Source organism: Aythya fuligula, chromosome 1 (genome assembly GCF_009819795.1).
Source record: "Aythya fuligula isolate bAytFul2 chromosome 1, bAytFul2.pri, whole genome shotgun sequence".
Classification (NCBI taxonomy): Eukaryota; Metazoa; Chordata; class Aves; order Anseriformes; family Anatidae; genus Aythya; species Aythya fuligula.
This window is the reverse complement of record NC_045559.1, coordinates 49848478-49920566: the sequence shown is the minus strand read 5'-3', so window position 1 is coordinate 49920566 and position 72089 is coordinate 49848478. Positions and strand designations below refer to the sequence as shown.

Below are 72089 nucleotides of genomic sequence, written 5' to 3'. Positions count from 1 at the left end.
GTGCAAAAGAGAAAACAACACCAAAATCTGACTTCAAGGTAAAGCAGATTGCGCTTTGGCTTTGAGCTTTCCAGCCATTCTTCTGAAGAATGAAACAAAGGAATTTATTTAGGGCATCATATTTTGACAAATTCCCTATTAAACTTGAGGAACGTAAGTATTAAGAGTCAACACACTACTCTTATAGAAGAGTACAAGGCCACAGAATATGAGACAAAGAGCAACAGGTCCTAAAGAAAAGACATAAGGTGGGCATTATACCTTTCATAAAGCATTAATATTTTTCTCTTGTATTTTTCCTACATCTCATTCTGTTTCCAGCTTCTTTTCTTGGTGTTGTTTATCATTTATTCTTTTTCCCATCATTTAGGTGTGCCTTGTCCTTATAGTTATCCTGGCTATATAACAAATGTTATACCCCTAAAAGTCCCACTTCCCATACCAAAAATGACTCTAAGTTTCTCTGAAAGATTATGATACCTTCTGTCACTTTGGTGATGGAGCTGTTAAATGCCAGTGAAGGTTGGACTAGACAAACTCTAGGCATCCTTTCCAACATATTTTATGTTTTTGATTTGATTCTGTGGTTTAAGCATGGACAAGGGGGAATATACCTACCAATTCTCTCTCTTTGGGGACTGAAATGCACCTTTTATGGGTCAGCTACAGGCTCTGGTTTTGTATGTGTGGCAACACATGCCTGAGAAAATTGATGTTCACTTGCTTCTCTGCTAATCTTTTGGCTTTTCTAATGTGCTACTGGGAAAAAAATCAAAAACAAAATAATCCACATCCCCCAAACATTCTGCAGTGTCTCTGCCAATAATGGAGAGCTTGTTCTTTCATCCTCCCCTAGAACTCTTTACATGAGACATTCAGCTCTGCTTTTTCTCGCCTTCTGTTGAGACCAGTTCATAGTGTCCAGCCATTGCAAGCTGGCATCTGCACAAGAATGTTTTATGGGTCTGTGCATGTTCAGATGAAATATGCTGCAATGTATTCTGCTGTGCTTGTGTGCTTAGGTGAATGTGTGCCAGGGAAGGAGAGGGGCAGACCACTCAAAAAGGGCAAGCTGGCGCTTACCTAACACTTTCTGAATTTTGAATGCTCGGTGGTATGCATATGTAGCTGTGGGTATAGCTTTAAGATTGAGTTTGGCTTTGGACAGGATGGCAACCCAGAGACTACAAATTAGTGATGGATATTCAACACCGCCCTCATTCCTCTGCGGTCATTTGACCCTACACTTGCTTGCTCTGTATCTCCTCTCTGCATTGAAGCTAATAACAGCTTCCCAAATAATCTCTGGTGCAACAAGAGAAAGCCCTGTGGTATTAGGGATTGTATTCCATGACAAAATAAAAATAAAAATAAAAATAAAAATAAAAATAAAAATAAAAATAAAAATAAAAATAAAAATAAAAATAAAAATAAAAATAAAAATAAAAATAAAAATAAGGAAGTCAGAAAGACATGCTCTGAATCAGACTACAGTCCTAAGAAAGAGTCTCATTAAAGGTTCTTGCTGCCAAATGCTGTTTCACTTGCCTTCAAAACTGTCTGCATTAATGACTACCTCCACTTGGAAGTTATTTACATAAAGTATTGTTCTCATGTCACTGCTACAGATAGCAGCTCCTCACTAGGTGAGAGAGAAAAAAAAGCAAGTTGCAAATTAATTCAGAGAAAGTTGGTTTTAACATGTGGTGGGAGGGATGAAGTATTCATTGTGTAATGCCCCCTCTTGCACAACGGGGTATGGCATCTCATAAGAACATCACATTGGCAGTGAAGGTGAAGCTCAGTGTTACCATAGTTTGTGCTTCACAAACTATGTGTTTCACTTTACACAGTTGAGTAAATAATTCTTTCTCAGATAATGTTTATTTTCCAGCTTTGCAGAACACATTTGTCTAACAGGTTTTGATACTCTTCCATTGCATATATTATTCCATATATTACACCAGAAATGTTTGGGCTGGTGACATTTTTATCAGTAAAGTTAATTTCTATTAAAACAAGGTTTAAATTAAAGCCGAAAATCTGTCCTCGTTATCTCTATTATGCAGTTATTTTTTACTTACTGTTGAACATCCTAATTAAAAATAAGATTGTTTATACCCAACTAATTTAATTCCTTTCAAAATGAGTTAACTTCTGTGGAAGTAGACAACATTAGCTTAGGTTTAGAAGGTCCATTCCTGAATTTAGTCAGGAATAGCTATTCTGGAGCAATGCCATGTAGACAAACTTCCCTCACAGACAGAGCTGGAATTTTCTTCTTTAGTGAAATGCTACAAGGTTGAAAAATGCTTGTATTTTGAATTCAGATTCAACTACCATTTTTTCAGAAAACCTAAGAAGGAAAAAGTGTGGTGAACATTTCTGTTCAATACGTATGATGACTTCTTAAAAGAAAACTTCAGTAGCAGGTCAGCTATTCAATGTTTGGATAAACCTCTGTGTGGCTGCTGAGGCTGACAGTGACTTCCTAGCTAAGAAATAAATACATACATACGTACATACAAACATATTTGGAATTAGAGGGAAAAAAGCTATTGATCTCTCAGAACCTGAAATACCTGAAAACTCTGAAGTTTATTCATTTTTTGTATCTTTCTCGTGATATCTACTTAATAGAGTGAGATTTTTCTGGGCACACATTAACATGTTAAACCTGAAATAGATCCAAATAAGATTAAATACAAGGTCTTTGAAAAAAAATAATATATATATATATATAAATATAAAAATAATATATATATATACAGTTGTTTGTTGCTGTTTTTTTTTTTTTTTTTTTTTTTTTTTTTCCTGAAAACACCTTGTTATTTTTGTAAATCTTACATTTGATGAAATGTTCCAATTTGTTATTTTTAGAGGTAGGCATGAAAGGTCAGACAACTTGTGTGGAGAAACAACCAGAAGTGACTTAAGCGTAAGAGAAAAAGATTGCAAAAGATTGGGAAGTTTCAATTTATTTTTTTTTTAATTTTTTTTAAAGGATGTTACGATACTCTCCTTGGAATAAACAATGTAGATAACATGCTTGAATGAACTCTAAAAGGAAAAAAAAATTGTAGACACTAATCAATTTTGTATATTGTAAAGTGATTACACCCAATGGCCAAATAAAGTGTAGTTTATGTTATTCTCCTAGGGTTAAAAAAAATAAAAAAAATAAAAAAAAAAAAAAAAAAAAGTTTTCCTCAAGGTTACAGTTGGAAATAAATTCTGCACTTGGATTAAAAAAAAAAAAAAAGAGAGAGAGAGAGAAAAAAAAATTACTCAGAAGCTTTTAGGAGCCTAGAAAAGTAACTCTTTTAGAAAGAACACTTCAAAACAGTTCAAAACTTTTTTCTATTCCATTTCTGTTTCCAGCAGCAGCACCCAGTGGATTTGGTTATATTTGCCCCACTAGTGCTCTGAGGTCCTGACTATCACTGAGAAACATTGCCTGGAATGACTGAGGAACAAAATATGCCTCGAATAACTGGAAATTAAGCAAGAAGGGAGTGTTCCATCTTACTAATTATCGTAAATCTAGTTTCTAGGGAATAACTTCAGAACTGGAGCTTATGCTTTGATGTTTGTGGAGATCATATGGTATGACCAAGTATCAACTTTTGTGTTGCAATGCTCAGTCAAGATGCTTGTTCTTTGGATGGGTGATTTGCCAGCTCATTCCGTTGGCATGTTTTCTTGATTCTTCTTAATAGCAAACTGCAGTCAGATGATTGAAATAGGCTACAAAGTGATTTTTCACATATTAAGGTGTATGTTATTAGTCCTTTGCTGGAGGTAGCATCTCACTCTCAAGATGGCAGAACATATGATGAGAGAGGTCCTCAGTTCTTGGAGGGCTGTTTCACCTACCTCATCTTCATTTCATTAAACATGAGTATTTTTAAATGTTTCACATTGATCTGGTGATTTTATATCTCATCCAGTGAGAAATTCTCACCTGAGCTGTTCTGCCAGCTTTGCTCCAAAAGCAGCAACCTCAGGCAAAGAATTTGTAATAAATGGTGGGAAACTGTAGCACACAACCTCTAGAGAGTTCTCTGCAGTTATTATTTATTTATTTATTTATTTTACTAGAACTGTAGCTTTGGTTGGTTTCCAGAAATGCAAAGTTCCAAAACATGTGCTGAAACAGAAAGAAACTTGTAATGAGACTGGAAACAATTAATGAAGTCACGAATGGAGTTCAGTTCAGAAATGTATTTGGTAGCTTTGAAAGCAAGTTAAATATCGTACTGATAGAGCAGAGAACTATTTAAGGACAGTAAAATGGTTGTGATCAGATTAAGTGAAAAAATATTATAAAGGATATCATATGCTCTTCAAAGAACAACTTGTGTTTTCTTGTTTTGCTGCTTCCTCTTCAAACAGATTTCTACTTTTCTAAGAGATGTAACATCAAGTAGATGGCATGTTCTGATATTTCAAATGCTTTATTTAATTGCCAGAACTGTATGATAGCTGCCTCTGTCTCCTGCAGTTGAACTCTGCCCTTATTAGAGCACTGTTATTACTTTACAAACCTCACAGGAGAGTTTGATGTGGAAATTAGATTAATTTAAAAAAATAATATTAGATAAAACTATCAATAGTTTACTGCATGGTAAATTTGCTTTCATATCTCTTTCAGTTCAGATTAGATGGATATTTGCAATGCACAAGGTCCACTATAAATGTTCAGATTAAATTCAGGAATTCCTGTGTGAAATTTTATCATTTAAATGTAAGAGTTTCATGTAATGAACTAGTTAATCTGAATAAATATATATATATATATTTCAATTTTATCCTCTTTTTTTTTTTTTTTTTTTTTTTTTTTTTTTGTCCTTCAAAGAAATATAGAATTCCAGGACCCAGAAATAAATATGTCTGACTGATGTAATTTTGTACTGTTTTTCCTTCTTAGGAGATAGAGTACCTAAAAAACACAGATTAATTTAGTGGGCCAGTTCAACCATCAGGAGGGGCATATAGGCTGAGGGCTGATGTGTTCTGCACAGGAGGATTCAGGGGGCTGAGCAATCCCTTCTTTGCCAGGGCACCACAGCATACTCCACCTTGCTGTGGGTCACCTGCAGTTTACCTGCTCCACCTTCCAAGCTTGAAGGGACCAGCTCCATACTGTACAATCCCTGCCTTGCCTCCATAAGGGAAGATAAGGCTTCCCATCACCACACACACGGAGGATGCGGCTAAGTCCTCCTCTCACTCAATAGATTAATCATTAAATTGTTTGCCATCATTAAAGTGAAATTAAAATTACTTTTCAAATTCCTACTTACGAGGATGGGAGCAAGGCCACGCTCTTCTCTCCCTCTTTGGATCAGGGTTGCTGTGCAAAATACAGTGCAAGCATTCTGGGACCATAGCCCAGGGAAGCTGAAGATGGGCACCACTTAGCATGTCCTCCAAGGCCATTGGTGTCCGTCTTAGTGTATGACTAGCTGGGGCACACAAATCTAGCTACTAGATGGTCATAAGAAGGCATGTGTGCTGCTGGGTCAGGTGTGCTGCATGTTTTGGTTCAGGATACACACACTGCTCCTCAGCCTTAGCACAAAGAGGCTAGGTAATGGACATGGAGGTAAGGGATGGGGATCACATGGGGTTGAGTAGACCTGGAGAAGTGACATTACAGGAGGTGGTGGGAATTCAGCAAGATGAAGCCCAACAAAATGAGTGGAGGCTATGATCAGTCTGACCAAGACCAGTGAGAGATTCACCACAAGGTTAAACTTCAGGCAGTCTCTTCAGGCAGTTTTATCAATAGGAACTCTAGAGAACTCTAAGAGAACTGGTTACAAAAACAAGCAGATGATTAACTTGACCAGCTGTTGCTATCTTAAATCTCATAGGCAGGCACGTTTAGGAGAAAACAGGGTTAAATACCTATGCAGCATGACTTTATGACTTTTTTTTTTTTTTTTTTTTTTTTTTTTACCCCTCTGAGGATACATTTGCAGTGGGTTTCTGTGCTCACAGTCAGCCTGTGTATAACTGTTCAGTATGCCTTGCGGTCAGACTACCAGTGCCCCAGTTATAGCTGTGCCATGTCCACTTCTGGTTGTCATGGTGACCTCACACTTCTTCCAAGTTACAAAGATAACAACTTTTGAGATTAAGCTATCTGGGACAATTTCAGAAGTCTAATCTTTATGTAAACAGTTTGAAGCTTTTCCTTCCTAAACGGTAACTCAAGCATTTACTACCTACATAAAAGAGCTTAGCAAGGCCTCTAAGCTCAACTGGGCTGCATGAAGTTTTAATTGAAGAATATGACTCAAAAGAAGGCTGAAGTAGATTCAGGATAGCTGCAGGATGTACAAGATATATGCACGCAAGGAAGGAAACCTGAGGTTCAGGGAATTTTTAGGTATTGTTCATGCTGAAATGCAGAAAGTCCATTTGAGTCATGCAACTAAGAGACAGATTTTGAATCTCGGTGATAAACTTGGTGGCCTACATGGAGATACAGATTAATTCATTTTAGGTGCCCCCAGGGACATGGTAGGTACATGTGGTTCTGGCACGTGCAGTCACGGAGAGGTAATGGTGCTGAGCTGCAGATGGCTAAAGAGCCCAACTCAGGGTGGGGCACCTACGGAGCCTTTTCATCAGTGCATGGGATTTGGCAATCCTGAGGCTTGCTCTTGCCAAGAACTGGATTTCTGAAGAGATTCTGTTACATGCAGCCTTCCTCCAGGGTATATGACTGAAGTTCATGGTAGTTACCTGTAAAGTTTGCTGAATCCAAACACTGCCTCCTCCTTCCCCTCAACACCCCTCCATCCCACACACATGTATGCACCACATTATAGGTACATTAGTATGCTTACTGAAAGTGTTGCTCTGTATCAGCAATTCTATTTGAAGTGTAATAAATACCCAGTTGCAGCTTGTAACAGTACTATTTATTTTCACAAGTGTTTTTTTTTTTTTTTTTTTTTTTGATGCAAAGGTTAAAACATTTAGAACAAAATCAAGAAAATACAAGGCTAAGGTAATAGGATTGTTCTAGAATATTATCAAACAATAACAAACTGCCAAGCACTACTGCAGTGTCTATAGGATACTTTTTTTCTCAGTTTCTTGCAAAGGAGTAATTGCCCAAAGGAACTCATTGCATTATATCCAGGAATGCAATTCAAAAGATTTAAATGCTATATCTCTCCCTTCACTGATGCTATTAATTGGTTTTGAGACACATCCCCATTTTGTCATTTCTGAAGGTGAAGGCTGTTCTGTGTTTTGTTAATGATGACAGCATTGCTGAGAAAAAGGAAGGTCTAAAATATTTAACTTTAAGAACATGACAGATAAAATAACCTGTGGGGTCCTAATAATCATCAATCACAATGTAAGAGATGACAAGGTGAAATTTCTAAGATGACATTTTGTCACTTGGGGTAGTCACTTAAACTGACAAAAGCTATACATTCTGCTCTGCAGCTTCTTTACTCTAATTGGGCCAATTTTACTATCATGCTGTTATCTTGCACAGCAGAACTGGTGACAAACAAAGAGGCTTTTGTGATCTCGGCTGAATATTTTTCCATGAGCTCAAGAAAATATCTTCATTGCCAAAAGAGAATGAAAATTGTCCCTGTATTTTGTGACTGGCCAGAAGCCCAGGGATCATGTCTGCCTGGAAAACAAGTCTAATCTGTATTTTAGTTCCTGCTTGCTTATCATGGGATCATGCAGAAAGGGCCACAAGTCAAGGGAACTATAATTGCATTAGGGATTTCTCCTGTTATGTGTTGAAATAAACTTTCCTCAGGATATGATGGAGGAAAAAGAGGGATAAACTTCCATTCCCTCACTCTTCATGATTTTGGCAGTCTGCTTTAATTTTGCCTTGTTTTCTATTGTGCAGTATCACATAAAAATTCCCTTTAAGCATATACCAACACGAAACTTGATTGTGTTAGCACATGCTTCAGTGTGGTTATTGGGAAACTTAATCCCTTTTAGAAAGTTTGAACTTTGGAAGAAAAGTTAACACCAATGGCTACATGAGAGCATTAAAAAGGATCTGTAAGTTGTTAATGTAGTATTACATTAGAAAATGCTTATGTTTTAACATTCAGAAACTTTGTGCTAAAAATGTAGTAATGCATTAGTTAATATGGAATAAAATTATACTGGAGTCACTGGGCATATATCCAGCTGATGAAAAGTACTGTAATTTCACAGAAGTGTTAAGTCATTTAAATGTACTTCTACTGAAGAACAGTAGGTTATTATAATAAGTATTTTTTTTTCTGATTGACAGAAGTAGGAAAATGCTATTATTAATGTTTTCCATGCCTTGGATAAAGATTTCATTTGTTTTCATCCACTAAACAAAATGCTTATATTCATTGCTTTGGAGACACTGAAATTGGAAAACTAAGGGTAAATATTTCCCTCGATCCTTTAGCGCATTTAACTCTTCGGAGTTCAGATTAAGAGGTGGTGGACAGTAGTTAGTCATAAACATGCATAAGGCATCAAAAAATCTTAAGTCAGACTACCAAAAACATTATGTTGGTGTCTCTTTGGCTGAGGTTATGTCTGCTTTCTCAGTATTTAATTATTATCCATTTCCCCATCTGTGTACATTACAATTACCATGATCCTGACATCAGTGAGAGTTGTTTTGTTAGCTGAGAGCTCTCACATCTCATTGCCACATAACCTGCTGTTAATCCTGCCTTCCCAAACTTCCAGGCCAAGTTTCTCTCCTTTATATTATATTAATGCTGTTTTCAACATAAAGTATGGTAGTCTCCAAACTCTGCAGGTACTTGGTTCTCTTTTAGCTCTACCTGAATCTAGTGCTCATTGTACCTCCAACCCACCCATGCCACCACTGTTGCTCCTTAAGTTATGACTTCTGATACACCATATCTCAGAGCCCTGCTGCTCTGTGGCCTCCTTCAAGCCCATCGCAGAATCACAGAGTCACAGAATAGCTGTGGTTGGATGGGACCTCTGGAGGTGTCATGGTCCAACTCCCCTGCTCAAGCAGGGTCCAGGACCATGTCCAGACATTTTCTGAAGATCTCTACAATCTTTGTGGGCAGCCTGTGCCAGTGCTCCATTACCCCATAGTAAAGTGCTTTCTGATCTTCAGACAGAACCTCTTGCATTCCACTATGTGCTCATTGCCTCTTGCCTCGTCACTGGGCACTAAAAAGAGCCAGGCTCTGTCCTCTTTGTACCTTTCTTTCCAGTATATATAAACATTGATGAGATTCACCCAAGCCTTCTCATTTTCAGGCTGAACAGTCTCATCTCTCTCAGCCTTTCCTCACAGAAGAGGTACTCCCATCCCTTCTTCATCAGTTCTGCCCTTTTTTCTGTACCCAGAGAAGCAACCACAGCTCTTGTTCTCATCCATATTCTAAATTCTGCCACCCCCAAGTCCTGTTCTGCTGTTTCCCAGCCCATTTGCCCTGCTCTCTGCTCCATCTCATCAGTCCTTTCTGTACCTCACTCCTATTCGTAAGCTTCCCACAGCTTTGCTTCTCTTTCTAAGCTCATCACGTCTCTTTTAGAAGCAGGTTGAAAGCCTCAGCAGGTTTATATCTCCCTCTTAGGCTGGAGTAATTTCCTTCATTCTCAGGAGGGGAGAGGCGCCAGAACTCCCTGAGCAGCTCAGTATTTCTTCTTATTCCCACCCCTTGTCCTGGGCTTTTTACTGAAAAGACAGAACAAATTGCTGAAACCTGAAAGACAGGATGCCATCCTTATGGGATAAACTCTGATCACAGCTAAAAAAGCTGAGTTCTTAAATGCAACTTACTGCAAAAGAAGTGCATCAACAACACTCAGAATTTTTAGAGGTAAATTATATCAAAATCCTAGTATTTGGCTAATAGCAAGAATGGGATGAAAAAGGTTGCCTAAAGCAGGCACACACAAAAAAAAAAAATAAAAAAAAATTAAGCTCATTAAGGAGCTACAAGAAACTTTCAATTCTGAAGTTGGAATACTTTGCATAATCAAAGATACACTGTAGATTGGAACTGGAGGCTCATAATGAGGACATATGCTTTAATGGCACAAAACATTAAAATGCATGATTAAGAAATGAAATGTATTATGGAAGATTCTGTGTGTAGTAGCATATATTATGGCAGAAAATTCTACAAGGAGAAGGCAGGACTTTAAAAATGTTTTAAACAATACTGACACAAAGTAATATACTCAGTATTTGGCAGTGCGTTATATCTTTATTTAGAACAATAAAGTATATGTATATAATGTAAATTCCAAATTTGAACTGGTATAAAAAAGGATCAGGGAAAACATCTGTCTTTAAGAGGACACATATATACACACATCACATTATATAAATTTTGTTGATTACCATCAGTCAGAATATAACTATGCAAGACTGTGCTGACATTTACATCAAAATAAATGAATTTGCCCATGATACAACCAGCAAACATCTGTGTCTCTATCACTAAAGAGTCTGAAGTTTCCGCGTTCCATCACTTTGATAACATAATAGCAACATGCCACCATTATTGTAGATCTGCATTCAATAGACAGTTGAATCAGATTCCTGAACAGAAGAATCTTGGATAATTCTTAAATGTAAATCTAACTCAAAATATCTGTATTTTATATGTAAGGTTAGCTTTTCAATTTAATAGTTGTACTATGTGTACTGAACAGTTTCAGTGTATTACAAAGAGAGAGCAACAGAGAAAACAGAGCTGGTGAAGACCAGAATCTAAAAACTGTGCAGGTTGTACACATACTCCAGAGTATAGCACATTAGTTGTTCATAAGCTTACTTATACAATGACCTTGTGATGAAATAAGTACCATTAATTTATTCAAGTAAACACACATCTAAAATAGCACATTGAGTTACTCAGTATATCACTATCTGCTTTTTATTCTCACAAGGCCACTATTAACTGCATGCAAAGTTCAACTACTCCAAATGAAACCTAAAAAATTTAATTTCTCACAAAACCACAGATATCTGAAACCCAAACTTTTAACTTTCATAGAAAAAAAAAAAAATACAACACTCACTTCTCCCCAACTTCATTTTAAGAGAAAGGGCATAAATTTCTAACTGAGTTAATAATGCACAGGCTATGTCTACCCAAAAACAAGATCAAAGAACTGATCACTCTTCAGAAGTCAGATAGGTTACAGCTGGATAAAGAAGCAACTAAGGGACTATTTCTGCCGCTACTATTCCCACAGAATAGTAACTCATCCTACTTCCACTGATTTCAAAGATGACTCATAAGTCAGTAGTTTTTCAAAATTTAACTACATCTGAAGTAAGACCCTCCTTGATGGGTAGACAAAATGGGCACAGAAGCATTCAAATAATTTCATGCTCACATTTTCAAGTGCCATGACATCCATTGTCTTTACAAATGTCTAGAACTGTCCTTCTACCTTGCAAAATGACTGAGACCACCTAATATTTTGTACAAATCTCTCAAAAGTGGGTAGGAAGAACAGGGAAAACATGAGCTCTAACAACAGTTTTGCTAGTCTATGTTGTACTATGTTCAGTGTATGTACAAAATAAAAACAGGTTGTGATGTCAAGTTGGAAGATATATACATGAACTTTCTTTCACTTCACACGTAGCCTTAAATTTGCCTTGATCTGCAGCAGAGATTAAAGTACATGACATTATCTAAAAGTGACATAACTACTATTTTAAGATGTTACTCTTAGAACATGAATGTTTTGCTACTGTCTATCTGGGTTTAATGTATGTTTCAATTTAAAGCTGATATTTTGTATTTTACTATTGAACAGGTAGAATGTATATTAAGGAGTCTAAAACATCACACATTTTGAATGTCAAACTATAATTTAAGGCACCCAATGTGCAATGTAACTGTGTTTTTGATTTGCTGGAAAATATGTATTTAGGAAAACTAACATTCTTATAAACAAGTAACATTAATAAATACCTTTTTTTTTTTTTTTTTTTTTTTTTTTTTTAAACGAATCATTGAAAAATACTGTAAAACGTCAAATGTATAAACTTGCTTTGAGAATGTATAGTATAGCAACATGAAATATTGAAGTTTTTTGGTAAAATGTGTAAGGATAATTGCTTCCACTTGATATGGATAATTTTCACTTCTTTCAAAACCTATCTGAAGTTATTCTCCCCCTTACCATCAATTAGGTCATGCTGACATTTCTTTCAAGGTAAATCTTAAATAAGTTTAGAGGTCTAGTGAGTAAATAACTACACATTTTCAAATGAGACTGAACTGCTAATGGATAATTCTGACTGATTTTTGCAGAGCTAAAATTTGAAATGTGCTCGTTTTGTAGAAGTGGTGGGCAAACCTTCTCACAATTATTTCTTTTTGAATGGTGAGTGCTCCAGCATCTTTTGAATAAAAATGAAGGCCTAATTCTCATACTGAGCTTCTTTAGAACAGAAGTTCCTGAGATGATGCAAACTCCAAAGCTCTGTTAACATTAATGGAACTGTGTTAATTTGTATCAGTTGAGCAGGACTGGAGGGCACTTTTCTGACACTCAGTCAGGGCAAAAAGGCCTTTGTATAAATGGTAAAGATCCACATGGCAATAAAAAATGATCCATATGATCATACCTTGGTATCAGTGAATTCAAGAGAAATTTCACCATTGATCTCAGTAAAAATGCCATTCAGGGTGTCTACATGCACACATCAAACATCTGAGTTAATTTTTTTCTTTTGGTGGATATGAAAGCCAAATCAATTTTACTAATAATACATTTGTGCAAACACATACATATTATATGTAGGTTATACACTTTTTATGCATGGTTCTCAGGAAATTTAGCAGATGATTAAAAATTCCGCAAGAATTCTTTAAAAATTAAGTCCGTGTACAAGCAGCATTTGGACAATGCTCTTAGATATGGTTTAACTCTTAGGTTTCCCTGTGTAAAATCAGGACTTGATGATTCTACAGGGTCCTTTCTAGCTCAGGATATTTTATGAATCTACAGTTAAGTTACAGTATACTTTAAAGAGAATTACAACTTCCTGTGAAATGAGCTGTGTTTTTTTTTTTTCTTTTGTTTTTTAGAGTTTTTTCAAGTAACTCAAACTAAAACTCTTATTGACCTTGACAATTTGAAGTGAGTTGCCCTTATCTTCTAAACTGAAACCCCAAATACAGATAAGTGATTCATATCCATTATCTGGAAAGAGCCAGGATGAAAATATGCACAACTGCACTGGTAAATTTTACCATTGTAATTTTAGGATTTACTTGAAAATGCATATGTGTACATCAATCCTGTACAGATTCCATGGATGCTATAGCAGCAATAGATATAGAAGACAAGTGAGAAATAAAGCCTTTCCCTTTTATTTTAGGGAGAATTAACCTTAAGAGTGGAGAATGCCAGGATATTAAAGCTTAATAATCATTCAAAAAACAATGCAAATGTTAATTACAGCTGATGTAAGTAAAAGCTAAATACATTCTCAGGATCTTTCAGATTTTCTATGCTATACATTTAAAAACAAGATATTAATGGCATGCATCTTCAGCATTTAAAATGCATTTCATAGGTTTGTCTTTATTCTGATGTTTGAACGCAGTTCAGACTCTTTACTTTCTCTTCCCTTGGCATGGCTGGAAATTTCACCAGTGTTCATGTATCCAGCAGTTACTCCTAATGGTTCAAAGCTCAATGATGTATTATCACCTCCTGTTTACTTTGTCTTCATCCAGTATTTGCTTCTTCTGAGCAGACACCGCCAAATCTGATGAATTCTTGAGGCTTTCTGGGGCAGGCATACAACCACCTGGCATCCAACAGAGACCACATGTTTCTGTACACATGACCTTTGCCAGGCATAAACCCAGTTCCTTATAAGTAAAAGGCTACTACACTGGTCCATGGCATGACTTTACTTTCAAGTTTTATATACAGTATTGAAGAGTATGTTATCTGTATCCATTTCTGTGTTTTCTGTCAGTTCGGAGAACTCCATTTGAAGACACCAAGGTAAGGTAGAGGACACAGAACTTAAATTAAGGATGCGAAGGTATTTATGACTTTCAGTGATTACAGATAGTTGGAGGCATTTGAAAGATGCATTTTTTTCAGGACATGTACTTTGTTTGCCAGAGTCAGCTGCAAGTATTAATGCAATTTAAAATCCCCAAATGCAACGTAAGGTAGATATTCACATAAGATACAGTCCTGCTAAGTGCACACTCTTCTTGTCGTTGTTCAATTCAGTGTTGGTTTCACAGTAAGAAACACAAATTGTCCTCATACTATGTCATGTCTATGGAGTCATGGGCAGCAACAACAGATGCAGACTCAGTCTGTCACTCCAGAAGGAATATGAATGTGCTTAAAGCTGCTTCATTTATGAAGCGAACATGTAACTGTTACCTGCCTAAAGAGAAAAATGGAAATTACAATTTTGCTGATTGGTATCTCTGTATTGCCAAACAGTAGAGCTTTTCACAGATATATAACACAGACATTTTTTCTTATAATTATGGAAATAGATATATTCCAAGACACTTGCATGGCATTCATTTATTCAGAAACAAAAAATATTGTTAATGAGATGTATTTTCAATTTCATGCCAACTCCTGTCCAAGAACACACTTACCAGCAAAAGCCATTAATATCTAGTTGACAGTGATAAGATAACTTTCATGGTTTTACAGAACTATTACATTTGTGCAGGGCTTTAAAGTGTTCTGGACAACACAATATCAAATGAACTTACCATTTTTTGAAAAATAAGTGACTGGTTCAATGCAGTGATGATTTCCCTTTTTAGTGAGCAGATGTTAGAATAAATTAGCTAGGGAGACTGAAAGTGGCTATGAAGATAACTACAAACAGTTTGGAACAGACCTGAGAGTGCCCGCTGCTGGGTACACTGGAAAGCCTGGACAGCCAGTTGTACTCTGATGCTTGCTCCTTCCACTCTGACATAAAATAAACCATTCAGCACTGCCTGAATCTTCCAGACCTTTGCTGGAGAGGCCATCCACAGGCTAAGTAAAGCCCTAGTCCTGCAGAAGAAGCCCCTTGCCAGAGACGTGCTCCTATATGTAGAGGACTGCTGGGACTGAGAAAGCTCACTTGTGTTCGCTGCTCACTCTGATACACAAACACAAGAATGATGGATCTGATAAGGCTATGGAGACCGCAAACTGTGTCGTGTAAACAACTGAAAGAAGCTCAGCTCTATCCTGCTATTTTAAGGATTTTGTTTTTTAGGTCATGCTGCTTTGAAACAGCTGTAGAAGAAGAATTCTCTGTATTGGCTGTCAAAACCAAAAGAGAAGCAGTAGCTGAATTTTGAAATTCTGTCATTTTTCATTTTGTAATATTTACATTACCAGCCAAATACCTAAATTATTGATTCAGGATTAGAAGCTAAAGACCTTCAGGTGCAAACAAAGCCTACTAATAATAAGTTTTATTTGTTTTCAACAGACAAAAGTTAAGCTTGTGTTAGGACTTTAAACCATACAAACTTACCAGTACATGAAACAGTAACAGTGTTGAGGGAGAAAAAGCAATGGCTACACTTGTAGATGTTCTTTTTCTTTCTGCTGCAACATCCTGAAATAAAAAATAAGTACTTTGTTACTACAGTGCTAGTACTATAGGTACTATTACTACAGTTTCAAGGAATTAGAATGGAAGTTTTTATCAGTTAGTTACAATAAAAACATTTACATATAACAAAAGTGATGTTTGTAATTTAACCCAAATTATTAAAACTTATGGTTGCTAATAGGTTCTTCCTACTTATAGATGAATTTTCCAAATTTCTTCATGAAGAGGGAGCAAAAATGTACATATATGTAAGAAGTCTTCATGTGTAAAATGTAACCTGTTGAAATTTTCCTCTTAGGGCAATGTCCTGCACTTAACTAATTGTTCAGTTTTCATCTTTTGTCTTTCTCCTATAAAGCAATGCTTTGTATTTCCTGTGAAGTTAGAAGGAAGATTCATGTTCCATTTCATGTGTTTTAATACCTGTGAGGATGAGGTGTAGGATGAGTTATTTTGAGCAACTAATATACTTGGTAAATATGCAGTCTTCCTTTCTATGAATGTTCATGAAGAAAAAATATTTTAAGTATGTGTGATTCTAGAAAGTTTAAACTCACTTCTTCTGTTAAACATTGAAACTTGCAGCACAAGTGACCAAAAGTGCTAGATCAGAACCTTCTCTATTCCTGCCTTCATCTATGGGCAGCATGAGACATTTCACAAAATATGAGAAGCCTACAGTATAAGATGTGTTCTTCCACACAGTATATCCTTTTCTTAATCCCTCACAGTTAAAATTTGACTAAAGACTCTGAAATATGATATTAAATAATACTCCCAAAACATTTAATTATGAACTATACTAATTTGAACTATTCTAACTTAAACTATCCCTATGTCCTTTTCTGAATTGAACAGACTTCTCCCCCTCTGCTCTGCTCTTCTGAAACCCCACTCGGAGTACTGTGTTCAGCTCTGGGGCCTGTAACATAAGAAAGACATAGACCTGTTAGAACAAGTTCAGAGGATGGCCATGAGGATGATCAGAGGGCTGGAGCCTCCTATGAAGACAGGCTGAGAAAATTGGGGTTGTTCAGCCTGAAGAAGAGAAGGTTCTTTGGAGACCAGCCTTCCAGTGCGTAAAGGAAAGCTGAAGAGGGACTCTGTAAGGGAGTGTAGTGATAGGACAAGGGGTAATGGCTTTAAAGTAAAAGAAGGTATGTTTGGATTAGATATTAGGAAGGAATTCTTCACTCAGAGAGTGATGAGGCCCTTGAACAGGTTTCCCAGAGAAGCTGTAGATGCCCCATCTCTGCAAGTGTTCAAGGCCAGGCTGGATGGGGCTTTGAGCAACCTGGTCTAGTGGGAAGTGTCCGAGCCCATGGTGTTGGAACTAGATAACCTTTGAGGTCCCTTCCATCCTAAACTGTTCTATGATGTCTTGACCCAAGTCATGTTCAAGCAACTTTGAATGTCTTCTATTGTTATTTCTGGGTTTGTCGAATTGACTGAGTTATACAGAATTATTTCAGCTTTAAAAAGAGATAAAGCTGTGTTTAAGTATGAATAGAGCAGCAAATCATTTCAGGATGACCTTATGAAGTCATTAGGAATATAATCTCAATGGCTTTCTATGAAAGTTAAAAAAAACAAATAACGAAAAAAAAAAAAAAAAATAGAAAACAGTATAACATACCAAGGGGAGTATCAAAAGGTGAAAAAATGTGAAAAATGTTACTGCAAGACAGATTTAAAAGGATTTAGACATACAACTAAGAAGATGCTGTTTTCTTTTTGTTTGCTTAATATCAACCTAGTTTTACACCTTACAACAAATAACAAATTCACTTCTCTGTCATTTCTTTTACAGGTCTCAGCCATCCTGGGTTTACTTCATTCTTCCCAAGTAAGATACTCCTTTGAAGCTGCTGCTTTTCATCACTATTCCTTACTCATGGTGGGAGTAAGGACAGATAAAGGAAAGGTAATGCCTCATTAATAAAATGAGGTATACAGAAATATCCTCCATATAAATTCTTACTTTTCAAATAGGAGCTCCTTCAAAGGACACAACCTAAGCACACATTTTGACTCTATAGCAAAACACTTGATAATGTGGTTTGGTTTTGTGTGTATGATTGTCATTCTGAGAGCTAAAGAGGAACCTTCAGTAAGCATCTCTCAAAGACGAACCTACATTTGTATATATGTGTGTAAAGTGAAACATTATACCTTATCTCATTTTCCTCTTGACAGCCATGACACTCTGTAGTTTCATCACTCTCTGGTCTGGATTTGGGATGTGTTTTCTAGAAGAAAAAAAAATGCATTAAATGTAAAAATTTTAACGCTTCATTAAAAACTCACAAAACAATTGTATGTTTCAGGTTGCTTCAGATTTTCAATATCAAAATCATTTTGCAAAACATAGGCCAAATCTTATGTAGGCCACATCTCCTACTCCAATAATTTTACAATTAAAGCCTTTGTATTGTAGGTAAGCCACAGTAGCTAAAAGTAAAAGAATCCTTCTCATGATATAATAGAAGAACTGAGAAATTGGGTGAATCCCATTTTCAATTTCCAGTTAGAGAGCAAGCATGCTGCTAAGACAAGATTTACAGTTTGGTGATGGAACTGAAGTATTTCACAAGAGATTTACATTTGCATGTCACACAGTTCAGTGAAGATCAGAAGAGATGTCTCTTGCTTTCACATGCAGAATTGTTCTGTTCTTCCTGCCTCTGTATAACTATGAAATATGGTATGTAAACAATTAAATGTAGTATTTCTTACCTTCCAATATATGGCTCCCAAAATGAAGCCAATAAGAAGAGACAGTAATGATGTCAATGCTATGCTGATCCCTTGAAGGCTGGAGCTGCTAATGAAGCCAAGTGCCTCTTCTGTAATTACAGATGTTCTCGTTAGGGAAGACAGATTTATGACAGAAAACTATCTTCAGGGCAACACTATTAGTAAGAGCACTTTTATGCACCACCTACATAACAGCTTCTTAAATAGCAGAAGAGATACTTCAAAGTACTGTGTACAAGAGATGCATTTCATACAATATCTCACAGAAACTTTTTTGACCACAAAGATGCTCTTCCCATTTCTGCAATTGTTCTGTTTAATAGTTCCAAGACTAATTATCCTTTTGTCATTTGTAGAGCATTTTCTCCTTCCTTTACTTAAAAGTTTTGGATATATCAGTTTTTAACAGTCTTATTTTGTAACCCAAAGTATTTTTTTGAAGAGAAAATATCTGCCACTTCTAAACACTCACTTCATGTATTTGCTTAAGTTCCATAAGACACATCCTACTGACTGCAGATACACATTCTGCCTTTCCAATAATGAACCTCAACACGAGGCCTCTCAAGGGAGGTTATTTTAACAAAATAAGCCTGAATTCACTTCTAATGTGTGCCTGGAAAGGTCCTGCTGACTTCATTAAGATCAAACCCTTGTAAGTTTAAGTCTAGCTGTGTGCTATTTTGTTGCTACCATTTTTTGAGAGCTTTTTATATTTCATATGGAAGAGCCCCAATCCTAGTCTTTTATGTACACAAGCAATTCCATTCCCCTCACAGACAGCTGTGTGCCTGCCAAGACTAAAATGAGGCTATCCAGTTATTTAATCAAGAGCAGGATGTGAAAAGTCCTGTGGAGTCACCCTGGGATCCACCTTCTGACATACAAAGTGAGAAGCAGGAAACTGCCAGTTTAGACACCATCCACTCAGTTTTAGTTGATATCATGATTTGGAGTCTGCAGCTCAAATGGTGTGAGTATTGTCAGCTTATAGGAAAAGAACTAAACTAAGCACAGGGAAAGTGTAGATGATTAGATATAGAAATAAAAATGGAATGATAGCACTAGAAATTTTTGTGACTCATACAAACAGCAAACTTCTAAGCACATATAGTATGATATACTGTGTCAATTGATGTGCATTTAGTACATTATTAAACAGCCACTAAGAAAACACTTCAGAAAGGAACATTCGCATAATATCTGGAAACCTATTTTCAACTCTCTGAGTTTTTCTGCAAGTCACGGTAGAAGTTTTTACACAAACACTCTTTTTATCTTTGAAATCCATCCATGTTTACATAGTTACCACAGGGAGAACTACAAAATAAGAAAACAGAAAGTCTGCACCCCATTATTATTCACCATTTACAAGGCTCTAGATTCCTATGATAGAGGTTTCAATTTTACTTACATCCAGTAGACTTGTCATACTAAAAGGCAATATTGGTCAAGCAGAATAGATAATAGTCTGCTGTGAAAGAAATCTGTCTACAAAGGATAAGGGAAACAAAGTTCTACAGAGATGAATGCCAGCTGAAAAGAGGCTATTAATTAATCTGCCTCTGTCTGCTCAGACATTAAAACCAAGTGCAGAAATTAATGGGAGGGGCATGTCTTTTATCAAAGTCTGTTCTAGGTTAGGTATAGAGGAGGTTGACTTACAGAACTGAATCTGGTAAAGGCAAGTAGTGTAGAGAGAGCCTGAACAGATTAAAAAACATTGACATTATTTATGAGACTTATATTCTCAGAAGAAAATTCCTATATTGTTCTTGTGTTTTAGTCAAGAAAAGTTAAATGCTTTTTTCCTGATCACATTAGCCATTCTTCCCAGTGTGAGACTGCTCAGTTATACAACTGAATTTATGGTGATGGTCATGTTTCCTGGATTCTGCCTGAAGTTCAGAAAAAAAAAAAAAAAAAAAGAAAAAAAAAAAGGAAAAGTGAGATAAAAATCAGAGGAAAAACTCTTCAGGTCACATGAAGATTAAGCCATTTGATAAGATGTTATAGCAGTGTGTAAAACCTCAAAAAACATCTGACTGCAATGCCAGCCAGCATGCTATGTCAGGCTTGCTGATTTTTATGTAAACTTCTTGAGAAATTGTGTGCATTCAGGGAGATCATGGTTAGTCTGGCATGCTGATTTTTACAAATTTTCAAAAAAATTAGATTGTCTTAAACGACAGAAGAGTTTTCTTTACAATGAGGCATCTAAAAGTGGAACAATCTGATTTTGAGAAGATATCTCCAATACAGATACTTTCTTCAGCATCTATGGAAAGGAATCATAGAATCACAGACACATGTAATGGTTTGGGTGGAAGGGACCTTAACGATGATCTAGTTCCAAGGATGCCATGGGCTGGGACACTTCCCACTAGACTACATGTAGGTTGCTCAAGGCCCCATCCAGCCTGGCCTTGAACACTTGCAGGAATGGGGCATCTACAGCTTCTCTGGGAAACCTGTGCCATAGCCTCTGAGTGAAGAATTTCTTCCTAATATCTAATCCAAACCTACCCTCTTTTATTTTAAAGCCACTACTCCTTGTCCTATCACTACACCCCCTGATAATGAGTCCTTCCCCAGCTTTCCTGTAGGACCCCTTTAGGTACTGGAAGGCCACTTTGAGGTCTCCCTGGAGCCTTCTCTTCTTCAGGCTGAACAACCCCAATTTATTCAGCCTGTCTTCATAGGAGAAGTGCTCCAGCCCTTTGATCATCCTTGTGGCCCTCCTCTGGACTCATTCTAATACTTCCATGTCCTTCTTATATTGGGGGCACCATGAACTGAACACAGTGCTCCAGGTGGGGTCTCACAGGAACAGAGCAGAGGTGACAATCACCTCCCTCGCCCTGCTGGCCGTGCTGCTTTTGATGCAGCCCAGGATACAGTTGGATTTCTAGGCTGCAAGTGCACATTGCCAGGTCATGTTGAGCTTTTCATCAACCAACACTCCCAGGTCCTCCTCCTCAGGGCTGCTCTCAATCTATTCTCTTCCCAGCCTGTATTTGTGCTTGGGATTGCCCCAGTCCAGATGCAGTTGTCGTAGCACTTGTCCTTGTTGAATGTCATAAGATTTGCACAGGCCCACCTCTCAGTCAATAGTTTTATTATAATTATTTTTCCTTCGGTAGAGACCTTTACCTCTGTTAGAAAATTGAACTAAAACAGCTCTATACTAAAATCATTCCAACACCTGATGGTTATGAAGGCAGAGCAGGCTAAGGAATAGGAGGAACCAGATGGTTGGGTAACTGTGAACTTCTTGGGCAACGCCAGAGGAACTTCTGGCTCTGCAGTTGGTCCATTATTCACTTGAAATAGACCCTATCCTGCAAGGTGCTAAAGGGGAGTGGAAGCAGGCCAGCACCTCTCCAAGCTCTCACTTCACACCTTGTGGAAGAATCCTTTAGGAAGTGAGATCATTTGAAGTAGATTCATTTATAATCTTCATGGACAACAGGATGTTAAGCTGTGATTGAAATGCATTTACATTGAAAGCCACTGAGCTACACAATGAAGTTATTCAGCTGCTTTCCACCTTGAGCCATGTATGTAGGTTTAGCAAGCAATTATGAAATAAACCAGCTAGATTTTATTACCATTTATGTCTCAAAGGAATTCTCGCTTTACCTCTGCTAAGCTCCAACACAATTACCAAAAGATCTTATCTACAAAAATGTAGAACAGCTCTCACCTGTTCATTAGGGTTTGCCATTAACTGTAAAGGTGGAATAAAGGAACAAAGGCACAGAATGCAACACCAATTGCATTAAGCCATGTGTAATATTTTCAAATTGTTGTGCAATTACTGAATTAAACTACAGTATTCTTTGCTTAATTATAAAAATCGACCTTCTCTCTAAAAGCACTTCTAGAGGTCTCAGTGTTTACAGAGCACACGTTCTCTGAGCTGTTCAGTACTGAATAATAAAGCTTAACTATTGTAAGGAAACTATAGGCAAAAAATGGAAGAAAGCAACACTGAACCTTCCATAAAAATATAAATTGTGCCTTGAAACAAGGTGCTAATGTGAGAAGTGTTATTAACAGATGGCAAGTTCAAGTTTAAGCTGGAAAACATGAGATTCATTTGGTGGGGTGAAAAAAAAGAATACTATCTACTGCTTGATTCAAGCACTGAAAGAAGAGATGAAGTTCAAGACCTCTTATCCTGACATTTGTTCTTTACATAGGAACCACCTCATCTGAATTCTCTAGACTATGCATGGGATAATGATCCAAATAACACCAATGGGACTTAAACAGTTACTCAGAATTTAAATTGTATTACAGTTATGTAGAACCAAGAGAAGAAAACATAAGTATCCATTTTACATTTAGTTAGGATAAGATTTTTGGTGTAGATCTTGTCAGGGCTCACCTCTATCACAGTAGTTCGATTCTATCATTGTGTAATAATGATGAAGTAATGAAATATGACTTGCAATAAATGTAGCAGCAACACGAGAAAAATGTAAGTTAGCTAATTTATATTATATGCAATTCCTACGATAATTCTTTCACAAATGATTTTATTAGATGATTTTCTTCAGGTTTGCCTAAGTTGAATTTAAAATCAGGAGCAATTCAAGTCATCTGGCTCTCTAAGCAGACATTCATAACAGATTCCATATTTATTATTCATCTGGAAGGATTCTTTTGTAAACAGTGAATGCTTCTCAATAGCTTAGAAACCATTAATTTTAAATAGATCATTTTAAATAGATCATTTTAAATATGTTTAATAATAAAAAGGGTTATTTAAAAGAAATGCATTGTTTTGTGTCTAGGGATGCCTTTTTTTCAGGTTTTCTCTCTTCTCCAAATATATGCGTTTCTGAATTTTGAATCTAGTTGTATTGTTCTGAGAATAGACCTGCAGCTGGCAGACTGAGTCCCCTGTGCTGAGGGTTCTCCATGTGGAAAGTAGTAAGGATTATTCATTTTTTTTCCTTCTAGGAAGGCAGGGATTAATTAAAAAAGAGAACTTACTCAGCAGTAAAGCCAAAACAAACCTAAAATTGGTGCCAAAGACCATTCTCTGGCAGTAAGAGAGAGATGCCAATAAAGATGTCACAGGTCTTTTACCCCAAAAGCTCCAAACTAATAACAAAAGTGTAACCAGTCAGCATCCAATCTCCAAGTTAATGTAATTTAATCTGATTATGCGTTCAAACTGTCCCCAGCCCTAGACATTCAGTCTTTGTCATTTCTACATAAGGCTGTTAACTGCTATCCAATTTTCAAATAAATTGCTTAAGATAATGTTAATCGGTTAGAATACACCTTACAGCATATGGCCAGCCAAGCAATTTCTTTGACTTACTGCATTACTTTAATTTACTTAGGCTTTTTTTTTTTTTTTTTTTTTTTTTTCCTACTTCATTATCAGTTCCAGTTATAAAGCAAGATTAATGAGCCTGTTTCTGTACTCCTGTTCACAGTAGAGACACAGATGCCAATTCAGAGGTTGGAGCCCTGGCCTCTGCCCAGTGTCCCTCTTGTTACTCTGATGGGTCAAAACTCCTTTCATCTGAACTGCTTCTGTAATCTCTTTCTATCTTTCGTTGGCTCCTTGATCCATTCTCATTGCTTCAGGCTGCATTTGAATATTCTTCCTCTCATAGTTACATCAAAAATTATTACATGTTCAGACCTGAGATGCAGTTATGCACTTTTTAGCCCCCTCCTCGTGCCTCACAATTGGCTCTGGGCTCATAAGGTTATTTGCAGCCAGCTGTGTGACCTCTTGGATATGAATTTATGGCAGTGAGATTTCCCTTTTCCAGAGAGGCAAGCTGGCAGCCAGGAGTTGAAGGCAGATTTCATTCCAACCTTCTTCTCAGAGTACTGGGGAGTGATAACTTCAGACCTTGTGTTAATTAGAAAGCAACCAGAAGGGCTTTCAACCTGACAACAGCTGTAAGTTAACTAAGAGGTAGCATACACGGTTATGAAAACCCAGAGAATAACTAGATTACACATTTGCAAGTGAAGTAGGAAGAGAAGAAATCCATTCTTAGCAGTATCTGTCCCACAGTCAGGAGCTTCCATTGTGCCTACCAGGCTGTACCAGGCTGCCTCCTTGGCTATGCTTTCTTCAGCATGAGGAGCATCAGCCACACACTTCAACATCACACATTCAGATAATATGGGTGTTTGTGAAATGAAAGAGGGAAATAGTAAATAGGCGTGCACACTGTCATCCTGATGTGTCTGGGAGAAAGGAACAAGGGAAACAACAACATGTATGATAAGATTTAGGCACCATTTCAAGAACCTCTAAGGAAAAACCCCTCCTTCAGAAAACTCCAGAGAGTATTCACATTGTTGTACATTATGTCACTAAAGTCCCCTGAAAATCTGTTATTTCTCTTCACTTCAGGTTCCTGTATCCTTTCTGACCTTTGATGGGTAATGCTTCAATCGATGGTTAATCTTACGGCAACAACTCCAGGCTGTCTGACCTGTCAGTCATGTAATGCACTGATCAAGACAGATGAGAAACACAGAGATAGTCATGCCGGACAGAAGATTACAACCTCAAAAAAGGTGTAGTAACTATGTTCTTGATCTCAGCTAAAAGCACAGTGTGGAGCTAGCCTTTTTGGAACTACAACAAGTAAACAACAGTCTTCAGGTTTGGTATCAAGTTTGGCATCAGGAATGCTCTCAAAATACAACATACAGAAATATTTTTCACCAAAGTAAGTATCCTGAGCCCAACTCAGGACTGCTATTCTGTTATTTGGAGAACCTTCCTTTTCTGAGAGTTAAAATGAGGTATCTGGAAGAGCCATGTTTGCTGAGGTCATATGACTAGTGAGACCTCATGATAGCAGTGAGACAAAATGAGGGAACCTGCCCTCTCTAACTGCATGAGAACTGTCACAGCATTGTAACTTTATACCATTTCTAAATTTTGATTAGACACGTTCATTGCATTTTACTATTGCAGCTGAGAAACACATGGTATACCATCAGGCACAAGTAACTTCTCATTAATTTGTACAATTAAGACATTATTTTCCTCTGAGCTCTCATAACAACCAGCCACCAGAACAAAATGGAGACACATATATTAATTCAATCACTTGTACTTACTGTTACTGCTAGTGTTACTGCCAGTGCTGTCATTCCTAAGGGAGCTGGCAGCAACAGGAGGAAACAAAATTGTTTTTGTGACAGCGACTCTGGAATCTAAATAGAAAATGAGTGTGTCAGCATTATGTAACTTAAAATACAGTTCTCTCTATATAAGATGATTGGCTATAGGAGTACTCTGATTTGGCTATAGGGCTGTTCTAAAAATGTAGTTACAGGGCTTTTTTTTTTAATAAGACAAAAAAAAAAAACATATTAAGAGACAGATGTGTCTACACACTGAGCTGCAGCTGAATAGTTATTCTGGAAAAGCAATCATTTTAAATGTGTTCTTAGGCTGTAGCACTGATCTACTTCTAGTTACTACTGGTGTAATTGGGCAACTAGATACATTGCCCTAATTAAAACAGCTAATAGCTGTCACTACAGAAAGTAAAAGAAAAGAGAATACAAAACCTCTCTTTACTGGAAGGATGAGAATGAACTGCAAGAGCCTCACACAAGTTAAATCTTTTAAATCAAGCAAACATGACCCTTTTTCAGCTATGGAGACAACTCGAGGGTACTCCAGTTTAAAACTTGTCCTAGCTTCCTGTCCTTTAAGTAGTGCAATCTGGAGCTCCATTTCTACCTTATAAAAATTAAATAGCGCATCAATAGAAGATAAGATGAAGAATAAGAGCAGTGTAAAAAGCCAATCCAGCATGTATTTGGGATGAAAAGAAACAGAGCAGAGTATTGTGAAGTTATTTGGATTATATTAAGGAATGATGTCACCAGAAATGATGGCATTAGCTTTACTGCCAGATATAACTCTACTAAATACAAGCATTGGTACTGGTTGTAATTTTAACTTGCAGTAAAAAGAGACATGGAGATACAGACTCAGATCCTCAGCATCTCTGAAATTAAAGGAAAATCACCCATTTCTATCTACTTAGTTTCTGTTCCCTAAAACAAGAGCCATCTTACCATTCTCTGGTGTTTCTACTGTTGAAGGCAGAATGCAGTCATTCTTATCCAATGTGTCTGCAAACTCCTTGTAAACCTCAATGGTACTATTAAAGACCTCAAAAAACTGCTCAGGAAAGAAGCGATGTTCTTCATAAAGGTGACCATTTTCTTTTATAAAATCCTAGGGTAAAACACAGAATTCATCTTGAAAGAGGGTCAGGTGAGACTCTCATTTCATCACCTCAACAGATGATTAAAGTATGCAAAGATGACATAAAATAGCTTAAATTTTTAACCTGCAGAAGACCAAATCTGCTGTATACAACCTTAACAAAACAAGCAAGACATCTGATATGAGGATTTCAAATTAACCTTGCAAACAGAAATAAAATATTAATCCATGGTTGTAGAAATGCCAAGGAATGAAAGGCAATCTCTCATCTCATGATGAAAATGAAGAGGTTTTACTTTTTTCTCTTCTTCTTTCTCTCTCTCTTTTTCTTCTCTCTCTCTCTCTCTTTTTTTTTTTTTTTATTTTTTATTTTTTTTTAAATTGAGATCACTCATTAAACAAACAAATAAACAAAACCTTGATTTCACATTACTTGCTTATGTTCTGCATGATCCTTTTAATCTGAATTCAGGAACACAACACAATCATAGCTATTGTCGTAAGAGTACAGGGAACAGAATACAATAGCTAGGACACACTGTGGCTTAGAAGCAGGCTGAGATCTCTGATAATGTACCTAAAAATAAGAACAGGACTATAAACAAGGAAGCCCAATCACTTTGAGGTCTAACAGACAAGTTTTTTATGCCAGACTAAACAAAAATATTGAGGTCCATGTTAAGATCATTTATGGTTGTTTTCTTTTTTTCTTTCTACCTGACCCTGGCTTTCGCAACAGATGTTTCTTATGCCAGCAGTTCAAATTTGATCTGGGGTTGCTACTCTTTACTCCTAATAGGAATGGTAAAAACATGGGTTAAACTGGTTTCCCTCGGCTTTAAATTAAAACCAAGGGAATTTTCCTAGTTCTTGGTTCCAAAATTGTTTCCTCTTTAATGCTGAATTTCTGTGAATTACAGGGTATTTACTTCCTTTTTCATTCTGCAAAATAAATTTCCCTTTCCCCAATCATATTCCAGTTGAGGGTCCTGAATCATAATGACAAGAATACAGAAGAAAAATAAATAAATAAATAAATTGAAGATTGGACAGAATTTGTTTTGGAATGGAAAGATAGGGAACATCTAATTATGGAATAAGTTCTCAGAAATATAATGGCAATATATGACAAGGTTACAAGCTTATACCAAATCAAATGACATTGGGTATTTTTGTGCACTTAATTTATTCTGAATTGAAAAAGGAAAGGGAAAGGGAAAGGGAAAGGGAAAGGGAAAGGGAAAGGGAAAGGGAAAGGGAAAGGGAAAGGGAAAGGGAAAGGGAAAGGGAAAGGGAAAGGGAAAGGGAAAGGGAAAGGGAAAGGGAAAGGGAAAGGGAAAGGGAAAGGGAAAGGGAAAGGGAAAGGGAAAGGGAAAGGGAAAGGGAAAGGGAAAGGGAAAGGGAAAGGGAAAGGGAAAGGGAAAGGGAAAGGGAAAGGGAAGGGAAGGGAAGGGAAGGGAAGGGAAGGGAAGGGAAGGGAAGGGAAGGGAAGGGAAGGGAAGGGAAGGGAAGGGAAGGGAAGGGAAGGGAAGGAAAGGAAAGGAAAGGAAAGGAAAGGAAAGGAAAGGAAAGGAAAGGAAAGGAAAGGAAAGGAAAGGAAAGGAAAGGAAAGGAAAGGAAAGGAAAGGAAAGGAAAGGAAAGGAAAGGAAAGGAAAGGAAAGGAAAGGAAAGGAAAGGAAAGGAAAGGAAAGGAAAGGAAAGGAAAGGAAAGGAAAGGAAAAAAGAAGCGATTACAACAGCTAAGGACCTTCTAGACAAAAATAAATGCATAGGGAAGATGAAATCCTAGTCCTATAAAACATGATGGATTTGGGCCATTATTTTTCAGTGAGACAATACCATTGACTACAGAATTTTTAATTACTGATAGACTGGTTAGAGCTGGGTAGGAGATTAGAAAATTAAGTTTTCCCTATCAATTTCGTCCTAGAGAATCTCATATGTCTGATCCATCAGATACCCAAAGACTCATGGAATCCTCCAGCTGCTGCTGGCTTACAGAAACATGGAAATGGAGCAATATCCTCTAGTCTTTGCTGCACCTCTGTATAAAAAGTTACATTAAATCATGGTGAAGCTTTCTGAGCCTCACAAACTGTGATATATACTTTAAGAGTATGTTAATAGTTTCAACTACATGATTTTTACATTACGTTAAGATCACTAGGAAAATATGTAATTTAAGCTGGATGTACAAGGAAAATTTTTGCTTGTTGGAAACAGACATGAATGAATTAATTATGTTAAGGCTGGTAATTTCACTACTTATATAACTGTATAAAGATCTTTGCATATACTGTAATATAATGTAAGTCATTTTCTTTGAAACAGGAGATGACAACTATCCAACATTATCATAATGTACTCAGTGCATCTCTAAACAAAGCAGGATTTCAGACATACAGCAATAGAAATGAAAACAAATTTTAAAAAAATAAGTAAAATTATCCAACAAATCTGCATTAGATTACCTTATTTTTATCAAAAGCTAGACATGCCATAAGATCATTAATTATCCTTGTGAGATTATTGATGATTGAATAGTTGCTTAAAACATCAGACATATCGGAAATATCAGAAAATTTCTGGAGAAGACTATGTAGACTCCTTGAAAATTCAGGCACCATCAAATGCAACCAACAGTGATTAGGCTGTCAGGGGATAAAAAGAAAGACAGAGAGGTAGATTAAATATCAGACTTTTCCAAAAGCTGGTTATGCAACTCGATGTTCTAAAGATTAGATTGTTCTTTCCAATTTAAATTATCTTGAATGTCTAAATTAAAAATCTCCTTCTTTTGTGTCAGTCAACTTTTTCTTCAGTCCTTTTGGTAAAATTTCTATTCTCACTGATACTGACATATTTATGGTTGTCTGTTTGATGCCATCCTTTCATTAAATTCTTAATGAATGCTAAGCATCAGTCTTTTGAGAATTTGAACCTTAGGACATGCTACTATGAACCCTCTTCTATGCTTTCATTAACCTTTTTTTTCTCTCCAGACCTTCTTTTTTTTTTTTTTTTTTTTTTTTTTTTTATAGGAAAACTATATTTTTCCTATTAAAAAAAAAAAAAACTTTCCTAAAAAAAAAAAAAAAAAAAAAAAGATTCTTTTAATAGGAAAACTATACTCAGTCTTAATTGTATCATTGTTACCCTACATGACTCAGTTAATCTCAAAGATTCTTAAATCTCTTCTGAAGGATAATTCCCTAGATGTTTTGCTATGGAAAACCATGTGTGCCTTTATCCACCTCTGAACTAGTTAGCTCAGTTAACTTCTCTTAGTGCTTTCACTAAATGCCATTCTTAATAATAGTTTCTATACCTAAAAGTCTTTCTTTTCCTGAGTTCTTGACAACAAAAGAATTTTACACAACCTGTCATGGTATCTGCCACATCCGTGCCACTGGAATAGAGTTCAAACACTTTAACTGATTCCTGTGCAGCTAGATTGCAGATAAGGTTTATACAGCTGTTCACACGATTAGGACCTGGTCATTCATTTTGTTACCTTACAGGGAGTCTTTAACTTATTTTACTTGGATTTATGTAACAACAGTTAAGTAAATAAAAGAGCCACTCAGTTCCACTCTCCCCAGAAAAACAAAAACAAGAACCAAAACCAAACCCAAAACAAACCAAAACAACAACAAAGAAAAAAAAAGAAATTGCCCTTACCCAGTATGGTCAGTAGAAAGGCAGGTAACGTGTTAGTCACATCGCAACATGTATATGGAAATCTCTTCCCAATAAATATTGCATTATTCACAGTAAATGTTATGGAAATTTATTCCACATATGGAGCAATTTTTTTCAACTGGTGAAAATGTCAAATGATCATTCAAGCCTGCCAGCCATGAAGATTTTGACCTAGCAACCCCTAAGGAAGATGTACCTTCAGTATTACTAAAATTGTTTTGAATGTTCCGTGATTTCACAGAATCACATAATCATAGAATATTAGGGATTGGAAGGGACCTTGAAAGATCATCTAGTCCAATTCCCCTGCTGGAGCAGGAACACCTAAGTCATGTCACACAGGAACACGTCCATGGATGTTTTGAATGTCTCCAGAGAAGGAGACTCCACAACCCTCCTGGGCAGCATCCAATGAGACCATTCATACCTCCTCCTGCAGCATAAGGGAAAATTCTGCCACTCTACCTGTTTCTAGACTTATCTCATTTGAGTCAATTTCTGCAGTAACTCTGCATACAGATTGTTTATTCTAAAAAAAAAAATGTATTTACTACTATCAGTATCATTACCTGGAGACAAATGACTTTCTAAGTAACAGAGCTGTTCTGCCATGATCTGTATATGTCTTTGATGAGGAAGAAACATCCATACTTTCAAAGACCAACCAGATCACTAGGCTTCCATGCTTAGAGAACTGAAAGGAAACAAATTGTTTAGCTCCACCTCAGGTTTCATTTTTGTGTACAACTTTCTCACACACTACTAACAAGTTTTCTGCAATTATATCAAGAGTTTAAAAGGAATGAAACACAATGTGAAACGGATAGTGTTTGGCTTGATTCTCTGCTTCCCTTTTCTCCTTCAAGCACTACAACAGGAGGAGAGAGGCAGATTCAAAAATCAGAGATGGTTTGTTGAAATGTACTCCATTCAAGCAGCATGCATTGTGCCATCTCCCATCAGGAGACAGAAAACAAGTTTACTTTTGCTTTGGTGTAGCTACTCTGAGCTACAAACCTGGAAACTTTATCTGAGGTTTTGTTCCTGTGGTTTAGCAAGTGCATGAGAATCTCCTCTGGCTGAACTGTTTTGACTTACAAAGCTGTATTTCACGGGAGTGTTAAGTTTTCTTTTCAATAAAATCAAGAGATGCATTCTCGTGCTTTCTCAGTACCTATCAAACACAGGGATGAAACTGCTAAAACTGACATTATTTGTCAAGGAGAAACAGAGGTTTGACTCTGCTCTTTTTATGTGTGTAAATTTGGACTAGGAATTATATCTTGGAATACTTACAAACCTAACTTCCTCTGTAGTTGCAGGTACTCATCATTTAGTTTTTTCTTTCTACATTTATCTAAAAGTTTGGAGTTTATCTTTCCTTTTGAATTTAGCCCCTGCTGCTGTCATCTTTGCCTTTTAACCTTCAGGTTAGACTACACACTTTGCTCTATTCAAGACTACTTTTAACACCACTCAAATGCCTTGAGCTAGTGCATAATGCAACAACCATTCTGTTTAATGGATCAGGTCAGTCTGTTCCTGTTACATGCACTACACTGGCTTTCCATCTGCTTTGCATTCACTCTGCTTTCCTACCTTTAGTCATTTACATTCTAGATTTTCTACCTTGGGTACATTTCTCACTTTGTGCACACATTTAAGATTGAAATCTATTGGGGAAAACAAAAAAAAAAAAAAATCACAAAACAAACAAAAAAAAGCAAACTGCAACAAAAGTGTTGTTTCAGTTTTTTCAAAGCTGAACAAAAGGTTTGCCTTATGCAGACCCCTAGGTTTCTCAGCTTGCAGGGACCTTTAAGATCCCAGAGCAAAACCTACATATTCAGTCAGCCCTTGCTGTGGTATGTGCTGTGGTACACAAGCTGAAATCCCCAGAGAGGAATTTGGCAGAGCAGGACATGAATACCGCTGAATACTTCCCCCTGGGAAGGCATGCAGCCAAGAGCTGCACCTTCCCTCACCACTACTGAATGTGGTGTACAAGCAGAGTGAATATGGAAATCCCAGCTCTAAACTTCTCTTCTTCCTATTTAATTCTTGGCTACACATCATAAATGTAAACTGGATCTAGGTTTCTGGATGTGATGCAGCAAGATGACATGGCGTTTAAACTATAGAAGAAACTACTTACTGGCAGCCAACACTAAACCACGGAGGGAGGTAAGAGTTAAGCAGTGAGAACAACTGGGAGTCCATTGCTCAAGCTGGCTCCCTGGTCTTCTTCATCCACAACATAAACACTTCCCAAGAGAGCAACAGAGAGAACACAGCCCAGCCCACACCAGGCAGCTGCATTGCTTGTCCCTGAGTGGGGAGCAGAACCCAGGCTACGGCTGCTCTCCACCAATGCTCATCACAGCAGGCATTGAAAGGGCTGAATTGCAAAATGCACTGCAACCAGGGGATGGTGGCAGCTGGTCTTCCTGCGTAATGGTTATTTTGAGCAAATAATTATTTTTTCATTAGTTTTAATTGTATTATATAGGGCCTAGTGCACATGATTTCCATAGAATTTGTTCTGCTGATTTTTTCTGCCAAAGGAGTAAAGTTTAAGGAATATGCATTCAGCAGAATTTCTATTTTCAACTTCTTTTCTTTCTTTTTTTTTTTTTTTTCACTGCATGCAACAACCAAGAGAGCATTTTCAACCCATCCTTTTAAAAAATATGGGAAAATAATAGGGAAAAAATATTTAGTAGAATAAGCAATAAGATAGTATGAAAAAGTTTTTAATACAAAAGGCTATAACATTTTAAAGAAGGCAGAAGGTGTTTACTTAAAAGCATCATTATGTATTAACTATGGAGTTATATAGAAAGAATGTGTAGAAGGAACTTCACAGCATGTTTGAATGAAATAACATCCTCACTTTTTGTCCATTTCTTTAGTTACTGACACTGTTATTTGCTGAACTTGGTCTTCTCTTCATTGTCTAGTCCATTTGCTGTACTTTAACACAATTTCTAAGCTAGAATGATACTTTAGGATATATTCCAAACTACAATTCATAAGAAACTATGTTTGTTTGAAACTTGTTTAAGAAAAAGAAAAATCAATTGGCATAATGAAATAATACCATAGTTAGGTGTATTTATTTTTTTTCCAGAGAAAATGGTAAAAAATGGAATATGAAGAAATATTTTTGCAGGATTCTTGTAATTAGCAAGGTTTTAAGTGACTTCAGGAATCGCTATATATTACTGTCTTTTAAATGAATACTTGCAAAAGTGGAACAACCATCCTTCAACTGTAACTTATTAAGCCATAGGACTAGCTAAAAACGTTATCACCACCACAGGTCCTAGTGGGCTGTTTTATTGGAATTATCATGAAGTGATTGTACTTACCAAGCTATCCATCTTCGGGACATATTTAAGGGTTATCATATAATCATTTGGCAGATTTCCAACCTACAATAAATAGATAATAAAAATGTTATTACCAACTACAAAAAATAAGACATCTTCCATCACATTCCATTGTTTTGTATTCATCAGAATCCATCAAATATTCAACACAGATTTGTGTAACCTACAAGCTGCAAAAACGTACATACTGTTTCCTATAGAATTGCAACTAAATCTTATTTGCTCAGGATAGAAGTATCTTCCCACACCTCCCTAACTTTCTCAGATCCAATCTGATCATGTTCAGCACTGCCCAGAAGAATTAAAATCACTAATGTGGTGAGAAGAAGTGATGGTCTGAGGTTATTCACTACTGCAGAATTTCCACTGCATTTCCATCTTTTAATGGCATGTCTTCAACTGTTGGGAAAATTTGTGTGGCAATTCGCATGTAACCTGAACTTCTCCAAACATGCATGCCCGGTAATCTTTGACTAAGCCCTTCTCCTTCAAGTAACTTTCAACGTAAGCAGGCATTTCACAGAATCACAGAATTGTCTAGGTTGGAAGAGACCTCAAGATCATCGAGTCCAACCTCTGACCTAATGCTAACAAGTCTTCCACTAAACCATATTGCTAAATTCAACATCTAAACGTCTTTTAAAGACCTCCAGGGATGGTGACTCCATCACTTCCCTGGGCAGCCCATTCCAATGGGCTCAGTAAAGAAGTTCTTGCTAATATCCAACCTAAAACACCCCTGGTGCAACTTTAGCCCGTTCCCCCTCGTCCTATCACCAGACACACGGGAGAATAGACCAACCCCCACCTCTCTACAGCCTCCTTTAATGTACTTATAAAGACTGATAAGGTCGCCCCTGAGCCTCCTTATCCCCAAGCTGAACAAACGCAGCTCCCTCAGCTGCTCCTCATAGGACTTGTTCTCCAGACCCCTCACCAGCTTCGTCGCCCTTCTCTGGACTCGCTTGAGCCCCTCAATATCCTTCTTGTAGTGAGGGGCCCAGAACTGAACACAGTACTTGAGGTGTGGCCTCACCAGAGCCAAGTAGAGGGGGACAATCACTTCCTTAGTCCTGCTGGCCACTCTGCTTCTTAAGCCAGGATGCCGTTGGCCTTCTTGGCCACCTCAGCACACGGCTAGCTCATATTCAGCTGACTAGCCTAACAAAATACCTGAACCTAACAAACCTAACAAAATAGTAAATTTGAAACTAACAAAATACCTGCCTACCTTATGGTCACAGAAAAACACTTACGCACAACTTTAACTTTGAAGCTGTGCCTCCTACTAATGGTGAGCGATATACTTACATCACTGAAGTGTCCTGGGGCAAAGGAAGGCTTCTGCACACATCAGCTGAGCACAACTCTACCACTGTGGGTAAGTATGGGGTGCTCTGAAGCAAGGATAAGGAGTGGAGAAAGATGTCTTACTGAACTATACAATGCAATCTCCTACAGATGGGATCCAACACTACTCTGAGATGTGCTTGATATGCTATCATATGGTGAAGGTGCTGACTGGGGATATGCTGCCATGATCCACAATCTCTTGAAAAACCTTGTCCAAAAGGTCTACCAGTACTGTGATACTTAGTGATACAGCAAATTTGTTCTCATTTGTATTGATTAAAGATTCAATGGATACTTCTCATCCTTATTTGAAATCCGTTTAGACAAAAGATATCAAGGATATACATAATTCCCTTCCTGAAGGAGAATCTACACTTTGTTCAGCAAAGCATTTCTGCTTCTTTGGGTTAAAGACCATTCTGTCATGTCTGTTTCTGCTTCTGCTGCTATAGCAACCAGCAAAGTGATTTTTTTTTCTTTCTGTGCAGTTTTTAGATAATATTTTGTTTGACACAACAGAATGTTTTATTGTTAATTAAAATGTAGTTTCAATTTAAAATTGAAATAGCAATTTCAAAATGTTCAGGTTCAAGAAATGATCAAGGACAGTACTTATGTCAGTCACTAGCAACTTCCAAACATTTTTTTTTTTTTACACCATGGACTGAAACACAGTCCCTGAGTTCAGTGACCTCTGGCTTTCTTCTACAGCAACAAAAAAACAGGTTTTATAAAAATAACCACCATGAATTCATTTCCATAGATCAATTTTTTATTTATTTATTTATTTTTATTTTTATAACCACATATTCCCAAAGCAGTAGCTGCAGAAGTGCCACTAAAAATCTCTATATCAAATTCTGTTTACCTGGATTTTTGAGGAATTGATTCAAGATACTAAAAATAGTGAAAATTATTGCAATACATTTGTTCTTTCTTTAGAGCATCTTGAAACTGTCTGATTTATTCTAAATTCTTATCCACTCTTTTTTTTTTCTTGCTCTAAAACCACCCTGACATTAATAGATAATGCAGTTTCTTTCCAGCTTCCTTTGCGTGCCTAGAGAGGTAGGATTAGCAACACTTCAACCAGCAAAGATAGTGAAGATGCTACTCTGTGTGCAAAGTTTCCCCTACTCACTCTAGTGGGATTCAGTACTTAGCAATGTCAGCAAAACTACTGTTCTTTAAGAAAGGTCACTGGAAGATTAAATTTGTTCCAAATCAATGAACACTACAAGAATTGATATGCATTATGTATACAATCTACTTTACTGGCATCAGAGCCTGGCAAGCACTTTTCATGCACAGTTAAAAAATGTAACTGCCCAAGCACTCTTACAGCTCCTCAAACAAACCTGGAGAATACAGCTCAGTCTCAGATATTTTTTTTCTTGACAGACTGTGAATCAGAAAAGATATTTTTGAACTTATTATTAAAAATGAAGATCAGTGAGGGGGGAAGGTGTCAAACACAAAGTACATGCCCTACCTCAAGACATAACAATTAGTTAAAGTTTTATTGATTGAACTCCACATGCCAGATGCTCTGGTAATGATAAAAGATGAGAGCTCAGTCAAAGTGAGGTAGTTAAATTTGTGTACCAGTTCGACTTCCCAATTCACTCACAGCAAACAGGCTAGAGCCCCTGATGTAAGAGTGAAGAACATGTTTGAACTAAAGCTTGCATTTCAGCTGTCTTACTTTCCTGAAATGAATCTTGATATTTTGTTGAAGGCCAACCACCGATCCAAAAGTAACCACTTGCTTTTTAACTGCGGAATTATCCTTATGCAGGAGTGAGAGTGTGGGCCAAAAAAGGGTCAGACATGGCTACACACATCTTTTGCACCTGTGCACAAAGGCAGAAAGTATTCTGCTTACCAAGGTGGCTGGCTGCTGCAGTTCCCAACCAGGAGCAGCACAATGGACAAAAGGACTGTGAGCTGCCTGAGCAAAGGAGGATGAAGCATGACTGTCCATTGAAACTTACTGAGTTCTGGAACAGCCTTTCAGTTCCCTTACACAAGGCCCAAAGTACAGTGACAAATCTGGAGGGTAACAAATTACCTGCCTGCATAATCTTCCTTGTTTTATAAAAGAGTAACATTTTTTATGATAGTCTTGGAAAGTAACATGTACAACAAAAATAATCCTACACTGCAATTAAATTGCCCCCCAGATTTCTCTGATTTAGTGGTTGGTATAGTTGTAGAAATTTTATCAGGCTCTGAGATCAAAATATTCTTTCCAGACATGAAGAATAGTGAACTTAAGTCTTTAAATTCATATAAAAGCAATATTAAGTTCTATATTCCTAGGTGTAATAAAAACTGGGGAATGTAAGATTCCCTTTGACATACAGAGGTTTCAATATTTAATACAGCACCCTTAACATTGCATAACCCAAATATACTTTTTGTACGATTAAGTAAGTCTACAGTAAATATTACCATTTGCTGTTGTAAATTATTTCTTTTTTATTCAGAGGCACATGATGGAAAAACTTACTTTCCTTTTCCATTTCTAACTCTCATTTCTCTCATCCTCATTCCTATTTTTTTCCCATCTTGAATACATCTGCTTCTTCCCTCTTTGCATCCTCAGCTTTTCTTTTTCTGCAGGAGCTTCCACTTTCTGTACATCATCTCTGCAATCTACTTTACCTCATCTGCTAATGAAGCAGTTAATTAAATCTTTATCATTTGGCTTAAGACAACATGGTAACGATTTCTGTTCACACTTCTTACATCCATACTGGCAGATTATCTGCACAGGATAAAAACACTGGATTCCCCCCCCACCCTGCCTTTTTTTTTTTTTGTTTGTAATCCCTTCACTCAGTAGAGTTGGATCCATTCCATACATTCTTATGCAAAATCAAAGCCACAATTACAGTAATGTAGTACCATAGCTTTATGCTGACTTTCTATGTTGAAAAGAACAATGGGGACAGGCTTTACCGACAGGTGCTGCAATTACAGTTTTATAATATGGAACATTTGTTCATCAAGTAATGTGTTTTCCTCCAGACGTCTTCATTTAAAAAGAGGCAGCAGTTCAAATGATTTGTGATGCAGAATGAATACTCTCTAAATACCTTAATTCTCTATAGGTATGAAACTATGTTCTTTTAAAGTTCTCTCTATTTAAAAATAAAAAGATTTTTGAATTGTTCTTTTCTTCTGAAAATGCTGTTATTTAGGACATCTTCTACATACTACAAAATTACATTATAAAGATTTCAATAAATTTAATCTTACAGAAAATACTACAAGTAATTTTTGTATTAATCCTCTGTTTTGGTCTTAAGTTTGTTAATACTCAGAAACCTTCATTTTATCGAATCTCTTCCTCCTTTCTATAACTTTTGCTAAGAGTCTAGTATGATGCTAGTGAAAATACAGTTTAACACCAATGAAAGCAAGTTACACCATACATCTGTCCTCAGTTTCTTATTCAACATGAAATTGATTAAGCTAATGAACCACATTTTCGGGCACTGAACAGTGTGTCTTATTTATTCTCCACCAGCATAGGCTTAGTAGACGTGCCTGATTTACATTCACAGAAAGTTTTGACTGGGGAATGTTCTTCTCATTTTCCTAGAATACAATAGTTTAACAGAACACAGCCACAAGAAACCAGGAAATATTTAGAAGATGCTACAACAAGCATGTAAATCCAGAATGTGTTACAACTTCACAGGCAGTGTAAATAGTGCCTTTGAAGACAAACCAAGAAGCTCGCCATTGATCATAAAACGAAAGATAAACAGCTTAAGGGAAATGAGTAGAAGATATATGGTCAGAACAGCACAATGAATGGACAGAAGGGCAAAACTGTAGAGGCTGAAGGCAGAAAAAGACTTTTCAGTAGACTGGATTTTAATTCACCAAGAACCTGGAAGAAAGATGTTTTTGTATAGACAGAAAGCTACATAAACACTTTTTTTCATTTTATGATGGAAAAAAAAATAGCATTAGAAGTGAACTTAATAAGCATTTGAGAAGTGGCAAGAGCCAAAATGGACACCTTTATTATAGACCTGAATAGCTGGAGAGATTATTATTATTATTATTAAGTGTTATTACTTTACAGTGAGAAGAAAAAGGCACAGAAAAGGATAACATTTGGGGGAGATGAAGAACTCATAGCCCTCCCATGTGGAAGATTCAGTCCATACAGAATCTAAGATGATGTCTGAATGTTTGTGAGGAAGACAGGCCTACATCCTAGGATAAATGATGGTACCTGAGTATTACTGCTGAACAGTAAGTTATCTCACACAGATACTGGACTAGATACATGACTTTGAACAAAAGAGTCCAAAGAACATGCCAGTGTGGCCAAGAATAAAGCCTGTAGAAATGACTGCCATATTCTCAGCAAGCATGATAAAGATCTACTAAAAGCCTTTGTATAATAACATAACAATAACCATCGGCAATAACAGTACATACAATAATATTAGCTTCTGTGAAATCCCCAGCTCCTTCTGGGAAATCCTACAGTTTGTTTTCAGTGTGAAAGGGGAAGAAAGTGATTAAAGACACAATATTCTACTGGCATAAAATCTTTGGATCAGTGAAGAAATAGATCTATAAAGGCCTATAAAGAACTCAGTCACCTATGCAGGCTATGCCTAACACTGAAGACAAATCTTCAGAATATAATTTCTCAATTTAATCAGCATATTTTGTTTCAAAATGCAGATGGTACACGATATTTATAGTAATTTACAAGAGTCATAGGCCCTGCCTGAACTAAATTTTTAAGCAAACATCTTGGAGTCCATGTTGTATATACTAAGGATATACTCCATGTAACATTAAAAAAATCATAAAAACAAAACAAATACTTCTTGAAAGCCTGTTTCCAAATCTATTGCTACCCATCCATTCTGAAAATAAAGTTTCTCTTTAATTAATCCAGATATGCTAATATACAAAAATACAGTGCTATGCAGAAATGCTACAATTGTCAGTGGTCTGCTCCAGGTATTAGAAGAACTACAGACATTTACCCAGACCAAATGTACATAGCCATGTTGAGAACACCAGCACCTAGGCTAGGTATTATTTATTTATTTATTTATTGTTTGTTTGTTTGTTTTAAAGTAGTTCAGGAATCATTCTACAGTGCACACACAGTGGTTTTTGTAGACAGTTCCTAAGACTAATAGAAGTAGGATGGGAAGAAAAGATCATTTAGGAGTTCAGGTAGATATTGTTGCTTTCAATGATGAAAGCTTCATGATGCAGCCATGATTTTCTGTCAAAAATTTGATAACAAATTTATAGCAAATATAGTTTTAACAGTATTTGGAATAACTGTTCTTTTCAGCTAGATAATATGGTTAGTCAGCATTCTCTGTGAGTTTCGGCCTTCTCTTATAAAAACAGTCAGTCTAATAAAAACCAAGAGTTCTTATACTAAATTTAAGATCCTACAGTTATTTCCACATTATCTCTTCAGCTCAGACTTTATGGAAATGATTTTTGCACAAAAAAATCCATGCAAATATTAATATACACAGACAAAACAGGGAAACGGAGTCTCATCAAAACATCTTCAAACACTCAAAACAAATAGAACTCAGGTGTCTGGTGTTCAGCCTTGGCATTCTCTGTATCTGTCTGTTATTTCTCACACGCAAAACATCTTTGAAGCTTTTAGCTAACTTCACCAAAATTTTGCATTCTATAAAGAGATATGAAAGGCATATAGGTAAGAGCGACCTTATTGCTCTTCAAAAGTACATTAAAGGAGGCTCTAGTGAGGTGGGGGTTGGTCTTTTCTCCCATGTGCTTGGTGACAGGATGAGGGGGAACGGGCTAAAGTTGTGCCAGGGGTGTTTTAGTTTGGATATTAGCAAGAATTTCTTTACTGAGAGGGTTGTTAGGCATTGGAATGGGCTGCCCAGGGAAGTGATTGAGTCACCACCCCTGGAGATCTTAAAAGACGTTTAGATTTTGAATTTAGCAATATGGTTTAGTGGAAGACTTGTTAGCATTAGGTCAGAGGTTGGACTCGATGATCTTGAGGTCTCTTCCAACCTAGACAATTCTGTGATTCTGTGAAGTCAGGAGAACAGTACAGCATCTTCACTGAGGACTGGCAGAGGAGCTCAGCCCAGTTGTGTTATGCTCAGTCTTGGCAACATCAGAAGGGTAGTGCAAGCCAGACAGTAGGCAGGGTTTTTCTTCCAGGACAAGCAGTGCACATGCACCAAAATATTCACCACCTGAACTCCTTCCTTCCAGCCAGCAGCCCAAGTAAAAAGGGATGTGAACCTGGTAGGAGCTCAGAACATTGCCCAGGAAGGCCTCATGCCCAGGGGCCATGGGAGGGAGCTAGCAATAAGGTTGTATGTGGAGAGAGGTGAAGAAGTGTGAAGGAGGGTGGGGTATGGATATGTAGTGCTGCAGGGGTATGTGCAAGAACTGCAGTTGCTGGACTAGACAGGAGGAAGATGCAGGAATATGATATGGAAAAATCACAGTCAAAACAAACAAACAAAAAAAAACAAATTTATTTTTGTAGTATTAGGTGTATGTCATAGTGTATCATAAAAGGAAAGTGTGATTGCTCAAGCTGGATACAAATTTTTGTTATCTGTATTTACACATACTTGAAGTTTAAATTGTACTAAAGGGAAAGTCAAATCATGTGTTCTGAGGATATATAATTGACAAAAAGTTACTGCTGACCTTGTCCCAGACAATTTCATCAGCCCTCACAGGATTTTTGTTGTTCTGTCATGCTTTCAACAGTTTTAAATCAAAGCTTAATACTCTTTCAAGAGATGAAATATTATCATAAAAAAAAAAACATGCCAATACTTCAGACTTATGCCTAAAGGGACTAATGTGAAGCAGTGATCATTTGAGAAGGACTATAGAGGACCCCCAGAGATTTGCACTATGTGCCAATGCATATAACAATGCCCAAAGAAAACAAAAACATTGCAGTGGCAGCAAATGCTAGGGACTCCAAATTAAGTGTCTGATAGCATAAACTCCAGTCTTGCAACTGTTTCTCCAGAACACAGTCATAATTTTCAGCTGAAGACAATATGTAAGTGCAGGTATGTTTTTTAAATGTTCAGTACATGGTATTTCTTAAAAACACTGGTGCTGGATCCTGTGGTACTGTAAGTCAACATAATCAATGACTTTAGTAAAGTCAAACACCAACTGACTTCACACGTGAAGATGCAGTTTTTCAGGTGAATGCAGTGTTCAACTAAGTAACAGTTAAAATGTACTTAAGTTGATTTACAGATGCAGCTGTCAATCCTTCAGATTTAAAGTTCTTGGTATGACAAAGCAAGTAGAAACAGAAATATAGAATATTCTTTGTAGCCTACTCACACCTAAGATTATAAGAGTTGTTCAGTCATTATTGCTTTGATTGCCACAAAGATATTTAATATCACATTATTTTTTATATATGGTACAAGTTTCCTAGAAAACTAAGGTAAAGACTTGTGTTTCATTTTCATGTTGTTTGTCATCAGTCTACTCCTTACATGTCAACAACACAAAGACAGTAGTCTTTCATCTATATGGGAAACAGTCTGTTCCCCAAGAATGTTTGAGGAATCAAAACTTTTGACAGTTTTTATGCAAGTTTGGAGACAACAAAACACATATGTATATATACTCTAAATTGGTCAAAGTCACTTTTTATACGTGCTGAAACTATTTTCCATTCTCTGCAATAAAGGTTTTGGTTTTGATCAAGTGACAGATGTTAATGGATTTTTATTTTTTTTTTTAAGCATTCTTCTAGTTCTAATCTAGATTTGTTAACTTTCCTTAAAAATGTAAGGCCATTATCCAATGATTATTGTTTAACATAAAGAATAATTTAAAATAAAAGCTACTTACCAATTTTGCAATGTCATTTACATCATCTGTCACTGGATTCCCGCAGGAACTCTGGGCTTTGACAAGAGGATTAAGTAGGAGTAGTTGAAGACAAAAGCAAGTGATAATCCAAGTCTATATTTAATAAAAAAAAAAAAAAAAAAAATAAATAAAAAAAAAAAAAAAAAAAAAAAAATTGAGTAATCTCCAAACGAAGTAATAAGAGACTGTAGCAATGTTTTTCATATATGAAGTCAAGATGCAACAATACTTTCCATCTTTCACGAGCATGTACTCATACTGCTATATGGCAGGGGTCCACAGAAATGCACTTAATTGATCTTTTGTGGAAGAAAGTATCTTTAGAGTAATAATGGAAAACTTATTGAGCTGTCAGATTGCTTACGCGGAATCCTGCTGGACTTAATTGCCTAGGTAAGATTCTGCAAAGTTAACAGATACCAAAGAAGAGAAAAAATCACTATATTCTTCATCATCGATATAAAACTAACTAAATGCTTGTCTTTCATCTGATAAAGTATTCAATAAACCTGTGTCTCTAATGTGATAATGGATGATAAGGAACAAAATGGTAACAGACCACAGCAAGATAAAAGGCAAAAGTTTTCATCACAGCCATTACATTTACAAACTTAAACTGTAAGCAAAACCATAATTGGCCCTGCCCAAATACTGAGGTCTTAAACAGCAATACCTTTTAATTTTATTTTTATTTTTCCTAAGTGACATACCCTGGCCTATCGGTAGCAGTAGCTTGGCTTTGAAAATACCCTTCTCACTAAATCCTATTGGAAGAACAATGTAATGTACTTAAACAGGCTTGTGAGATTCGGACAGAACAGATAACTAGAACTAGCTGTAATGCACCTGGGATTCTCCTTGGCTACATTGCCTAACTTCCATCACCTTCTGCTGTTCCTTTGCTTTGCTGGTTTTCCACAGAGACCTGTGCCAAGTTTAAGCTGTAGATCTTTATTTCCAGAATGTTAAAGCATCTAAGTTATGGATAATCAAAAGTTGCCTCTGGTTATAAAGCTTCTTGTGCCAGCTGACTGAAGCTGTCAACAACAGTCAATGATGTGTACATATACTGCAAGTATGGAATTTGCCTGTGCAGGCTCCCAAGCCTCCAAAAGGGCAGGACTGGGACCAGCATTTGCTTCTGCACGAACTGTGACACATCTCAGGCCCATCTGTTCTCCGCATCAGGTAGAAGGCTCACACCTTCAGCCTGGACTTCCTCACCCCTCAGTTTAAAACCAATGCAAATCAAACAGCAGGGATTAAGTTCTTTACAAAAGCAGAGAGATAAAATTACAGATTTAAAGTACTGAATATCATTATAGTAACCTAGAAGGGCTAAAGAAGCATGAAAATTAAGATTGCTTGGAAGCTACATTATTAACATGAGAGAACAGTGCCAGGCACTTTACCCAGAATTATTAAACAACAAATAAATCTCTCTCTTCTCTTTCTTAAATCTTACATATATCTTATATCTCAAGTAAAACTTGTCAATTGCTTTCTTAGACTATGGCTTCCTGACTTATTTAGGCAAAACTTCAGTGTGGGCTGCAGCTGAAAAGGATAGTCTGGCCTTTTGTCTTCTCTTCTCCCATGCTGTCACTAGTGAGATGGCTGAGTAAGCTGTAACAAGCAGACAACTTCCATTCTTGTTACTGCACGATCCTTCAAGCAGTCCAGCTTTCTAATCTAGCTAACTACAAAATCATGGAAGAGTGAGTACCCATACACAGAGACAGCAGAAATGCCTGGTTATATTTGTACAATAATCACCGGGAGAAAATAGTAGAAGTAGTGTGAAGTGAGGTACCTAATATTCTTTAAAAAAAAAATAAATAAATAAAAAAAAAATACACCACACAAAGCTTTGAAATTGTGCAAACAGAAACAATCCAAGCTCTTGGGAGATGAAGCTGTCAGACTCAGAGTGACGCTTGAGACACAAAAGACAACAACTCTGTGTCTATTTCTGGCTTTCTGATGAAAGGGTAGTGAGACTTGGAATGTGGGGGCCTGGTTCTGCTGATTTTCCTCCTCTTGAGTAATTTGGCCGACCTCATTGTGTTTGTTCCTCTGCTCTCTATTTTGCATGTAGAAGTGACCAGGATGCTGTCAGTCTCTGAAAGGACCTTTGAGAGCTCCTTGCAAAATTCGTGTATATGACCTCAAAGCTTAGAGAGAACTAGCTTTAACTGGTCAGAGAAACATCTCCCCCTCTGCATATAAGCTGCAGAATTGAAGAGGAAAGCAAAGGGGACCTCAGTTAAGAGACTACTTTCCCACTGCAAATTTTTGAACAAAATTGTTGTAAAAAAGACAATAAATTTAGATAATGAAATGGACTAGCTATACTGTTTTCAAGTAAATACATATACATAATATATACATTATAAGTATGTACATTATATATATATGTATTGTTTTATCTTCAGAGTTAAACAGTCACTAACAATTACACTTCCCGAGGATCGGGGATGTTTTCCTGATTTGTTCTATGGAGATGGAGTCCATGCCAGAAGTCACTGATTTTTTTATTTGGTTCCTCAGAATTGAGAAAGATAGAAGTAAGTAAAGGAAGATGGAATTTTTTTCTCTGACTTGTGTCAGTGTCATAGCACAGAATTTGACCTATCTAAAAATCAGAAAAGTAACAAAATTCATTCATTGGAAATAGTGTGTTGTTTGTTTGTTTTCCAGATCAACTCAGTATTATGAAAACAAACAGCAGCACACTCTAAATAAGACTAGAGAACTCTGATGTATCTTGTCGATTTTCATACTTCGTGACGCAAAAGGACAATCCATAGATGAAGTTTAAAAATCTCCACTTATTTTGTAATTATGCAAATCAATAAGAATGCAATGCTTTTTTTTTTTTTTTTTTGGCCCGGGGAAGTAATGGGATTTAAAAGCACAGTCATTTTTATGACTGCTGTTAAAAACAATTGTGTTGTAAATTTTGAGATGATTTGAGGTTTTTCTTGCTCATTTGTCCTATGTCATCCAACAGGAACTGAAAGTCTGAAAAATACTGCTAGTTTCAACATGCCTATCATCCAAAATCTTTTAATTATTTGCACTTACAAAATATTTATATTACACATGCCTATAGGCACATTGTTCGTAAGGACTGAAGAGATCAAAGAGCTATGCTATTTCTGTGTTATTTACTAATGACCAAACCTGCTGTTTGAGCAAAACTTGAATAGACTGAATTAAATCAAAGACAGAACAAAAGGGAAGCTTAAACAACAACTTTATAAATAGAGATTCCAGTTTTACACTTTACTAAGCATAAATGAGAGTTACCCACACAGCAGTCATAACAGATTTCCATTTATAATTACTTCTCAGCTAAAATGATATTTTCAAAGTTGGCCACAGGATTTAATCACACATCATCACATTACCTATCATAAACACCTCTATACCATAGGGCCTTGTTCTATATTAGTTTAAAAAAAGTCAGTGTTATTCAATTGTTTTCATGTTCTGAAATCTCTTAAATGCTGAATTTAAGAGATTTCTAAAACTTGCTTTTGGAAAAAAAATGTAAAGATTAGACTAGAAAGGATAATTCAGATTAAAAAATTGTATTATATACAAATCGTTCTGCAAAAGATTTTTATCATTGCCACAATCTATAATTTCAATTAACAGTTTTTTAGAGGCCTAGCTAGCTAGTGTGTTGAAGGCTGTCATTTCAGTTGTAAATCAACAACTTTTTCATTCAGGTTGTTCGCTTATGATCTGGAGTGTTGACAAAGGCTGATGAATGAATGTCTTTGCCACTTTTTCACAGTATGATATCCAAGATATTCAATTATCCTGGTTAATGTGCAGCTAGATTCTTAAGTGAAAAAGCAGAAAGGGGAAAACCGCATTGCTAAATAAGCAAAACATGGGCAAGTCTGGATATTTCCAAATATCTATTTCATACTGAAAAAAAAAATTAATTATAACTAGGAAGAAATCATCAAAATCAAATGGAAATAATAAAATGAAAAAATAATTAAGCACAGGGAGAGATAGAAACTGCACAGATGAACAGGTTCTACATTTTACAGTTTCTTGCATTCAGAGCAAGTTAGCCACAGAACTTTTCACTTCAGTTTCTTGAGTAAACCAACTAACCACAAATAAGACACAGCTGAAGCAGGATTAGCTGACAATGTAGAACAGTATTCACCCTGGACCAAGCTTTCCATTTTTTTTATTTTTTATTTTTTTAATTTTTTTTTATACTTCTTCTAATGCTGGGGTGGGAACATCTCAAAATTGGCTCCTCAGGCTACTTTGTTCATGCTGCTTTGCTGAGGCACAGCTTGTGAACCTCTGCTATAGACAGCATTGGCTTGGATAGTCATGGATAGCTAACTTAATGTTTGTACCTAAAAAATGGATAGCTAACAATTTCATATCTTAAAAAGCCTTTTGTAACAAGAAACAGAAAATTTTGTAACAAACAGAAAATGAAAATAGGAAAAAAAGATCTTTCTTGCCTCCCCCACCCCCCTTTTATTTTTTCACAGAAAAAGTATCCAAAGCATAAAAGTACAATAATTATTTGATATGCCTACTGAGGGATGTAGTTATTCAGCTGTGTTAGAGACAATTAAAAACATGGAAAAACTGTTTTTAACCAACTAATTTTGGCAAGTAAGTTTTGAACTGGAAAGTTTCCTTCATACTGTCAGGTACCCAGGAGATAACTTCAGTGTAGTTAGAGGAGCCATTGCATGAATGCTGAATAATGCATAGCACTAAGTCCAGTATGCAACCTTTACTGTCCTTCAGAAGGCTGGTACTAGTCTCACAGAATATAATAGCCTATAGATTAAGGTGGTCACTAATGAGTGGCAAATCTAGGTTAAACTTCCTCCAACCACAGTAATTTCAGCTCACAGGAGCTGGGATCTGTTTGTATGGTATCTACCTCCTAATTACCAAATAAGGTACTTTTCCACCTGTGACACCTTCCTTGTTAGAAGGGGGATACATAAGTATTTCTGACTGCTTCTCTCTCCCCCCCCCCCCCCCCCTTTTTTTTTTTTTTTTTTTTTTTTAAGAAAATATGTGCATTTTGCACTGGAAATTTGTTATGTAGAGGAGGGGAAAAAAACACACACACATACACAGACATTCACTGCACTGGCATCAGAACATTTATGTGTATCCTCGTCTTGCACATGCTATTCCATCTGGGCACCCTGACTTCTGGGAAGCTCCCCAGTCAACATGAGAGTTTTCTTGAACAACCTTCTGGCAGTCCATTGAACAAAATGGAGCCTATCTCCAGCTAAGTGAGTCACCCTGCTGGGATGAGACAACTAGGAATCTCTGGATCACACCCTAAATGCTTTGTTATGATTACAAAAAGCAGATGCATACTTTTCTAGTGACGGATATTCTTCATTTTTTCAACATTGATGTAGTAGGGAGAATGATGATAAAAGTAAACAAAATTCATTAGAGAACATCGATGCGACTTATTTGGATTCTGATTTAAACACAGGCTACAGAAAGACCAGTTACTCTTGCTGAGTAAGCTTTGAAATTCTTTAGACATTTAATATTGTCTAAGTACTTACAAAATGCAGAAAACTTTTCTAACTAATTCTGCATATACTATCTAAAACACATGATACAAATGTACTATAGGGGGTAAAGAGGAAGGAAATTAATGAGTTATTGTTACAAACATAAGTAGGGAAAGGTACTCTTGCCCCTTATGTTCAGATGAATTGAGCAGGCAACCTGCTTTCATAGCTGTTTCATCTATGTGTAACATCCTATAATTGACTTTCCATAAAATTCCCAACCATAAAACCTCTCCCCCCTAACCATTGCAGATTCATTTATTTTCCAGTGGGTGGCTTCAGGAATGCCTAATGACAACTGATAAAACCAGTATTTTTCAGCTAATTGTCCATTTGATGCCATAATGCCAAAGTGGCACTTGCTGGACTCTACCAGCTGCATGTGAAAAGGAAAAGCCAGTTGCTGTATCCAGATGCTTATAAACCTTGTTTCCTTCCAAGCTATACTGTCAATGAATCAGAAATCACTCTATTAGAGTCAAGGGATAAAAATATTCTAAACCTGCTAAATGCTAATATAGAAATAACTTTTCTTCACTATGTTCTTCAGTCAGAAGGAGAAACCATTCCCTAGTTCTGCAAACATATGAACATGGTCTTCCTGAGACAGACAACTTAAGGATACAAGGTCTTATTGTGCTGAAACAATGATGAATCTCACTATTCTTTCCCACAATCCAGATCTTGGGAAACCTAGGAAGCTCCTCAGACAATATGTCAACTTTGTTTCATGCAAACTCAGGTCTATTGCTATCATCAGTTATCCTTTCCAGGTCTTCTTGACAGATACAAAAGCAGCAGGCTGCTGCAGCCAATATGCTAGTTTTGCACTTAGTAAGGCACTATCCTGCTGTACTTGGTTTTGTGTTTCAACCAGAACCGAGATGGACATTATAAGCAAGAGGAAGTGTAGACTGATACAGAGTTTGCCTTGCAAGTCAATGTGATACAGGTATTATTTTGTAATTGCATTTGGTAGACTACAAAGTAGTGTTTTTAATGTATAAATTATTAATTTTCCACCCCTGCAAGGATTCCTATGTAAAATATTTGGCTGTCCTAAAAATGTTGCCTTTGGCTCTTCAAAAATGTTATCTGTTCCATAACAAATTTTGTCCACAATTAAATCTCACTAGTCAATCAGGGATTCATGCAGCTTCCTTGCAACCTAAATCTGTCCTGGATGACAGGCAGTTTGTTTGGTTCCCAAACACTGGGAAGTGAAGTTACCAAGAGACAGGTAATATATGGACGTTGCCTCTGGAGCTTATGCTAACAGTGTCCATATAAATACTTACTTATTTTCATCTATAAGATAGCATTCTAATTCTACCAAAAACCAAGAGTTCCATGGAGAGAAACATTTAAATAGGAAGAAAGGCAAATAATAATAATAATAATAATAATAATAATAATAATAATAATAATAATAATAATAATAATAATAAACAAAATATGTATATTGGAAGAAATCTTACTGTTAAGTTAAAATCAGAGATTATGAGGACTTCATAGGTCCTGTATATAGCATAGCCTTTTTAGGCCATAAGTACGAGCAAGAGATTTTTTTTTCTTCCTTGTAAAGTTCCATTACAGTCATCACTGATCAGTACTGAAGTTTTACATTACTTTCCCAGTGAAGTGCAATAGAAAACAATATTTATTTCTTATTTTAAGGGAGACACAGAGATCCAAAATACCTGCAAAATTCAAATAGTAATAGCAGAAGACCAGACTTCAGTTGACTCAATAAAACCTTCCACAGACTCCAAGAGGAAGTAGGAAGTTTTTTGTTTGTTTGTTTGTGTTTGTTTTTGTTTTTGTTTTTGTTTTTTTCCCCGGGAACTTACAAAAGAATTTTCTAGCATAAATCCAAAGACATTATTAAGTAACTGAAAGTGGAAGGCAAAGTAAAATAAAAGATTATCTTGGCAGGGACGAGAAGATTCACAGATTGTATAGAGGTGGATGATCTGACTTCCTCAGGTAATGAAAAGACATTTTCTTAAATAAAATGCTAAAGATTGTTTTTAAAGATCTATTTAAGATGTTTTGTTTGTTTGTCAAGTTTCTAAAAGAAAAAAAAAAATCACTTTCTTGAATATTCTTTGGAGTTATAATGAAAATGTATACATGACTACCCCTTTTAACCTTAAAATATCAAGCTCCAATAAAGGAAATGGAAGAACAGTTGTTATGGAAGTTCTGTATAGGATCTTTAATTCTTACCATCTGCTACAAAGTACAATGAATTTGGATTAGAAGAACTTCTACACTGACTAAATTAAAAAACAAACAAGCAAGCAAACAAACAAACAAAAAAAAAGAAAACAGTGAAAGTATGCAAGCATCAATTATTTTGATACTTGGCATAAAATGAAACTCACGCACATGATGAAAATGTCTGAATTCCCTAGTAGCTCACTATTAGTATTAGCTAAAACAGATTGTGTTTCATGGCTACATACTTTGCTAGAAAGTTAGCTGCACTAGAAACCTGAAGAATTTCAGTTCACATTTGAACTTGTGAAAAGAGAAAAACAGGAACAAAAAAATAGCACAAAATTAGAAGGGTACTAGATTATTTTTTATTTTTTTTCTTTCTGACATTGTATACACTCTTGTGGAAGTAGAGGATAATTTTAAAATAAAAATGACAGATTTGCCAACTTGGCCTAAACTAAAGGCATGTCTCAGAAATACACTATTTTGTTTCTGAACTCTGAATAACTTCTCTGAAAGGCCCTGTATCTTTCTAGGGATATAAATTTGGAACTAACTATTCTGACCCTCTCAATAAGAAATCTTAGTCAGGGACCTCATTATAAAAGGATAATTGCTCAACTTAGACTAAAACTAGATGTCAGTGAAGTTGAGATTGTGTGTTTCACCCAGCTACCTTAATTGTATTACTTTTAAAGAACACTGTTTGGATATTTCGGATCTACCCACACCAAAATAAGCTTTCACAGCTCTGAAGAATTATATTTTGTCACATCGATATTGTACTACATATTGAGAGACTATTAGCTTCCTGATATTTTAGAGCTGATGTCTACATTGTTGGCCTACAAGCGCACTTAGAATAAGGTGAGAAACAGTGGCTGCAAATGATACAGTCTGCATCATGCTAAATAGTACGGGTTTGAGCTCCAGTAGCTTCCCTCAGTCATTCTGCCATTGTGAAGATCTCATGATCAACATCAGGCAAATGTATTAGTCTGCAGTCCATCTTAGAAAGCACTTACCTGCTATTACTGCTATTACTGAAACAAATGATATCTATAAGTAATCTGCATTCCAACATACAGGGGTAGGTCTAGGCTGTCCTTCCAAACAGACAACCAAACTATTTAGGCTCCTGGCACCTAAATCTCTTGACCAACTTTATTTGCCTATCACCACAACAGATGTCAGCTGTCAAAGTCACTATGTGCTTCTACTAACTCCTGGGATAAGTACTGATCTGGTACAATGCTGTGATAACCTTCTCCTTTTTGCAGAGAGCTTACATTTGTAATAAGACAGGATAATATCAAATGGAAGGAATGCAGGAGCATAGTGGGAGTGGAGGGAATGATAAAACTGTCTTGGGAATTTGTTCCAGATCTTCACTGTTCTCATGGTTCTTATACTGTCCAATTTGGGTGTGCTGATGGCAGTTTATATCACTGAGTTCTCATGGCAACACTGCTCCTTTGTTTATGTAGTTATACCTCCATCTTTTCAGTTTGTTCCCTTGATATATCTCTTCAGATCAACCCTATCTGAGTCTTCATTATGCCTTATTAACAAGCTTGTATGACTTCTAGCACTAGATTACATGGGGGCAATATATAAAAAAAAAAAAAAAAAAAAAAGACTAATGGAAAACAAAGAGACCATTCACTTCCTCTTACCTTCTTCCAGATCTCAAATTTTATTGATTTACTCTGTATAGTGCCTTAGTTTCACAGACTTTCCCCTCCAGCCTGTAAATCCTCTATTTACAATCCAAATATAAATAGAAGATTGCCCTATGTCTCACAGAGCATTGTTACTGCAATTACAGTGGATGCAGTATCCAGACAGGTGGTTGCCTACGATTTGAAGAAAAGCTAACAACTTAAAATCAACACTTTATGTCATGCAACTTTTAAATGGGATTGCCTCTCATTAGTCAGAGCATTTTCTCCCATTGATAAATAACAGCTGACATAAAATATATTCCTAATTTACTCACAGAAAAGCTGGTTTGTTTGGATATATTCCAGGCAGTAGCACCTGCAACAACTTAAAAAGGCCTGGAACAGGAAATTTTTGTGCACCAGAGCTGAGTTTTCACTTTGATCCCCCAAAGACTCAGTTGATAACTTCAAATTATGATGCAACATGCATTTTTCTCTTGTAAAATGTTGGTGAGGAAACTGATCTTGCATTTAGAAGATTTTTTTGTTGTTGTTTGTTTGTTTTTAATTAAATAAATCAGATATTTGGACAAACCTGTAGTGACATTTTTCAACAGTAATTACATCATTGACAAAATAAGGTTATTCAAGTTTTCAGATATTTTAAATCCTGGATCTTTGGGGGAATACGTAAGGGTTATTTTAGGTTTCCTTCCATCATCAGTAGTAATACCTGGACCTTTGAAACTTAAGTAATAAAAGCTGTTATCTACTCTTTCAGAATTCAAAAGATACTTTTATAAATACTGTCCCAAACCCACATAATTACCTTGAAGTGTGTAACAATCTGAAAAGTATCCACATAATATTTTACCACAGGATGAAGGACTGCCATTAAAAATCTCAGCTGCAAGAATTGGGCTAGGTTGTGTTCTTCCACAGTGGAAATTCAGTTTCTACTCCTCACAATTTATTTATTTATTTTCACCAATAAGTTTTCCTTTTGGACATCATGTCCATTTATGGACTATATACTCTTCATTATTCAGAAATGTGGGTTTACAGATTTAACACAGACTTTTACAATCATCTTGTGTACAAAACACTATGCAAAGTCAACAAAAGACCTAGTATGTTCCATATGTGCATATTAGAGGAAAATCTAACACATCACTGCATAGTTTGTTAGAAACAGTTTGAGTTTTAAAGCCAATAAATAACTTTCCACAGTGTTCTGTTTGCAAGAAACTACTTGTTAGGAAATAAAGTAGGCTTCTGGCCCCCAAAACAGCTACTGCATACATTTCAACTGCAAGAATTTTCTGGAAGATAATTTTTTCAGAGGGAAGAAAATCAAAGCCCCTACAGGCAAGCCATTTAAAATACAGCATACCAAAAATCAACAAAAGTAAAAAATGAAAGCTGTCTTTTGGCTTTGTTTCTAAGTTATCAAAACTATCAGAAGAGGCAGAAAAAAAAAAGAGGACTTTGAACGTTGAACTTACTTGTTACTATAAAAAAAACTATTGTTTTGTTGTTTTTTTCTTTTGTTTGTTTGTTTTGTTTTTGTTTGTTTTTGTTTCATTTACTTTGTATTTCTTCACATAGTAGGTCTGTCATTATAGATCTGTCATTATACCACCTTGGGAAAAGTCTGTTTAAACTTTATCATTCAAAAACATGGAACAAGCGACTCACATTTGACAAAAATCAGATGACGTTTCAATGATCCCAGCTGAAATGACACTGACAGGCTTATATTCTTCCTGGACCTATTTAGCAAGATTCCAGTAGGTTTTTACTTTTTGCTTCTTCCTATCACTGTACCTGACAAACTGAGATGCATTCATTAGGAATGCTTCAAGAAATTGTTTATGAGATTCATGCAAGTTTATCTCAGTTATTTCCAAATAAAACTGAGTTAAAAAAAAAAAAAAAAAAAAAGCCAGATTTGAAGTTGTTTCCTGGCTGGGAAAAACAACAACAACACCACTCTTTAAATTTCAAATCTTGATTTCAACTCAGTTCTCTCATAATTATTTATGAAAGCAACCTGGTAAATAATTCTACTTCCAAAAAAATTCTCTAAGCACTTAGACAGCTTTTTAGTTTCTGCATAATTTGAATCAGATGCTTTCCTATACATAATCAAAGCCATAGCGAACAATTTAGCTTTAAGGTGATGATCTGTGAAAGAATAAGACAACTTTACATTCACACCACTATAAGAATATAAGGACGTTAAGAACTAACCTATATCTTTTGTGAAAAGAAGGTTTATCTGAAGTGATACACTGATGGATGAGATTAATCTCAAATGCCTTGAAGTTACAGTTCGTGTGACTGCAGACAACTGACACATCAAATTAGAAACTAATCTTCAAAACATTTAAGTATGCTTATAAGACAACATAAGAGCTGAGAAGGCAATAAGCCATTTACCTCAGCAAGCTGGAATTACAAATACATTATACCCTGTCCTAAAGCTATTAACTTGGACATTAGTAAGATCAACTACATTTTTTTTTTTTTTTTTAACATTTCACTCTAACTTAAAAACACTTCCATATGTCAAAAATATCTAACTGATTATTATTTCAACTGTGGATCTTCTTACCACAGAAAATGAACATCAACTTGTTTTTCATCGTATACTAAAATATATCTTGCCATTATTAATTTTAAAAGTTCTTCCTGAAATTATTTTCATGAGATATATTTATGTTTTACAGAAAACAAATTGCCAAAAGAGACGTTTTAAGAATTTGAAGCACTGTATAAAGTCACTCCAGGTCAATGTAATTTGAAAATGGCAAAAAGTAATGGGATAGGATGGGACTGATCAAAGTTTTCTGGAACATAAAAAGCCAGTGACTGCATCAAAAACTTCAAGTATATTTTGAATTCCTATTCAGTCCCACAATGGGAAATAAATATTTTTAAATGCCTTTTCCTGCTGATGTTGAAGTACTTGAGTATCTTTCAGGGATGCTCCATGGAAACTCCACCATCTTTCAGTGGCTAGATCTACACATGTCAGCATTGCATAAAATTTTATGAGTTCTAACCATTCATACTCACATGCTGAAAGAAAGATCTTTCAGCATAAATGTCTCAGCTGTCATTACTTCAGTAAGTAATTGGAGTTCAGATACAATATATTTCAAAGGGTTTTCCTTTTCTCAAAACTACAGACTGAATTGTTACAGATGGTAATTTTGGCAGATGGTTGTATATGAAACTGAGTTTATAATTAGTCCAAATCTGACTCATGCAATTAAAGCAATGAAAATTTGAAAAATAAGAAGTGTCAGATCTGTACATGATGAATCTGGTAGCCATAGGAAATAAATAAATAAAAATGAAAAATAAAAAGAAAAGATCATTCACACTTGCAAGAATATATTGCCTATATGATATATTTCTTTCTAATTCCTTGAATTAGAAGACAAGCAAGCTTTCATGGTCACAGTGTAAACTAAAGTAACCATGTCTTTTAACCTATTTAAGCATATAATCCTTTTTTCTTCAGTAAAGGCTAATGAGATGGGCTGAAGCGATCTAACAGCTCCCTGCTGCTGAAAGAGAGCTCTCAGCACCTCCTTCTCTGTAGCTTCCCTTGCTCTGACATTCATCCGACCCTTCACCATGTCAGTAAATTCACAGACAGTGATTAGTTAATTCAACTCAGAGACACAAAACTAATCTCTGAGGAATGACTGGAGAAGGAAAAGAGATGTGCAAGGATGAGAAGACTGGAACTTCTCTTCAACTAGTGACCTCTTGGGCTGCTCTGACATTTATCAAGCTGTACTTCAAGTGATATTATACCCAGTGTCAAAAAGCTTTCCAGACTAGTAATTGTGTGTGAAAGTAACACTGCCTGTTTTAGCATCTTCTGACTTTCTACTGTGTTGAATATCTTTTTTTGCTCCTGTAACAATGAAAAGATCAGTAAAGTCCCATAATCATCCTCTCCACTACTTGTATACTACTCTTTCTAGACATCTCTCTCAGTAGCTTCTTTCCTTCAGCTTTCAGTCCACCTTCATGCACAAATTGTTTCCATGTAATGTTTTTGTCTATTTTGGGATTACTATTTCTGTTATGTTCCTTTTTCTGATGGAGCAACAGGGACTTTGTTCAAGGTGGCTGACTATCACCATCATAAAAACATTACACTTTTTATGTTTCTCTTTCTGCTTCCTCTACAATCCAGTATCTTGGTTAGTTTGTCCTACCACAGGTACAACACACACATTTTTCATCCATTTTTCTTGACCATGTATAGATACAAAAAAATTAAAAAAGAGCTTGGAAGTATTTTTCAACTGATGAAAACTACTGTTTTTTATGTAGTTACAATTAGTTCAAAATACTCTTTCCAAAATGCATCTCCCTGCACTTCCACACAGTGAACTCCATTTGCCATCATGCCATCTGTTCTCCTGTCTTCTCTAAACCTTTAAAAAGTTCCTCAGAATCTCTTTTAGTTTCAATTAACCTGAGTAATTTATGTAGCCTGCACATGTTGTCATCAATCTGTGAACCCTCCTTCCAGATTGAACTATATGAGGTTGCTGACAATTAAAGAACATCATCACTTAGGCTTTACCATGTTACAAATTAACAACTTATTCCTACACTTTGCTTTCTGTCCCGATACCATTTTTCCTCAGACTGTTATGATAAGGAACATACAATATGGGGCTACTTAGTTTTTTTCTTAGACCTTTTTAGGGGAGACAATCTAAGCAGGTCACTGCATCACTTTCCCTTTATTCACCCATTTTGAAACACAAAGAATCTTATTACATTAAAACATTTCTTTTACAGGAGCTGGGATTTTCTATTCCTTTTATTAAGCTCTTAATACAGAGTTCCCACCTTCCTCGTATTGAGTGATTTAAATACAGATCTACTGACAACACAACAATAGAGTTAAGCTGTTAAGAAAAAATCCTTTTTAAACTCTGGACATATTCATTAACTCTGAAGACATGAATTAAGAGTAAATGTGTTAAGAGTTACTGCGTATTTAAGAAAATGAAGGGAACGCCATGATCACTGATTTTTTCCAAGTTATGAACACCTTGCCTTTACTGTAAAATTAACCTGAGTTGTAAGCTATATCCAGCCCAAAACTCTAGACCCTTCCACACAAACTGTAACTCTAGTATCCAGGTGATTTGTGAAGACCGGACACATTCCTCTGATATATATCAACATGCAAGTACAATCTTTCAATTCTTTACAATTTTTGACAAATATAAATGCCTGTTAAATGCACATGCCTTTAACATATAATTTTTAAGACACCAGTAATACAGTACTTTGAATTTAGTAAGTAACTGATAAAATGTAGATATCTTCACAACATTTGCAATGGTGAAACAAAACAAAACCCTTTGAAAGAAACTGCATTTTTTCTTTGATTTTAGTGATGATTTTCATGGGGGTTACTTAGAAAAAATGCAGTTGTAAATTGTGTGTAGTAAGTTTAATTCTTATAAAGCTTTACTTTTGGTCAAAAGATATTGTGGGAATTAGAAAGAACTATAGTTATCAATAGTGAAACAATTGTGATGCACGTTCAACTGCAGCCTTGCTACAGATGTGCTGATAGGAAAACTCATGTAAATATTGACATGATCTAATATGATTCTTAGATTCTTATACAGCTAGTTCTCCAAAGTTTCCTAGAATTACTCTTTTAAAAGAACAGACGTTAAGTTGCCTGGCCTATCACAAAATTTTTTTTGACTTCTGGAATTAATCCTATAGAAAATATATCCCATCACTGAGATTAGTGCAAATCTCCTCAAAAGTATACATTTTTCAATGTCTATACTCCAAAATTCCAATAAGATTTGAGTTAGTGTATCATAAGTGATACAGTTCCTTATCAAGTGATACTTTTCAGTTTGCACAAGAAAAAAATTCTTCCTAATGCTGGAATTGTGCCATTTAATCTGAAATAAGTAATGGAACATGTAGGTTAAAAAGATGAAGCAACCATAGCAGATAAAGCCAAAAAGCACATAACAGTTGGACAACTACCACTACAAACAGGTACAAATTCAACAGAAACTGAAGTAATGGTTTTGGGCACAAAACATGAGGGATTTGTTGCAATAGAAATAAACCAGTAGGCTAAAATCAGATTAACTTTACGTATCTCAGACCATTTGTAGAAGTCAACAACATTCTGTTGCAGCGTGAAATGACCAAAAGTGCTGCAGACAATCTATTAGTGGCAGATATCTAGTTGATCACTAAAACCTGCACGTGAGATTTAAAAAAAAAAAAATGCTGATGAGAAAGAAAGTGAAGAAAAAAAAATAAAAACCAAGAAATTCACCCCATTTGATGTAAAGGACAAATGAAATCACTGAATTAGATATTTCTAATATAGTTACATAATAAAGCTAAGAGATACGGCAGAAAGCAGCAACAATTACTTCTACAAGAATTTCCTTTGATCTCAATAAGTATCTGACTCTTCCAAAAAAAGCACAAATTTCATTAATATATTAAGGAGGAAGAAGTAGTGTCACTTCCAGAGTGGCAGACCAATATTTCAGAGGGCTTTTCAGTTAGGTTATGTGCTGTGATCACATAAATTAAAATATTCCACAGAACAGGAGATTCCTTCTAATCCCAAAATGCTTAATTTTTTACAGACAAGATGAAATGCAGTAAACAGAGGTTATTGAAGAGGTTAATTTTTGAAGTGGGTCTCAAAAAGTTGATAGGAAATAAAAATGGCCACTCAACAGACTACTAAGAACCTGTAGAAAACACCCACCAGAGATGAAGCTTTGAATGAGTGGAAAGAAACAGAGCAGTGAAAGAGAAACCTTACAGATTTTGGTTTTCAGAAGCGCAGAACTTTTATTTTAAAGAGACTTAAATGCAGCTGAGGCCAGGAAAGGTGCATGAAGAAATTAGTGTAGAACTATTTTCTGTTTAAATGGGGAGAGAGAGAGAAGATGGAGAAATGCACAATCATTTTTAGATGTTTGCTTGACAATAGAAAATGAATTCCAGAAATTTTGGTCACAATGACAAAATCTTCTTCCATCTGTAGTAGAAGACAATTTATGGCGTATTACAAACACTGCTTGGGAATGGAGTCCAGCCTTCACCAAATTTTGAAAAACAAGATTTTCACTGATTTTACTAGTCTGAAAAGAGGGCTCTCACCACCCAGCTTTACACTACTAATGGAACAAATACTGAAGAAATTTAACAAAACAGTTTGAAGCAGACTATGCTTATGGCCAGAATTTTAAAAGGACACAGATTTAGAGACTGCATGGCACATCTAGGGCACATTCTTTGCCAGGGATTATAATACAGAAGATCAAAGCAGCTTCAGCGACAGTATTTAAACTTACAGTTTATAAATAAGTTTCATATTTCCTTGAAAATAAAGAATATAATACACATCAGAACCATTAAAACTTGTGTCAAGTACAGCACTGATAGTTTTTGCTATTAGAATGGAAATGTAATCCACACACTGTGGAACCATAGTAATTTCAAAAAGACAGCAATTATGAATATTGGAGATCTTTTTACCTTTTTTAAATAACCACCAAAAAGTTCATTCGAGAACATTTATTTTTTTTTTTTAATCCGAATGAAAGAGGGTGCCAAGCAGTGTTATACAAGCTTCCTAACTTCATTTGGTTGACTAATGTTCCTATTCCTGCATGCTTCAAAGTTGTAACAAAAAAAAAAAAAAAAAAATTTCAAGAAGATCTGACATGTAGATCTGTATCAGTTTAAAGAAATAATGCATAATGTTGTCTGCTTGTCATTTTCTGCAAAAGACAAATTTTGCTGACTTCACTTAATAACTAGCAAATGGAGGCTGGAAATTAGAGGTCTGGAGCATAGGACTTCTTTATAAAAAATTGTTAGCATGTTTAAATTTCAACCTCCTTAAATTTCTATGCATTTCTTTTCATTTGTGATTTTTTTTTTTTTGCATATATTATTAATTTAAGTGTATCAATTCTGAGTCCTCACTGAGTCCTCACTGCCTTACTTCAGTCCATTATTTCAGTTTGAGCACAAAAGTCAGCAGCTCAGTATCCTACTCCCATTTTATACACAATTATGAAATCTCCATAAACAGAGGAATTTTTTGGATCAACATGAAACAAAGAAACAATTGACTGAATCCCTGAACACCCTAAAACCTCCATGTGTACAGGCATATTTCAAAATAATGAGCCTTGTACATCAGGGCATTACTCTGAGATTTCAGTATGTTCTGAACACACTGTAAGCTCATTCTTTTGTCCAGGAGCAACTCTTACAAAGAGAGGTGCTGTGTGATTTGCACAGGGTTTATTCTCTATTTTAAATGGACATAAATTGTCAGGACATGCACAAATTAGTTTCACAGTCTGGCTAATATCACCAGGATAACCTTTTTTCAAAAGTAATTAAAGGTCATGTGTTACCAAACAGACCCATGAATCCACCAGAGATGATGTATCATACATAAACAGAATGCATATATTGGTTTGCTGCTACCTAACAAGTACAATGTAGCAAATAAATTTTTATATTTTTTTCCCTCTGACTTCCATATTCAAATGGAAAATTCATATACAAATATATATTTTTTCAGGTATCATCATAAGGTCTCTTTCAGAAAGGAAAAAACAACAATAGCAACAACAACAACAAAAGGATCACTAAGTTCTTCCTCAGAAAATGAGGAATGCACCTTACCTGTCACTGAATACTATGTTTCACAAAGAACAAAAACACACAAAGAGAAAGCTACAGATACAGTTGACAAAATGGTTTAAGATTATCCAGAGTAGGACTCAGATAAAGTTTTATTCTGAGGAAGTTCTATTGTGTCAAAGTATTCATTTATCCTCTGCCTTACTTCTTTTGCAGTAAAGTACAATGCGAATTCACACACAGATTATGTCTGTGCTGTAAAGGAAATACACAGTTGGCATGTATTTCTGCACACAAGTTATTCTAGACTGAACCTGGACATTCCCAGGGTTCAGCTATTCCCATGTTACACACAGACTTTCAAACCTCTTGGGCAGAAGGCTTGCACACCACTGTTAGACCTAAACTGCATACAAGTTTGTGCACAAGCGCAGGCTGACATACAAAGAATACTTAATGTGTATCACTGTTTTTGCATGGTGTGTGCTCCTCTGTATATATGTGTACATGGGTTAAATGGAATGAGATATATGGACTCCTTCCCTGTTTTCAGTAGTTGCAAAGAAAAAAAAAAAAAAAAAAAAAAAAAAAAAAGGAAGTGCCATTCATGTATGAAGAAAGACACTACAAGACTATCAGTATATGTGATCCTGCCCACATCAGAGAGATCCCAGCCAAAGCAAATGCAGAATTCAGTTCCTATCACACAATAAATAAATAAATAAATAGACTTCATATACTTAAGATATTTCTAAAGCAAAACTTAGGGTGCTTCTAAACTTGTTAAAATATTTGTAATGAAGAGATGGTAGAGCAGACTGGACTAAACTTATACATGGTCTTAACTGTCAGTGAATTAAAGTCCTTGGAGCTTGGCAGCAGAATGAACGAAAGGCAGCAGACCAGATGAAGACACTAGATGAGAATTTATTTTCACTGAGACAGTTAATGTGATTGTGTTGAAGCTAGATTCAGTCACATGGATGACCACACTTAGAAATACCAAGTTACGTAAATAGGTAGGACTGGCTGACTGATTTTTACAGACTTTGATTTGCAGACTCCTAAATCTTTCTGGAGGTTTAAAGGCTGGCATAATTCACAAACTGTGATTTTGGCCTTATGGCCTGAAAGGTAATCCCCCCTACATTCCTAAATTATGTGTCAGCCCCCTTTGAGATTGAACAAATAAACCTAGCAGTTTACTTAATTTGGTCTTAAAGTATGACTTAACCCAGAAGAGTTAAAATCTTCATATGCATGGACCCAGTTCAGATTTGGAGCAACAGTAAAGTTATGATTTTTTTTATTACTTTTTTTTTCCTCTGGCACAATGCATAATTACTTATACAAAGTAGAACGGATTCAACAAAATGGAGTGGATAGTTAGACCCTCCTTAGAGACTTGAGTTCCCCCCAGAGAAAAGATTGGAATCTGGGTCTGTCTCAGTCTGGTGAGTGTACTCAACTAAATTATTTTAGATTAGCCTTTTTCTACATGGACCGAATCAAGGCTAATCCACATTTAATCTCTGTAGACCACACACGCATCATTTTATGGTGGTTCAGACTAAACCTGGTAGTATTGGTCTGAGCTGGTCTGCAATCCAGCTGTGCTCCATGGCTGCCAGAACACACCCCTCTCTGACTCCCCATCTCCACAGCCCAAAACTAGTGGGAAGTCAATAAGGGTGGAGAGAATACCAAGATACTCAGACTGATTCCTAGAAAGTCTTCACTGGAACATTAAGAAACACCACATGAATGGCGGTTAAACAGGCACCAAATTGTAGACGTGAGAAGAGGTAGCTCTTAAGGCTTGGGCTAAATAGGACCTGGAAGATCCTGTACCTGATCTTCTCTATCCAGTAAGATTTGAAGCACTAAAGAAGAAAATGAAAACAAACAAACAAAACACCAAATACTGCTGTTTCCACATATTTACAAATGCTGTTTAACAGCAGCGAAGATTTAGACCTAGCAGGTGTCTGAAAGCAGGATCTGCAGTAGACCTGGTTGAAAGACCCCTCCAGGAATTCCCTGAAGACCTGACCACCATCAGTGCACAGCACTGGGCCTGCAGGGGGGAGCCTGCACCCCTCAGACTGCACCACCTCGTCTTGAAGTGTTGATCTGGAGGCTCAGGACTTTGCAAAACAGTATGCTCCAAAGCACAGCACTAGCAGTGAATAACACAAGTGCCTCCCTTAGGGAATACCAGCAGTGACTTCTTAAATTTGATGCTATTTTTGCCTTGCACCCAAACTTAAATCTGCTCCACATAGCAACAACAGCACAAGAACATGCATAAAGCAGAAAATTCCTAATTGGATTTAAAATGGTTATCCCACCCATTTACCTTGTGTAATTTAAACACTGTTTAAACAGGAAAAGCAACGAGTCATTCACTCAGTGATTATTAGATAACAATAGGAAATTAGGGGATAATTTATTTCCTGCGTTATTTTGATCCAAAGTGTTCATTAATCTAAACTCCTTAACTGTTTTTTATTTAGACTTACAGTAGAAATAATGTCTTCATTAGTGTATCTACTTCCATTAACCACTGTTATTATACATGCTACCAGTTTTAATCCAATAAAATACCTAACACTTTTTTGTTGTTGTTGTTTGGAATGTATTTTTATTTTTCATTCTCATACTAATATAAATACCTGATACTTTTGCCAATAATTAAATACATCCAGCAAAGAAATCTATATTTTACAGCCTCCTAACAGTCAGTTATTTCAGTATTGATAATACTTCTGAATGTTGGTTTTGCATATTTCCACAGGACTCAACACACAATGCAAACAACAGCCAATCTACTAAAATAATGAGGAAAACTAATCCCTCTCGACTCACCTTACATTGGTCCATCTCCTTTTTCTACAAGTGCACAGGAAAAAGAAACAAGCATTTGCAGTGTGTTTAAAAGGCTGATGAGCCTCAGGGTTGGCATACTGAAGATCAGGGAAAGAACAAACACTTTCATTTTCCTCTGTCAGCTCCCACACCACTCAAATGGAATTGCGTAGGGAGATTTTTCCTGCCTTGCTTCAAATAAATGGGTGTTGTGTTTACATACTGCATACTGAGCATTGCCCAACCTAAGCCAAGGGCTGTGTCTTGCCAACTCTTAACTCACGAACAATATGGCGATTACATGAGCCAGCATACCATTAAGTCACATAACAAAACTCGGAGAATGGCACTGTCAGCTTGCAGAGCTGTACCTGAACAGCTGAAATGTCTTGCACAGAAGGAGAAACTACACTTTTGTGCAATGGCAGAACAAGGTCAGAAAGCAGACTAGGTCAGAAGACTCAATCTAAACAATAAAGCCAAGTGCAATGTAGTTCACAGAGATAAAAACTAACAGACACATAATGTAGGGGGCGGGAGGGTGGGGGGGGAAGAAGGAGAAACCTTTACAAAATACTCCCCTACCCTAAAGTCTTCCAGGTTATCTGCTGTGTAGTCTCCATATGACAATTTGTGAAGAATAAACTGCCCAAGATGTCCTCCACTGCCACTTTCACAAACTGACCTCACATAAGCAGAATAAAAACTCTGGAAAAGAGGAAAGAGACCTTATCCCATTACTCAAAGTGAATAGCACAACATCCTCCAGGCTCCAGCTAGTTCTCTTTGTCTATCTGATAACCAGTTCTCTTTATCTGATGAGCAGCAGGTCTATGCTCACCATGAGCTCCAAGTATCTTCTAGTGCTTCATGTTCATTTTCTTGTAGAATGGGCAAGGTAGATTGAAGATCACAGCTGACAAATAAGGGTTCTGCAAGCTCACACAAATGTATCAAATATCTCCTTTGTATTTCTGTTTTAGCCCACCAATATAAGCCAGGAACAGGTAATTTGCATACTAACTTTTTTTTACAGGTAATTTTTTCCCATAATAATGCCTACAGAGGCTCCCATAACAGTAACACAAACATACTCTGGACAGGACAACTTACGGAGATCATTTAACTACTAGCAATAATACGTGCATTTAGAGGTAAAAAGCCAAATTCAGATCTAAGACCCTTCTAGCACTGAGGTTTCTAAGAAGTTGTGCATCTAACCCACAGCTGAAGATCGAGTACACAACCCAAATACCGGACAGTCCGTAACATCAGAACCCTTCTGAGTTAGCCTCATGCATGATCTCTCCTTGCAGCATATTTCTCAGTAACTTAATCCTATTTAGATTGTCTTTGAATCTAACAAAGAACAAGGAAATCAGAAACCTGCTACATGTTTTTGTAAGATTGTATCAGCTTCAGTCATCCTATTTTCAAAATGTAAAAAGCTGTCCAGACATCAGTGGTATTCTTGTGTTGTAATATTGGCATGCAAAGATGACATAAACTCGCTTCCAATAATAGTTTTAATCACTAAGTATGCAACCCTGCAAATCCTCTCATACAAGTGATTCTTCAATAAGATTAATTCATAGGAAAAGTCCCATTGAAAAAAGACTTGTATGACTGGACCCTAAAAGTTTAATTGTATTTCTAAAGGCATTACCACTATACATGTATATATCAAGGAGGGGTTGGTATATTTAAAACAAGGGTTTATATAACTATCAGACTATCTACAATTTCAGAAAAAGATCCTGTTAGGACTGACACTCTTGGGGAGCATGCTTCTACGGTTCCCCCTGTCTATCAGGTTAAGACTAAAGTAAATAAACTGACCAAGCTGTTCACTTCTAGCCTAGCGTTCAGCACTCCTCCTCTCTTTCAGCACTTCATTTGAACCAATGTATGACTCAGCTGCTCCTTCAGCTACACTACTTATATGTTTTCCCTGTGAAATATTACCTTAAACATCAAAATCCCTGATTTATTTCAAGCACTACCCAAGTATTACTAAATGTTTCCAGGTACAGTGAGGTAGAGGTTCTCACTTTCTCTAGTAAGTTTACTGCAGAATCTATGTCAAGAAATCTTAACTTATTTTCTAGCTTTCCAATCCTGATCTCTTCTCTAGGCCAGATATTGGATGAGACAATAGGAAAACTAGCCACAGGAGAGCATGAAGATTCACTTTAATGTGCCGAGTTCCACAGCATATTAAAGTCCTCCTTCTTGCTCACTTGCTCTCTGTACAAGGGTCTTCGTGATTTCAGCTTAAAGTCTTCCTTGAAGTATCCTCTGCTCTGATCTCCCTGGAATGATTAATGGTTTGGTATCACATTTGTTTGCTAATCCTTAAAATGAAAGAAACAATCCTTTGGAAAGCTAGGAGTCTGTCACTGTCTCCAAAAAGCAGGAAGCGTAACTGCTTGAAGGCTGACAGATGCTTCACCACCAAGACAAGAAGCTGTTCCACAGGCTACAGCTCCTGAGCCCCTGAGTCAAGCCATATGGTACTGAATGCCAGGACTGCCTGTCTTTCCCAGTTTAGTGGGAGAGAGGGATTATTCCTGCTTTGCTCTGAATTTGCAAAAGTACTCTGTTGGTTTTTGAAGTTTACAGTTCATAGGAAATGAAACGCTTGACTGCTTGCACTTGTAAATCTTTGCTTGCTCACTGAACAGTTTTTTCTTCTCTAAAGAAACAGCCCAGCATGCATGTTTCCGTGGGCTAGTATAACATCTTACGACTTCACTGCTTCCACTCCAATATCAAGCGAATGCATAAAACTCAGCACACAAATATAGCTCTTACAGCTTAATGAGACCCTTCCTGATTAATAACCTATTCAGCACACTTGACCAAGTGTGTATATAAAGTCTGAAACAATAGTTTGGAGGTGCAAGGCATCTTTAGTCACCTAAACGGAACAGCAGCAACGGATGTACACTGCTAGAATTCAGAGCGATCATTTAGGGCTATACCTCGCTGCAATTCAGCATCACAAAAGTTAACAGTCAGCAATTAATACCTCCTCAAGCATGGGTGCATTCTGCAGTGCTTTGGCCAGCTGAGGTTTATACGTTTCAAAAAGCAAGTGTTTCTAATTCCTGTCATCTCTTGAAAAAGTATTTAACTGCCCCAAAGACCTTAGTAAGGTGCCTCCCATTTTCTTAAATTTTATATCTTTTCCAATTATTGTATGGTGATGTCTTCAGGCTGCCAGTGTGTGGGGGACCCAGCAGCTGCCATGGGACAGGGGAAGGCAAAAAGTATCTTGCTTCTTGAGAAGAAATGAAGGGGAAGATGAAAGCCCCCAGCGCAGGATCCACAGTGCGTGTGTCTACACAGTTCTGTCTGGGAGCTCAGCCTTGGCTCTGAGCAGCCTTACTCTCATGGAGGTCAGCCAGGATGGAGGTTAGTGGCACCTCATAGAGTCAAGCCTTAAACTTTTCTCTGTAGAGCTTCCCTGAGCTGCTTCTTGTTACAAGATGAATTTTCCACTTTTCTCTACTTTTGCCTGCCCCTAGCTTTCCTCTGAAAATACACGCAGTGTGGCAATTGTAATCTGTACAGAACTTGAAGAAATAGGCACAAACCCCCACAAGGATACAGAGCAATTCTTCACAGCAGGGTGAGGGGGGGCGAAGGGAGGAATGCCAGGGCGCTAGCTACAGCACCGACCCGGTGCAGCACGCCGAAGCGGCTTGAATGGAGCCACTGAGAATAGCAGCCATAGCACTGTTGCCTCAAATTATTTCATGTTTTTGCACTCCGTTCGTGTAGCCCACGCTCAGCAGTGTAACACAGGCAACTGATTTATTACGGCAATTTTTTTTCCAAGTGCTTTCCGAGGTTTCTTACGGCTAGGCAGCCGATCCGGCCCGCTTGCTGGAACTTTTCCATGGGCTGCGGGCGCCGAGAACAAGACCTGGCGGTAAATTTTGTTTTGTTTTCCTTTTGAAAATTCCTCCCCCCCCAGCTTCCAAACCGCTTCTGGGTGGTGGCGGTTCCCACCCGCGGCGCCCCTCACCTGGCGGGCCAGCGGCCGGGCACCCAACGGCAGCCACCTCCCGCCACCCCAACGTGCAAGCCAGCAGCCGCCGGGGTCCTGCCCGCTCCTGGGGAGCCCTTCTCGGCCGGGAAGCTGCCCTTGGGCCCCTGCCATCAGGCAGGCAGGCAGGTATCTCCCGCGGCATCGCCCCGCCGCCCCCCGACCGCACTCACTTGTGCCTTCTTCATAAGGAACGGCAGCGCTGCAGTCCAGCCCAGCCGGCCGTGTGCAATCTCCCTTCAGCTGAACTGTAGCTCCAGCATAATGCAGCAGAGGATAGTCCACGCATTGGGGTTGCCCACAGCGAGCCCCGCGCTACCTGCCGCCTTCTTCCACCTCCTCCTCTTCCCCCTCCCCGCCGCCGCCCTGCGCGCCCCGCTGTGCCCCTCTCGCCGCGGCGTGAGCGCAGGCACAGAGTGGAGCCGCAGCCGGCGCCCGGCCAGCTCTTTTATATCCCCGATCTGCCTCCGGCAGCAGCGGCGGCGGCAGCCCCGGCAAGACACGCCTTTCTCCTCCCTCCCGCTCCTCCCGGAGGACGCGGAGCCGAGGCGGATCCCGCTGGGAGGGGGGGAAACCCGAGCAAACTTGGGGGAAGTTGGAGGCAGGAACCAGCCTGGCCTGCCCCTTCCCACCGCGGGAGGGCAGCGGGCGGCGCCGCGGGGACTCGCCCGACGCCCACGGGCTCCCCGACGGGGCGGTGGGCGCCCGGGGCCAGCCCGGGCGGGCGGGGGGCTCGTACTACCCCGCTGCCCGTCTTTGCATCGGGGCGCGGCTGCTGGAGAAGCCCGGTGCCCTCGAGGAATCGGTGCCGGCCGGGACGAACCGTCGGTCCCCGACGGGACGTGCAGGGCAGCGCAGGACTGGGCTCCCCGCGCCCGTCGCCGCCTCGCCCCGGCCGGCGGCCCCCGTGGCGGTGCTACCTTCGCACGGGCGGCCGGCACGGGCTGCGTGCCCCAGCGAGCTGCAGAAGGCTGCTTACCTGCTCCAGCCGCAGAAAAGTTGTTGAGTAGTGCCTCCTAATGCTTGCGTGAAGGGCATCCTGCAGGTGTTGCACCGCGCTGCGAGCATTTGCATGCTCTGTAAATGATACAGCGGGGTGGGGAGAAGCGCTGGGGTTTTGCCGTGCGGCGTCCTGTTGGCAAACCCATCCCAGCGGCAGCGGCAGGATTTGAGTCCTCATCTGAGAAGACGGCTGTCAGGTTCCTGCAGACGAAACCTCCGGCATGCATTAGGTGGAAAGACGAGCGGGTTATGGATCTGCCATTTCCTGAGACGGCAATCTTTAATGATGATTAAAGAGCACGTTAGCAATCAATGAAAAGAGAATAGTCTGCCCAAGTCAGTGGTCATTTCCCAAGGGAGATTAGATGCGTTACCACAAAGTGCACAGTAAGGCATTCCACTAGAAAAAGTTCGTCTAGCTTTAGCTTAGAATTAATAATACATTTTCAAAAGTCTACGGTTCTGGCCAAAGTAAAGATAAGTTTTTAAGGCACAGAAAATAAAATAAAATAAAATAAAATAAAATAAAATAAAATAAAATAAAATAAAATAAAATAAAATAAAATAAAATAAAATAAAATAAAATAAAATGCGTCCTCAGCTCCACTGAATATTTGGGTTTCAGTGCAGGACAGATAAACATCTAATCTCATTGTGCCTCCACATCCAATACAGAAAACTCAGATAATATTATTTTACAGCATCAGGCTACTGCTGAGTTCAAAACTTTTTTCTTCACTTCTTGATTACTACCATGCTGAATTACCTTGCAGTTCCTGTGTTACCTTCTTATCAGACTGTTTTGTATCTCCTTCTGCCTCTAAACGGCAGTGATTCAAGCACTAGATAAGTAGGAGAAGGGAGGAAGCCTGTTTAAAAAAAAAAAAAAATACACCTGCTGAAAGGATATTTTCTATATTACCTAGAAGTGATTAACCCTTACTGCTTTCACTGTATACACATTTAGTAAATAGGGCCAGGAAATTAAAATGTTGCAGCATATTTCCTCCTTTGAACAGATGACAGGTTTAGTCTCCTGGGGAGAAGCACTGGAAAGTGTGAAAGAGCAGTCTGTCATAGCAGCTACCTACCTTATGGGAAACACTTCTGGTCTTTCTCTGCTTTGAGCTCTGTCACAGTCCACCATTAGTCATCACAGAAAAGCTTAAATGGATGCCCTGCATAACCCTGTCAATGCAGAGAGGATAAGACTTGGGACTCTAATAGGTTTCTTTACCACCCAGACATCCTCCATCTTTTCTGTCTATCCCTTATCTGAGTCCTTGAACTTGCCTTTGCATTCAGCCAAGCCCACCTATAATGGATTAATGCCCTTTTCATCTCTTCCTTCACATAGACAATTTACATGCATATTGCTGTTGTCTTTGGCCTCAGTACAGTTTGGAAATTCTTTTTCTCTGAAACTCAGAGTTTAATAGTTTAAACACATTAATTATTTATGTCCGAAACCCATAAGAAAACATGTTTTTATTAGTCTTTCCCATTTCCAGCACAGAAGTGACTGTTGACTTACCAAGTAAGCACAGGTTAGCCATGGACTGTTAGAGCATTGTGTGGTAGGTTTCCAAAGCACAACTGCAAACCACATTCAGTCTTTTATGGTTTACCTCATTTGCAGTTCTAAATGCCTGAGGGTGAACACAGGCTCCTCTCACAGTTCTGTGAAAACCTGTTTCTTCACAGGGAAGCTATGGAAATAGTGCTGGTCATCCCAGCTCTTCATAGGATTTGGTTCCACCCACTGAACAGGATTGTCCTTCACCAGGAGTGCTGTTCTATGTATATGGAAATAGCAACAAATGAAGCATAAATGAAGTCTTTCCAGTCTACTGTGAATGTTGGAGTCTCACCATCTTCTGCAGGTGAGAAATGGCTGCTAAATGCTGTTTATTCTAAAATTTTGTGGAATATCTGCTGTGCTTTATATAACTCCAACCATGAGAATAAGCTGGAGCTCATGAGAGTGAGCTTACCACTATGAATGAGCTCACTTGGTGCGTCAGTAGCTTGGCTTTTTGTTGGAGCAGCCAGAATCAAGGAGTATGCAAAATCAGATCTAGCTTCAGCAGCTGATGTTGCAGAGTTAAAAAATGCTCCATGACAGTCTGGAAAATTCAAAAATATTCTCCTATGAAACCATCTAAATTGTGAGGGCAAACAACAGTATGTAGATATTAGATGGATAACACACTAATCCCATCTCATCTGTTAAAGACTGTGAGTGCATGGGGACCTTCGCTGTCACAGAGGCTGTCTGCAGCATTTGCCCACTTTCATATCGTGGAGCAAAGTTTCATTTGAATTTCTAATTAAGACTTGTTCTTATGCCTGACAGTCTCCAAAGTTACTTACTTTATTTATTTATTTATTTATAAAGCACCATAAGTCCTTCGTGCTTTATATAAATGTCAGGAAAAACTTCTGCAGTAGTACTAATCAGTAAGTAAGAGAATGACTCAATCAAGACTTAGATCCATGGGGGCACCTACACCACTATGAAGCCAGTTTTATTTCAGTGCACACTGTAAGAGCACAGGATGCAGCTGTGTTTTTTCCTTCATGTGATCTGGTTCTAAAGGTTAATTTGAGGGATGCAGTTTTCACATAACTATTTGACTCACCACAGTGTATTAGTATGGACCGGGATTTTGTAGATAATAATACAATTTTAAAGTAAAATCACTAATTATTTGTTGAACTGACAACAGCTCAGTACCTCAATAAGCTCTTTCTGAAAATAAAATAAATAAAATAAAATAAAATAAAATAAAATAAAATAAAATAAAATAAAATAAAATAAAATAGAAAAGAAAACATCTCTACTATCCAAAAACCATGCAGATTCAGGAAAAAGAAGAAGGTAGTGCAGCATAAGAATGGAGCCAGGTGGCTTCAAAGAACTGGAAACCTTATCGAGGAGTGCCACTGAAGGAGGCTGCAGTTGTACAGTATTGTGTGAGATTTCATT

General features: G+C 37.2%; 1 protein-coding gene across 1 annotated transcript; it reads right to left on the bottom strand.

The window, feature by feature from the left end:
* Positions 1-13051: 13051 nt before the first annotated feature.
* KITLG (KIT ligand) lies at positions 13052-68442 on the bottom strand. Its single transcript, XM_032188111.1, has 10 exons — positions 68272-68442; positions 42957-43070; positions 33687-33749; positions 29085-29264; positions 26459-26621; positions 25487-25582; positions 18350-18459; positions 17786-17862; positions 15533-15616; positions 13052-14425 (listed from the first exon to the last, which is right to left on the bottom strand). Exons 1-9 carry the CDS (start codon positions 68284-68286, stop codon positions 15577-15579), a joined length of 858 nt encoding a protein of 285 aa, XP_032044002.1. The 5' UTR covers positions 68287-68442; the 3' UTR covers positions 13052-14425; positions 15533-15576.
* Between the last annotated feature and the right edge of the window lie 3647 nt (positions 68443-72089).

Bases quoted from the DNA above. Each gene is read 5' to 3' on its own strand.
- KITLG (XM_032188111.1), bottom strand. The intron at 33,750-42,956 runs GTAAGTAGCTTT...TATTTATTGTAG, and splicing joins TAAATGACATTGCAAAATTG to GTTGGAAATCTGCCAAATGA. The intron at 25,583-26,458 runs GTAAGATGGCTC...TTTTCTATTTAG, and splicing joins AGTAGAAACACCAGAGAATG to ATTCCAGAGTCGCTGTCACA.